General features: G+C 34.0%; 1 long non-coding RNA gene and 2 pseudogenes across 1 annotated transcript; all 3 read left to right on the plus strand.

Moving 5' to 3' along the window:
- Positions 1 to 6787: 6787 nt before the first annotated feature.
- On the plus strand, positions 6788 to 8183 carry LOC132277837 (aldehyde oxidase GLOX-like; annotated as a pseudogene).
- A 9968-nt stretch (positions 8184 to 18151) lies between these two features.
- On the plus strand, positions 18152 to 21651 carry LOC132279288 (uncharacterized). The gene is made up of 2 exons (XR_009471284.1): positions 18152 to 19116; positions 21327 to 21651. It is a non-coding gene; the product is annotated as an uncharacterized LOC132279288 (long non-coding RNA).
- A 12330-nt stretch (positions 21652 to 33981) lies between these two features.
- Positions 33982 to 43708, plus strand: LOC132277838 (aldehyde oxidase GLOX-like; annotated as a pseudogene).
- The last annotated feature ends 28381 nt before the right edge of the window (positions 43709 to 72089 follow it).

Consider the following 72089-nt stretch of genomic DNA (forward strand, 5'->3'; position numbering starts at 1 on the left):
TTATATCTAACTATTTATTTATGCATTATAGATATGTGAAGATAATGAAGTTTTAAGATCTTAGGATTCATGTTTATTTATGATTATTGGTTTTCACGAATTATTAAAGTTTACATAAGATATCAGAGCTTAAGGTTTTGGGACTCATTATTTTTCTTTAACGATGTATAAATAATATTTAATATATAATGATGATTGCATAATTAAATAATGTGTTGTTTTGAATCTGAACTATGGATATGTTTTGATTAGTATTTTCTGTGGGTTTGTTTGGATCAAGTTTTGTGCGCTGATTTTGGTTTCCATATATAGATTTTTGAATTTTATGTAATTGCATGAAAGTCAATTACTTAATGATGCATGTATGCACATGTATAATAAGATGAAGAAGTTTCCTTTTCGTACATGATTTTGAATAGGAATATGTGTATTATTATGTACTAATTTTAATATCATTATAGATGAATTTTATGGACACCAAACTAACTTGGGCATCTTGATTTCCGAGCCTGATTTAATTGCTGAAAGTTTTAATGGCAACTTGTTGCTATTTGAAAAAAGCTCATTGTTTTACCAATTATTGTCCAATGATATGAACGATTTCATTTTTAATTATCTGAAAAATAATAAATAATTAAATACATAAAGTATATATATTTATTTATTTTATTAGAAATTAGAATTTCTAGAATAATGTGAGTCTAAAAATTTGACTTTATTGGACATGCAAATAAATCATTGTTTAATACCCAAACATATATATATGATGGAGAATCAATTTTAAATTGTTTCAATTATGATCTTCAAGTCTGAAAATAAAAATAATATATTTTATTATGTATATAAAGTAAAAAGATATTTTTATTGAAATTTTGGACTATTAAATTTCTGGGATCGAACTTACCTAAATTTAGATCGATCAGTATGAGTATATGTGTATAATGTTACATTGGTAAATTAATGATGAATTAATCACTGTCTAATTTAATATTCATATTATGTGAAGATTGGAAGTTACCAAAGTGGCCCAATCATAATGATTGATGAATATTAATTTTTGAAGTGGACATAATTATTAATAAATTTGTTACTAGCTAATTTAATATTCATATTATGTAAAGGTTGATAGCTACCAAAGTGGCCCAACCATAATGGTTAATGGATATTAATTTTAGTAGTAGACATAATTGCAATATTTCATGAATTATGATGTTTCTGATTTCTTGTGATATTCATGAATATTAAGTTTATTTAATTATGAGAAATAATTCCTCAAAGGGAATTGATTTTCAAGTGATTAAATGAACATTTGCGAGTTGTATGTATTTTTTAATTGGGTAGATATAGGATATCCAAAGGTAACTTATTTGTTTAATTAAATAATGCATCACCAATGAAGGTATACATATAAATACATGTAAGCATCATTATTAGTATTTTATAATTGCCACCCAAAGGGGTACTATTGTTATCCATTACATTGTATTTATATTTTTAACTTATATATATGTGTTATTAACTCAAAACATTATTATTGTGAGTATTTTATCTTATTATGTTTGTTTTATTACATCCCTTAATACACATGCTACATCTGTTCTGGTTCTCAATAGGACTAATTTCTAATAATGGACCGAGTAAGTTAAGTTCAAAATTTAGGTGTGCTAAAACAAGATTTAGTATTTTAAATTGAGAAACCTACTATTATTACTGATAAAAATAGTGAAGAAGAAAAGATTTTCCATAAAGTTTGGGAGAGATCGAACAGATTAAGTATTATGGTTATGCGAATAATTGTTCCTCATAGTGATAGTGTTAAGGAATATTTAATTATAAGAATGTTTTCGTATTGTAAATAAATATTTAAAATGAAAATTATTAATTTATATAACTACTATGCATTTTTTTGTTGGTACTCGTACCATGTATGAACGTATTTTTAAATGATTAATATTGCTGCAAAAATGAGAACCTTATGGATGATTGTGAATGAGAATTTTCTTATTCAATTTATTCTTAATTTCTTGTCTATTCAGTATGGGTCATTTTGAATTAACACTATTAAGACAAGTGGAAAGTGATTTAATTGACCATTATATTAATTTAGGAGGAGAGAAGACTTAAGTAGTGAGGTAATTATTATATTTATCTGATGACTCAAGAAGTTAGAAAGAAATTTGGGAATAAGCCTAAAGAGGCATTAAGTAAGCAACACCCAAAAATTAAAAGATTTAGGTCAATCTACTAAAAGAAAGGAATGTAATAATGTAAAAGTGTCATTTATGTATTGAATACTTTTAGAAAGATTACATAAAATATAAAGAATGATTCACAAAAGAATGATACGCTTTTGGTTTTGTATATTTTGAATTACTTATTGAAATTCTTTCTAATACATGATAGGTTGACTTAAGTACTAATGTTTATATTTCTAATAGATGCAAAAATTTCTTATGGCATAAACCACAAATTCAAATAAGAATTTCTTATTTGTGATAATTGGGTAAAATTTTTGTTAAATCCATTGTGACATTATGTTTAATGTTAGACAGTGGATTTTATTTAAATTATTTTAAACTTTTTATGTTTATTCAATTTTCCATAATTTGATTTTATTTCAAAACCTTATATTAATGGTTTTTCATTTTAATTTGATAATGATGTTTATTCAAAAAGTTCTAATTTGTGAGTTATGGTATTATTGTTGATGATTTTTGTAGATTCAAACTTGATAGTTTATTTATTAAAAACTTTTTGATCTTGCATCATAATGTTAGAATTAAGCGTAACTCAATTAATAGAAAATTGATCTTTCTTATGACATAAAAGACTAGATCAATATCTAGTGAAAGGTTAAGAAAATTAGTAAAGGATGTGATTCTTCTGAATCTAAACTTTACTGATTTTGGTGTGTGTGTGTGGATTGTATTAAGGGTAAACAAACCAAACACACAAAGAAATGAGCCATAATAAGTATAGGGCTTCTTGAAATTATTCATACAAACATTTGTAGACCTTCTGATTTTCCATCTTTTGGTGGAGAAAAGTATTTTATTACCTTTATAGTTAATTTTTCACGCTATGAATATATCTATTTGTTGCATGAAAAATCTCAAGCAGTGGGTACTCTTGAAGTATATATAAATGAGGTTAAAAAACAACTAGATAGAAAAATGAAAATCATAAGGTCATATAGAGGTAGTGAATATTATGGAAAGTATGATTAAACGGATTAATACTCTAACCGTTTGCTAAACTCCTTGAAATATATGACATTTGTGCTTAATACACTTTGCTATATATGCCACAGTAAAAGCGTGTAACTGTAAGGCGTAATCGTACTCTTATGGAATTGGTTAGGAGTATGTTAAGTAATTCTTCGTTACCCATAATGTTGTGGATGTTAAGTAATTTAAAGGGTACAAGTTTTACTATCTTAAACATATTACGATAATTATTGAAACCGGTAATGCCAGATTCATTGAGAATGGTGAAGTAAGTGGGAGTGATAAAAATAAGAATGTGATCATTCAAGAAATTATGGTATAAATTTATTTATCCATAACTTCTAAGGAAATAATTATTCCTTCAGTTGTTGAACCGTATAACAACGAAAAACAATTGAATGATCAACAACTCCATAATGAGATTGTTACCAATGAATAGATTGTAAATGAATCATAAGGAATAACATTAAGACGATCTCAAAGAGAAAGGAGATTTGCTATTCTGGATGACTATGTGATATATCTGCAAGAATCTGATTTTGATATATAGTGAGATATATACAGATTCTTTACATATTCACAAGCCATTAACAGTAATGATTTTACTAAATAGATTAGTGCTATGAATGAAGAGATTATAAAGAAATCTTCTCTCCAGTATCTAAGAAGGAATCTTTTAAAATATCATGACATTAGTAGCTTATTATGATTTAGAGTCACATCAAATGGATGTGAATACAACTTTTATGAATGAGAGTTTATAAGAGGAAGTACATATGGAATAACTTAAAAGCTTCATATTAAAGGGTAAAGAATTCATGGTTTGTAAACTTAAGATGTCAATATATGGATTGAAACAAGCTTCCTAATAATGGTATATTAAGTTTAATGATACCATTATTTCTTTTGGTTTTAAGAAAAACACTGTTGATCAGTGTATATACTAGAAGGTTAATGGGAGTGAGTTTATATTTCTGATTCTATGTATTGATGATATTTTGTTTGCTAGTAATGATCTTAGTTTATTATATGAAACTAAAAGTTATCTCTAAGAACTTAAAATGAAATATATGGATGAGATATCCTATGTGATAGAAATAAAAATATTTTATGATAGATCACGTAGATTTTTAGGATTGTGTCAGAAAACATATATTGAAGGAGTTCTAGAAAGATTTGATATAGAACATTGTTCAGTTAATATAGTTCCATATAGAAAAGGGGATAAATTCAGCCTAATGCAATCCTAAAGAATGAGTTAGCTAGAAGGTAAAGAAATGAAAAATATTCCTTATGCATATATTGTGGAGTTTGATGTATATACAAATTGGTATGGGATAAAAGATTATATACTCACATTTAAGAAGACATTTTTTAATTAGTTATTTGTTCCTTTTGACTGAAGGAACAATATTACGAAAAAATGCAAAGTAACTTTTTTATTACTTTGTCTATTGAGAAATTTTATTTTATTTTAGTTTATTTTATTTTATTTTATTATTATTATTATTTTGTAATTGGTAACATATTTTGAGGTTACAATTTATGATTGCAAAATTTATTTCAGGACTTGGAGTTATGGGTACCATTTTCAGATTGCTGAAAAATTTATACTGCAATTGTTGATCTTCTTGTATGAAAAATGATAGTTATTCTAAAGTTGAAATACTTTATCATTAAAGAAGATATTTAGAAATAACGAATGTCTATTGAAAATATAAGCACACAACTTATGAGTGCAATTTATTAACGAATGGACTACCACCCAAGACATTTATGGAACATATTGTAAGAATGGATCATGAATGTTGTCAATGTTGATTATTTTTTAATTGTAAATTACTTAACAGTGCTTATATATATTTGACATTTTGTGCTCATTAAATGTGTTTATGATATTTTCTATTAATTAATGTACATGTACGTATTACTTTAATAAGTGGTAATAGGAATAGTCTTGGAAAGATATTATTGTTAAATCATTATTGATACTTCTCATTTATAGACTATGTTGAATAGGTTACTAGTGTTGTGGTACATGAAATAGACTATGTCATTTAGTGATATATAACCGCCATGACTCGCATTGGTAATTTATTTACCATGGTATTTATGATGACTAACTTAAGGACTCAATCTGATTTATAGTGCACACTAATGACTATTTTACTAAATCACTATCGAAGTTATCATACGGGCCAAGTGGGAGAATGTAAGATTATTTATTAATTGTGTGGCCCATATGTTTTGGACATGTGATATATTTCATTAATTAGTAGTTAAGTAAATAGGTATTAGATTAATATTATATTATTTGGTCAACTTATAAATTACCTTTATGGTAATTATTTATTGCAGAAGTGTTTTCCTATTTATTCCTTACTTTGATGGAAAGTGGAATTAAAGTTACTAAAAAGGAAAACTGGTCCTCCCTCTGCCTTTATAAAAGTGTATATTCCCTTCAGTTATATACACTAATAAAACAACACGTATAATATTTATGTGTGCAAAAGGTCAAGAGAGAGAAATCGGTTTCCACACTTTGGCTATTGCAGTGTTCATTCCGCCTAAAGAATCTTGACGTTTGCCTTAATCTCTACGAGTTTTACAATTACGGATCGAAATATTTATATCTAACTATTTATTTAATCATTATAGATATGTGAAGATAATGAAGTTTTAAGATCTTATAATTCACGTTTATTTGTGATTAATAAATTTCACAAATTATTAAAGTTTACATTTACAATTATTTATACAAAAAAAAAAAAAAATCTAATATTTTTTTAATTAATTATATATATATATATTTATTTATTTATTTATTTGCTAGAAAACAACATCTAAACTATCAAAAAAAATTAGGAATAAATCCCAAATCATGAAATTAAAGTATCAACAAAAAGTTAGAACAAGAGGAACAAAATCGACTTTGAACAAAAGCCAAAAAAGAAAAAGTAGAAATTGCAAGAAAAGATTAAAAAAAAAAAAAATAGCGTAGGTGAGTTTTGCACATCAAGTCATTTTCAATTGAAATAGGCTTCTGCGAACAAAATCGGGTGGGCTACGCACGGTTTCTCAAAAGATTTTACTAGATTTTCATTTGAACATTTTATTAGATTAAGGTTTCAAATTAATGGAGTTAAACTCCAAAATTATAAATGAAAGTTTAATGAATTTTTAATGAAATTTTAAACCTGATGTAAATGATTTGGTTTGTTAATACTACTATGGTATTAGATTAAGTTTAAAGTTTACTAAATGCTTAGTGAAATATGTCTTTTTTTAAATAAAAAAAAAAAACAAGAATCCAGTAAGAAAGTAATGTGAGAACTTTGAGAAAAGTATTTTTTTTTTACTAATGAGTGTTATCATTATATTGGATGGAGATGAATATATATTGGTAAAAAAAAAAAAAAAAAAGGCACCTCTGGATAGCAATAAATTACTTTTGACAGTTTTTGTCAAAAAATATATGTCACGACTCTTCTTTCCTTTCTCCTCCGGCAGCTACTATTTAAGTATTTATAGCAGTCAGACAATGCTGCCTGAATCTGACCCATGCCGCCGGCGGAATGTGGAACCTTCTAAATCCCACATTAGCATATCAGCCATGCACATGCAACTCCTCCACAACGACAGAGTTGTCATCTTCGACCGAATCGACTTCGGCCGATCCAATATCTCACTGCTGAACGGAAAATGCCACAACGACCCCAAGGACCAAGCTTTAACCATCGACTGCACGGCCCACTCAGTCAAATACGATGTCGCAACCAACACTATACGTCCCCTCATGGTGCTCACTGAATCACTGATACGTGGTGTTCCTCAGGCGCTGTCATGCCTGACGGCCGTCTGATCCAAACTGGCGGGTGGAACGATGGAGATCATGTGGTCAGGATTTATCGGCCATGTAGTGACTGTGATTGGGAGAAAGTCAATTTTGGGTTAAATCATCAAACAAGGTGGCACGCAACCAACCACATATTGCCGGACGGCTGACTAATCATTGTCTGCGGGATCAGGCAATTCAACTGCGAGTTTTACCCGAAAACGGCTTCGTCTACTCAAGCTTATGATTTACCCTATTTGGCTCAGACAAATGATCCAGGGATAGAGAACAACCTATACTCGTTTGTTTAAACAACCGATACCCGTTTGTTTATCTTAATGTTGATGGAAATTTGTTTGTTTTTGCAAGTAATCGAGCTATATTATTCGATTCTTTGAAAGGTGTCGTAGTGAGGACGTACCCGGAAATCCCAGGCTGCGATCCTCGGACCGAGCACTGGACCCTGAAATGCCTCTTGCTCGGGTTATGGGTGACATGCTTTTACTACCAAATGGTAACGTATTAATCATTAATGGTGCAGCTGCGGGTGTTGCTGGATTGGATTATGGTCGGGACTCGATTCTTAAACCCATAATTTTCCGGCCCAATTTCCCAATAGGGTCTCGGTTTGATGTACAAAATCCGAACACCATAGGTGACGGTAGGGTTTTTATTGGTGGTAGCAATCCTTATGAATTCTATAACTTGAGCGGAGTCTTTTTTCCAACCGAATTAAGTTTGGAAGCATTCTCGCCATCATATTTTGATCCAGGGTCAAAAATTTTACACCAGAAAATTGTTTCGCCCATTTCTCAAGCTAAGGTCGGACATGGGCAGAAGGTAACAGTTCGGTTCACGGTAATAGGTGTGCGAAGTGGAAATTTGGTCTCGGTTACAATAGTAGCGCAATCGTTTAACACATACTCAGTTTCAATGAATCAAAGATTGTTGGTGTGTTGTGGAGACAACGTGACAAAAGGAGGGAATTTTACTTGTGATAGTGATGACATGTGATAGTGATGACACCGGTTTCGGACAATCTTGCGCCTTCTGGATGTTAACTTCTATTTGTAGTTCATCAACAAATTCCAAGTGACGGTATATGGATTCATATATACTAATTTATATTTTCTAGGAAAGTCCACGATAAAATAATCATTAAATGTTTTTAAAATAATACTATACGTTTGTCTTGTGTTTTGCACTCAAAATCATATTACGAACCTGTATAAATTGATCTGCAGTTTAATAATTTATAATCATAGATAATAATTTATATGAATGTGAAGTAATATTTTTTAAACCATTTTGCATATGTTATATTGCAATTATCACAAACAAGTCTATTTTTCCTTGAAAGTTAAGTGTAAGGTCAATTTCATTTTCTAATTTAGCACTGAATGCAGAATATGGTAAGTGATTTTTAAAAATAAATTTGTTTGATAAAATTTTAGGATACGCTTAACATGATAAGTACCATTTAAAAGAGGCCAAAATTTTAAACGTGGGAAAGGTTACTGTAATGACCTGGTCATTTTCTTTCCTTTTCTTTTCTCAGATTTTTAAGTATATTTTTTTTCTGTTGATCTTTTCCTTTCTGAGTTCAATTTCTCGTCACTTAGTATCATCTTGAGTGCTCGAGGATGGTTTCCGAGACTCTTTTCTGTAGATTGACGACTTCCTTTAAGCACCGAGTCATTTTCACATTTTTACTTTTGTGACACTATTCACTTTTCGTCTTTTTCTCGGTTGTCACTTTGTTAGCATAACCTCACTTTTCGTATCCGGATTTGATTCCGGTTTTGCATGCATCCATGATATTTAAATTACATGTTATGTGTATTTTCACTTTTGTAGAAAAGCATGTTAAGTGTTTACTTTTCTTGTAAAGGGTATAGATGCATAACCTTTTTGTAATATTATAAACTTTTGGGGTTTTGTGTAATTACTGTAAGGTAATTATTTTTCGTCTTAGGGACCATTTTGTAATTTAATTTAAAAGATATTTTCAAAAAGGACCTTTTTGAAATTTTCGAAAAGTGTGACAAGTGTCACACCCTCATTGGTCAACTTGTTGACATTTGGGTGGGGACACTTTGATACCTTGGATGATGACATGTGGAGGGTGGAGATTCACCCACTTGTTGGCCTAGGATTGATGCACTTGTTGGCTTGATGGTTGACATGTGTAGGTTTGAGATTGAGCCTAAGATGGAGCCTTGGATTTGTGACAAGTGTAGGCACTAAATTTTGTCTTGCAATTATATTTGGGCCACTTTGGAATTATGTTGTTAAGGAGGGTTTTTGTGCACTTGACCAAGACTTGTGTGTGTTGACCTTGGTGTAAGACCATATAGTGAGTGGAGGATTTCTATTTCTCCCACTCACATTGTTTCACACTTAATTTCTATCTCTTCCCTCTCTTATAAAGAAAACCCTAACCTCCATGGATGGAGCTTGAAACCTTTGGCCTTGACCTTGATTTTTAATGGCCTTCCACTCACCTTAGACCATGAAGTTTGGAACACTTTTTGTTCCCCTCATCCTCCTCTACATAACCTTTGAAGGGTTTGCCATTTTGTGTTGATTTGCCTTGGATTCTAGAGGGACTATTATCTAGTGAGATAGGGGGTGTTATAATTTATTTTCTAAGTTATTTTTCTTGCTTTTGTATGAAATATAAGTTGTATGCATGACTTTTGTTAATTTGAGAAGTTAGAGATTTATTATAGCTTGCATATAACTCATTTTAGACTTGGTAAATGGCATGGCCATAAGTTGATATTTGATATATATTAACTTGGAATGATTTAGATGAGTTTTTAAATCTAGAGATTAAATGGATTTAATTTGATTTAAATTCTAGTAAATTGTGTTTGGCTTGTATTCCATTTTAGATTTAATATATGGTATGACCATGACTTAGTGCTTGATATATATTAATTTGAGATCATTTGAACCACTTTTGAAATTTAGAGATTTAATTAATTTAAATTAATTAAATTCTGTTTGATGATATCTTGCTCATCTTGCACTTTTGATTTAATATATGTAAAGACCATGATATGTTGCTTAACATATATTAATTTGAGATTATTTGGAATAGATTTGAAATTTAGAGACTTTCTATGATTAGGTTGAAAATCTCTTAAAATGTGGCATTTTAATTACCATGTGAGCATGCTACTAACTTGATGTAGAATTAGTACTTATGACTCCTTAACATGGTAATTGGACTTAGCATGATATGGAATATCATCAACTCGAATGGCTTGTTTACATATATCTTGTGTAGGTATATAACTTGTTAGAATATTACAATTGTTTATCTTGGAAGCTAATTACTAAATTGAAGCTTATTTAGTACTTGTGGTTTAGGATGGTAATGTGGCTCAATTGTTGTAAAAATATTCTTGCTTAGTGTATAAATTGCATATTGAGGACACGACTTGTCATATGCTACTTAGACTTGAATTCTAGGATATGAATTGTGTGGATTCAACCTTACTTGTGCATGGAATGTGGTAACTTGCATTTGATTTTGTATAAGTTTTGAACTTGTTGATTTTGGAAAGCTTGTGAGGACATAAATTATGTGATGGCTAGGGTTTGGCTCTAGTACGGAGACAAGAGTCTTCTAAGTCATAAGTGCGCACTAGGTAGTACCTTGTGGGTCTTAATTACCCGAAAATACTTGCTTGGTCTAGCGACCGCATGTCCTAGTCTTTCCACTATTTAATTTCAAGTTGTTAATCATGAATTACTTGTAACTTGAGAATTAATGCTTACTTGAATATTTGAATCATATTCAGTATATTTGAACTTGTATACTTGTTCCACGAGTTTAAATTGTATTTAGTATACTTGTGCTATGTATACTTATCATATGTGCAATCCTATTAGCTTAGTATACTTGTGTCAGTATACTTGATTTACGAGATTTTCATATAAAATGCATACTTGTATAAATATACTTAGACATTGCATGACTTTGTCTTAATATGGTTTAGTATATTTGGAAATGTATGTTTGTACGTTGTATAACATGTTTTAACATTGCTTAGTATACTTGAGCATGTATACTTGTATGCCGTAGTTTATTTCAATTGCATGAGTAGTTTTGGATGCTCCCTGAGTCTCACCTTGACATAGACGTTAGGTGGCATGACCCTTTTGAACTGTATCGTGTTAGTCTAAAAATCTAAAAGAAATCGAATCGATGCATGCTCATTCTCTACGAGTAAACTTGTTTACTCACCCCGAAGTTACTGGGGAGCTGTTTCAGGTATGAAGACTTGGTGCGTGATGTTCATCATTGCTTGGATGATAGTTAACTTGAAGGCTTTAATTTTTGTAAAGGTTGGCTTGAAATGCCGCTTGTAGCCTCAGTTGTCAAAATTTGTATATTTGGTTCCATTTATGTAGTGTGTACATTGGTACATTCTTTACAATGTATTTGACATGCATAAGATGAGGCCGGAGGCCAATGATATATATTTTGTAACCTATGTAATCTATAACTTCATGAAATATTGTGAAATTATTGAAAAATGTCAGGTTATTGTTTCACCAGGTTTGCATCGGGTGTGGGAATTCCATTTTGATTCTTCCGTATGATCTCATTAGTCATGTATGAAGTGTGGCCAAGGGTTAAACGGTCATTTGAAGTCATTTGTTGATTTTGGTTTTCAAAGTTTCCATTTTAGGTTCATTTTCACCTTTTTGGCCGTTGGGGGGGTCGGATTTTGACTCGGCCATTTCTGGGAGCCATGGACCATTCCCGCACGCTCAAAATCACTTATTACGTATGTGTACCTATTCGTTTTAGCTTAGAAGTGCATTTGGGGTCAAATGTATGCTTGGTGCAAAGTTACATCTTCGCCGTTTTGAGCCTAAACTGATCTAAGGGCATTTTTGGGATTTTCTTTGGAAAATAAATTCCATTCTCAACTCCGTCACATAGAAAATGTGATTTTAGGGGGAGTTTCCTTTTCGTGATTTTCAAAAAATGTCATCGTGACCTCATAAACCGCGCTCTAAGTTCAATTTGCTGCTAAAAACACTGTTCTTACATTTTTTAAGGTTCTAGCCCATGCCACTGCCCCATTTGGTGGGTGCCCGCGACTTACTGCCGCATTTGGCTGGCCCCCGCAGGTTTTTGGCGGGCCCCTGCGGGAACAGTTCCTGCTCTAGACATCTTTCTTCAACGGGTCATATCTTGCTCGTTTTAACTCCGAATTGGTCCGTTCTTGAGTCTAAATTAACCGTGTCGAAACGAGCTTTCCAACGGTACTAATTAGAGCTTCAGATTTCTCTTGTAGCTCAATATATTCAAGTTTTAGTAAGGTAGTGTAAGAATTTAGTTCGAACCGGGATAGGGTTTTCCCTCTTTTGACTTCGGGACTTGATATCTTTGCCATCCGAACTTCGAATTATGCGATTCTTGAGTCCATCTTTATTAATTTTTCAATGTCTATCCAATGGTGTACACAAGGGTATTCAATTCAGTTTGGAATTACCATTTTACCCTTTTAGCCTTAAGTGCTCGTTTTTCTTCGTCTTGTCGTTTCTCCTTCGTCCGGACTCCGAATCATGCGATTCTTGAGTCCATCTTGATTATTTTTTTTGTTGTTTTTCCACCGGTATGCTTGGTGGTACTCGAATTTATATTCTCCGAAATAACTATTTTGCCCCTGGGGGCTTAATTGTTATCCTTCCGATCTCTTACTTCCGCACTTATTCTTTTGGATTCCGTGACCTCATGGAAGGTCATCTTAGGGTCTTAGAGATGTGTTGTGCCTTGGGAGACTGTTGTCTTGTTTCTAACTTCCGCATCTTGGATCTAGTTTGGGTCATCACATGACACACTTGGTTGAAAAATCCAGGGTCGTCACAGTTAGTTATTCTTATCGCAGAAGACGGTAAGCGGTTGGATTTAAAAAATAACTTTTTAATGACTATTCTACCTTCATATATTCTCGTTCTCTCTTTTAGGGTTTCTCTTTGCGATTTCTCTAGGCCTCTCTTTAATTTTTTTAGACTCCTCTCTGTGATTTCTCTTTGCGTCTGAAAATAAAGTGATAGAAGAATTTTACCTGCAATATTTTAAACACGACATATATATAGCCTTTTTGGTTATATTTAAATTGATTCATATATATGTGGTTGCTTTTTGTTATTAATGAAAATGAATTACATGGAACAAATTTCAAAAAAATAAAAAACATAAATCTACATAATATATTTTAAACACTAATATAGCCTTTTGGTTAACATTCATATTGATTCACTATAAAATAACAATTATTTAAATAATAGAATTCTAATCAATTTTATGTATTTTGTTTAATATTTTTAACACCATTTTTATACCCTACATAAATATTATATAATTATTTATATAATAGTAGAATTGTCTTTCATGTACTTTCTTAACACTTTTTTCAATACCCTACCATGTAATCCAAAACCCATATATTTTAAATTTTACTTTCTTTAATCTTTTGTAACATTTTTTTAATATCCAAAACTGTAATACCCCTAATTTTAAAAGGATAGTCTCGGTATTATTTTAAATGTTTTAATTACATTTTTATTTATTTACTTGATTATTTGGCTATTTGATTACATGTTTGACTAAATTTGTTAATTAAATGTTTTATTTGAATTAAATAATTAATTGAAATTATGTGCTTAAACATTTTATTTGAATTGGTTGATTGAATTGATGTGGGGATTTATTTGTAATTAATTGTAGGTAAAATGATTACATGTTTATTTTTGTTTTATTTTATTTTATTTTATGAATATGGTTAGTAGTAATGTGCCAACCAATTAAGTCTCATAAACTTCTTAGATAAGGAGTTTGATGGGTACAGATAAGTACCAATGGATAGTTGTATATGTGTGTGTGTGTGTGTATATATATATATATATATAAAAGGAAAGTAATTTATTAGTTAATAATATTGTAACGTCAGTATTAGTAAATAATCTGATGTATATATTTTATATATTTATATAATAAGAATATACATAGATTATATACATAACATATTTTAGTTACCTTTTAATATTTTAATTTTATTATTTTCTTTGTTAAGTTGACTTGGATTGGGAAAATGGTTAGATTATTTTATTTAACTTATAAATATATAACTATAGGTTAGTAAAAGTGGGTTAGAAAATAATCACGTAGTATATTTTTGAGGAAAAGACAGAGAGTTTAGAGAGAAAAAGAAGGAAGAAAAAGGAAGAGAAAAGAGAAAGAAGGAGGCTAGGGTTTTTATCAAAATCCTAAAGCCAAGTTTTAATTCTTCTATTCTCCTTTGATTCATACCCTATGCATATTAGATTAGTTTAGGTTCTTTAAATAAATTAATTAGATCTAATTATATGGATTAATCTGGAAATTACAGTTCATGCGTTTTAATAATGGGTTTGTAATGAATTTTCATATTTTGATAAATTGAATTTTCTTGTGTTTTAATAATGGGTGTTAATTATTCTATTATGCCGAACTGGGCACTGTTGATGGTCTGGGTTTTTATTGTTTTTTTAAAACATAAATTGTTTTTAGCATGAATCAGTTTGTGTATATGTAGATGAAATCAAAATTTGCTTTTTTCATAAAGTGTGCACGCCGAATGAGGTGAATTGTTTTTAGCATTTGTATATGTAGATGAAATTAAAATTTGTTGTCTTCATAAAGTGTGCAGGCCGAACGAGGTGAATTATTTTTAACATGAATCAGTTTTGTGTATATGTAGACGAAATCATAATTTGTTTTCTTCGTAAAGCATGTACGATGAAAGAGGAAGAAAATAATGGATTTAAGGGGGTTGGATTGAATATTTAAGTAATTCTTTAAATTATTATATATATATATATTGATTAGATGGTTTTTGCATTAAGTATATTTAATGTTAATCTGATTAATGCTGGGATATTAAACTAATATTGTAATTTTTTTTATTGATAAATCATTGTTAAATATTTATTTAATGTAAATAGTTTAATTAAGAATTGGATTGCTTGATTTAATGTAAATAGATTCATTAAATATTTATTTAATGTATATATGATAAATATCATGTTTGCACTATTATGGGATAGGGGCACTTTAGGAATAAATCAATGGAATAGTTAAGTCCAACCTATTTATATTTATAAGGGTTTAGATTAACTATATAGTTAAGTCCTACTTATTAATGTCAGGTCAAACGGAACAGTTGGATGACATATTATTAAAATAATATTTGGATACTTTATTTTGATGGTTGGATAGGGTGGATTATATATATAATTATATATCATGATATGGGCTTGAACCTCATAATTAGTGGTTTCGTATATTGTCAGGGATGTGTAGTTAGATATAGTGATTGTTGTGTACCCTGGTAGGTCCAGGTACTCATGCCCACTATATGTGCGTTTTGCATGTTGCCTACTATTCAGGTTTAGGTAACTCTATAGTCTAGTGAGGTTTCTTAGTGTGTGCATATATATATGGACTATATTAGTTATTGTTGAGTTAATTAGGATGTATACGTGTATCGGGTCTCTGTTTGAGATGTAATAGATTAGAACTTATTTGTGGGCCTGACCCACTATTATTTTGCAGGTATTCATCAGTTCTAGACTTAAACATTGTTTGTGCTGAGCAAAGACAGTCTATTCACTCTTTCGACTCTACGTAGGATTTCTTCTTTATGTTTTAGAATTTGGATTCTGTTTTATTTCAATTTCAGTTGGGTTTTGGATAAGGCGTTCAAATGATAGATTCCTGAGTTGTAATCTATAAGGTTACTGGTATCAAATGATTTTGATATGTTTGGAGAATTATTTTATTCGATTTATTAATGGAGAATTTTATTATTTAGTTTCTTTCAGCTTCTTTATTTATTTTGTATCCTATGCTTGTTAAATTATTAAATTATTTTTGATATCCTTCGATTCTGTGTTCGGACTTGATCACTCGTGCCTCTAGAATCGAGGGGTATCACAAAAACTTATATATTTTAAATTTTCAGTAATTATTTATATAACAGAATTATGTTCCTAAATAAAATTTCTTTTTATAATTTTTGTAATACTTTTTTCAATACCCTACATAAATGTTATGTAATTCAAAATATATATATTTTAAATTTTACTTTCTTTAATTTCTGTAACACCATACCTACATAAGTATTATGTAATCTAAAACCCATAGACTTAATATTTTCATCAATTATTTATATAACATAATTTTATTCTTAAATAAGAATTATTTTCAAGTACTTTCTTTAATTTTTGTAACACCCTTTTCAATACCATATCTAAGTATTATTCAATCTGAAACTCATATATTTTAAATTTTACTTTCTTTAATCTTTGTAACACTCTTTTCGATACCATACATAAATATTATGTAATACAAAATTCATATATTTTAAATTTTCATATTTATTTATTTCATTGAGTGAATGTGGTAATTTTATTAATATTTTTGTATTGTAAATATAAAATTGTTAGGAGTATCAGAGGGCAAAAGTGTAATATGTACAACTTTCAGATTTCATTTTTTTGTATATAACAAATAATTTTAATGAATTCAACGTTTAAAATTAAAATATTATTAAACAGGCTTTCAAATTAATACATTCAACATTTAAAGTTTCAGTACTTAAAATTTTCAATGCTTAACTTTCAGTTTTATCAAGCACTTGAGTGTATAAATGAAAATGCCGTAGCCCATTACAAATGAGCCAAGGGGTCACAAGCTTGTCACCATTACATATCAACAGTTGTGGGCCATGGCTTTGGATTTGAGCATGCCATTTGGTTGGGCTTCGTTTTTTGTTTCTCCCAATTGGAGCTGGGCTTCGAATGGGGTTTGCTACTTGGGCCTTTCTCAGGTCTCGTACAATTATACTTTTTATTTACATTAACTTCACCTTTTGACAAAAAAAAAAAAAAAATAAATAAATAATTTGTACCTGTAAAAGCTCTACAACTACAAGCTTTTTTATTTCGCAAATATTGTTGTTGAACATGGGCATTATTAAGCCGTACAATTAATATTAGGGTAATTTGCATTTACGCCCATTTAAGTTTGTAATAAGAATAGATAGATACAATTTAGGGAGAGTGTGATTTAATTGTCCCATCAAGTTTACAAACTTTAATAATAATACCACAACCATAATAAAAGTACTTAATTGTCTTTTAAACTTTTGAATTGACCAATTTAAATTATTAAAGTACAATATTAATCTTTATATATCATTTTATTTGACCAAAATGACCTTTAGCAAAAAAAAAAAAAAAAAAAATCAAACTCCACCACTGTGGCCGTCAATGCCATATGCATACAAACAGGGGCGGACCCAAATAATTTAATTGGTGGGGCCAAACTAGAAACGTAAAATTAAAATTTTTAAATAACATAAAATCATTGCAAGAAAATATTTTGTGCAAGTTTAATGTATATTGTTAAAATCTGTCTATAAATAATATGCAATAAAATTAAAGAAAAAAGTTGTCCATTGAATCATTGTTGTTGTCAAGCGAAAAATTTTTTTTTTTTTTTTTTTTTCTTTCTAATTCATAACAAATAATATTTATGCGCAAATATGGTATGTTGTTATAAGGATTACCATAATAATTAATAATATTATTTTTACTAAATTTGATCTTTTATGGCAAGAGGTTTGTTGGAATTTGAAGGGGTTAAAAGTAATTTCATTATTAAACTATATTTAATATTAGGGAACCATATAGATTTTTTTTATTACAACTATCAGTATCTATGATTTAGTACGTACCATAAATAGAGTGGTACAAAAAATTTGAGGGGCCAACTTTAATTTTTATGTAAAATATTATCATAAATAATTTTAATTTAGGAATTTTTACATATAAATGGACTTAGTGGCTCATATTTACATATCCATTAAGTCAAAGTACCATAGTTTTAAAAAAATGTGTTTGACTAAATTGCTGAGGTGGCACATAAATTTTTACTATTTAAAATTTGTGTTACCTAAATGTCCTTCTCCTTATTTTCTGCGCCGCCTAAAATGCCCTTGTCCAAGTTGCAATTCATTTTACCTTTGGAGCCCTAACCTCACTGAATTCTCTCACTCGTTCAAGATGCCTCTCTCTCTGCCCTAACCCTCACTGAAATCTCATTCGTGAAGCTCAAGAGCTCTCTCTCTCTCTCCCCTCTGTCTAACCAGCGAAGCAAGACCAAGCCACACATCTCGGCACACAGCATCAGCGAACATGGAGGTCTTCTCCACTTTGTTTCTTTCTGATGGCCGATTCTATTTGGTGTGAAATAAAGCCAAACCTAGGTTGTATCTCTCTCTCCTTCACAATTTAATTCATGGACGAATCTAGGGTTTGGGGTAATTTTTCATGTATTTTTCTGTCTATACTATGTGATTTTGGTATGGGTTTTTATTTTTTTTCTTTTGGTTTTTCATCTATTTTGCACATTCAATCCAAGATTTCATATTCAATCCATTTATTTCCATCTATTTCTGCCTATGCCTCAAGAATCCTTTTCCGCTCCAAGGGCTCTGCAGGTGGTCGAACTAGAAATAAGTAGGAGTAAGCTTGGTTGTGGCTTCCATTAATTTGTAAGAATAATCTTGGCTACAGCTTCTATTTCTGCTTGAATCTTGTATTCTTTTCCAATGGTTCAACTATTTCTTCGATTTCAACCCTAATTGTGACTTTTATTTGACTGTCTACTTTATTTTAGTTTTGATGTTGTGAGTTAGATCGATTACGAGAATATAATTTGATGGTGCGATTGTGGTTATATATATATATATATATATATATATATATATATATAGATGTATATTTTTACACATGTATGAATTTTTTGTATTGACAAGATATGGGTTTTCATGCTGAAAATTGGAGGGTTGGTGGTGGGAAAGATTAGGGTTTTCAAGGCTAGCATATGATTAGGGGTTGTGCACCAGATCGATCCAATTTCACAAGGTGGAGGTCTCAAGGAATCGAGTGTCGCGGTCAGGACTAAAAGGGCAATCCCCTGTAAGTGTTGATGTTGACTGATAATGGAAATTATATGTTACTTGTTAATTTTGTGGTACCAATTTGGACAATAACAAAATTAAGGAAAAACCAGACAAAAAGAACAGAAGGAACTACAGATTCTTGAGCTTAGTGATGAAATTAGAACCCCATATAATTTTACATACACTTCATTACATAAACCAAACTAGAATTAATTCTTACTTCAGTTTCATGCTTGATTAGTGCAGTTTCTTATATTTAATTGTCCCCTTTTCCTCTTATGAAACATTTATCATCTCTTATATGTGTGGAAAATATAGAGTAAGTAACTAATTATCGGGTGAAGAATTTAAAGATACTCTTAAAAGTAGTGATTTCGGATTACAAAAATATTGTTAGTAGTTCTTAATTATTCTCAATTTTATGGTTTATTAATTATTCCAATTTCTTATACTCTAAGTTGCATGAATTGTTATCCTTTTTTTAGTTCATAAAAGTCCAATATTATAATTAAAAGAGCAATATGATGAATCTCAATATGATTAGTAATTTAGTAGTAAGAAGAAAGTGAATATATCTGATACTAAATACAATATTATTTTCACACTTACCAACAAAGAGATGAAAGAAGAAATGGAGATGACACAATAACTGCCTAAAAAAGAGTCAGCAATAACAAAAAAATTCATAGTTAAGGTGAGTGTTTGTTCTATATTTCTAACGCATATATATATATATATATATATATATTGATGTTCTGGAAATCAATTTCTTATATACCTTTATTTCAATTCTATTCTTGAATTTTCTATGTTTGACATCCCTCCCAATTGAAGTAATATATTACTGATGCCAAAAATTTATGTACTTAACTAGGAACACTTGTTACACTTTTGCACCCAATTGAAGGATTAAAATGGCATCAACCAACATAACAGAAAGGTACATCAAGGAGAATGATGAAAACAAAACTTTGAAACACCATATAGGGTTAGTTCCAAAGTTTTCTGCAACTAATTAATATAAGTGAAAAGAATTCAATAAAATAACTAAACACCATATAGGGTGAAATTCAACTCCACTTAATTATTATATGAATTGACATTACAAATCGAATTTAATTTTATGTTACATTTTGTACCAATGACCTAACATTAGACTAAGAGAGAAAGGGAAAAAAATAAGGAAAATACCTATTATTCTTTTTCAAGTACAAATATTTTTTTTTTTCCTTTTTTTGGTATTTAAATTGACATTAAATGAGATTTATCTAAGGGATTTTTATATAAAAATGGGCTTAGTGACCCATATTTACACATCCATTGAGTCAAAGTTATATAATTTCAAAAAAATGTGTTTGACCCAAAAGCTGAGTTAACACATGAAGATTCACTGTTTTATATTTGTGTTGCCTAAAAGATCCAAGCACGTTATATATGATATTTGTGGTTAAGCACGTTGATTTCAAGTAAGCTTCCATCAGCTTACTTGTGGTTAATAAATTCTTTTTTAATTTTGATGATTCTAACATCACCTTCATCAGCCAACAAGCTACCATTCACCTCAAGGAACCTCACTATCTCCATCTTAATCCATCAAGGCTTATAAGATGTAATTTCCTCGACTTCTAATATAATTTTTGCTGTAGAACAATTTCTTAGTATAACTTAGTTGTTAGTACTATAGCTCAATGTTTATTTGCACTTTTCCATGTTATATATTTGGCACGGTCAGTGAAAATTTTCCAAAGGCCATTTGTTAGTAGGAATCAGTGATTTTTATTATTATTATTTTTTGAAGTTGTCTTTTGTCTCTTAATATCAAATATATATATCTGGTACAAAATTTGTGAATTCTTTCATAGTTGTATTAATATCTCAATGTTAATTGAGCAAATTTTTTTTTTTTTCGTATTACATGATAGTGCTGTCTTTTTGTATCTGATGTAATAATAGATTGTATTTTTCAAGAGCTCCAATGGAAACATTCAACCTCTTAAGTAAACTCAAAATTCTTATGTAATTGTTCAGAATGTTTTAAACAGCAATACTGCTATGTTGGATAATGAGGTCACCTGCAAGGTGTTGGGCAAATTATAAATTCTTTTTTTAATTTTGATGATTCTTTTTAAAATTCTTATTATTCAAAGTTTCTAATTGTCTGTTTTTATATTGCTTTTGTTCCTTATTATTATTATACAATACCTTAATTTTTATTGCATGTGATAGTCACAGAGACAAAGTGGCTCTTTTGTTCCAACTACACACAGAGACAGAGAGAATGCATGTCCATTAAATACACAAACAAGAGGACTCTTACTAGGACCACACAAAGGAAAAAGGGCCACAAATTGGTTTACCACAGACAACGAACTACATACCTGTATTTGCCCAATTGAGAGCTAGAGGAAGTGGGATAGGAGGATCTCAGAATCCAAAAAGTACTTGAAATGATGTGGGATATGGGACATTTGTAATGTTGAACAGTGTCATTTTTTTTCCTGGTATTTTGCGATCTGTTGGTGTTAGCTATTTTTGAACTTTTAAAGAAGAATAGCTTTGTAAGTTTTGATTGTGGATTAGGTTGGTATGTTTTTGCAACCATTATATGACTTATTATACTGGCATCTATCTTAGATGGAATGAAATGAAGTTGCTCTTTTGCATTGGGTTTTTATAAATTAGTATTATATGGCTTATTATACTAGGGCCTCACTGAATTTTCTTTAACTATTACATAAATGTATTATAAAAAAAAATTCATTCCAAAATTGAAGCTGTTGAATGAATGGAAAATTGGCCTGTTGTTTCCTTGGTTCCATAGTGTCGAATAGAAGGATAATTTAATCTCAATAGTTATCAAAGAGATACCACACTCTTTCAATAAACACTTCATAAAGATAGTTTTGTAACTCTGCAATGGTTAATAAAGTTAAAAATGTCATTTCAGCCATTGTAAAGGGCAAAATTGACCTTCTACCCATTTATCCATCCTGACATCAGCATTAAACGTCTGTTACTTAACGGCAGGGGGTAAGTTGATACGTATGGTCAAAGGTTACAGGGTGTGTGTGGAATATTGAAACCTAGAGGGGGTGTAGGTGGAATTAACCCAATTATATATATGTGTAATGTGATTAAGTTGCACATTACATCCATAAATAGCTCCATTAGGGCCATAAATAACACAAAATATTCTCCAAATTAGTTAAGCGAGTGTTTAGAAAACATGGTACCCGAAGGCCAAAAAGTGATACATTCAATTCAAAAACGTGGTACCTTTGGAAAAAAAATTATACCTTAGCAAAAGGGACTTATTTTTGCAATTGAAAATGGTATTAAACCCCACACCGCTAATTAAGTTGCACATTACATCCATAAACAGCTCCATTAGCGCCATGAATAACACAAAATATTCTCCAAGTTAGAAAGCATGGTACCTGGAGGCCAAAAAGTGGTACCTCCACTTCAAAAACGAGGTACCTATGGAAAAAAAGTGGTACCTTAGCAAAAGAGACTTATTTTTGCAATTGAAAATGGTATTAAACCCCACACTGCTAATTAAGTTGCACATTACATCCATAAACAGCTCCATTAGCGCCATGAATAATACAAAATATTCTCCAAACTAGTTAAGCGAGTGTTTATAAAAAATAGTACTTGGAGGCCAAAAAGTGATAACTTTGGAAAAAAAAAAAAGTGGTACCTTGGCAAAAGGGACTTATTTTTGCAACTGAAAATGATATTAAACCCCACATCGCTAATTAAGTTACACATTAAATCCATAAACCGCTCCGTTAGTGCCATGAATAACACAAAATATTCTCCAAGCTAGCTAAGTGAGTGTTTAGAAAACATGGTACCTGGAGGCCAAAAAGTAGTACCTTCAGTTCAAAAACGTGATATCTTTAGAAAAAAAGTGGTACCTTCGCAAAAAGGGACTTATTTTTGCAATTGAAAATGGTATTAAACCCCATACTGCTAATTAAGTTGCACATTACATCCATAAACAGCTCCATTAGTGCCATAAATAACACAATATTATCTAAGCTAGTTAAGCGAGTGTTTACGAAACATGGTACCTGGAGGCTAAAAAGTAGTACTTTCAGTTCAAAAATGTGGTACCTTAGGAAAAAAAAGTGGTACCTTCGTAAAAAGGACTTATTTTTGCAATTGAAAATTGTATTAAACCCCATACCGCTAATTAAGTTGCATATTAGATCTATAAACACCTCCATCAGCGCCATAAATAACACAATATTCTCCAAGCTAGCTAAGCGAGTGTTTACGAAACATGGTATCTGGAGGCCAAAAAGTGGTATCTTCAGTTCAAAAACGTGGTACATATGGAAAAAAAATAGTACCTTCGCAAAAAGGGACTTATTTTTTGCAATTGAAAATGATATTAAACCCCACACCAGTAATTAGATTGCATATTACATTCACAAATAAATCCATTAGTGCCATAAAGAGTACAAACTATATTCTAATCTAGCTAACTTAAGGGAATGAATAGTACAAAATATAGTCCAAGATCACTTGGAACATTGTTTATCTGCTAATTTTTTTTTTTTTAATTCTACAATATATCGTAAACACAATTATTCTCTACTTTATAGGTAAAGAAGCTGCTTTTAAGCCAATTCCATAATGGAATAGGACCTGGAACCCAAATTATCCTTTAGGAGGTGCCCTCGGTTCTTACAAAATAGGAACTTACCTCCACAAATTAATGTAAGAGCTATCAAAATTAGGGTTAGGGCTTTAACCTTGTAAGGAGAAAGATCAAACAATGGTGAAACCTCGTAAAAAGTTCTCTTTACCTAATAAGTGCCCTCAGTTCTTCAAAGTTTTTCTCCCGGAACTAAATCCATTCATCAATTAAAAAATTCATCAATGTTCATCAATGCCTATCACTACAACAAAAAATTCATTCTACAATTAAAAAATTCATCATTTATCAATTTTATACTCCAATTCACCATTCATCAATGTTCCAAAATAGGAACTAAATCCATTTGTCAAGAAAATCTTAATTTCCTAACACTGTTGTTAAAAAATTTATAAACCTTCTTATTAAGAGCCTAACATGTATTTACGAAATAGAACAACCAAAATCCATTACTTTTCATTAAATCAAAACCATCAAGTCAAGTACCACGTCTACAAAATACTTTAAGTCACCACGAATATCAAAAAAGTTATCATCCATCCAATCTAATAAAGTACGTCAACAAGAAATAAAAAACTAAATCACTAAATTTAAATGAAGCAATCATCTTTTGCAAAATAAGAACACAATTATTAAGTTTGAACATATATTAGCCCCCACTCGTCCTGTAATGACCCGATCATTTGCCTCCCTTTCCTTTTTCCTAAAATTTTACGGATAAATTTTTTTTCGTTTAATTTTCTTTTATGAGTTCTGTTTCTTGTCATATAGTGTCGTCTCGAGTGATTGGAATTGGTTTCTGAGACTCTTTCATACGAATTGACAACTTTATTTGAGAACCGAGTCATTTTCGCATTTTCACTTTTCGGACACTATTCACTTTTTGTCATTTTCCCTATTTCGTTTTTTTCCTTATTCTGTCTTTTCCCCGTTTGTCAGTTTTTGGCACAACCTGACTTTTGATGCTCGGAGTTGGTTTTTGACTTCATGTGTCTTCATCTTCAGTGGTTTCCTCGAAATACGTATCTTTACTTTTGCAACAAAGTACTCTGGTTGCTCCCGGTGTCCATAGGGAATTGGATGCATAGTTCTTTAGAATTATTTTCTTTTCTTGGGGTGTTTTTCGTAAATATCTTTTGAAGATATTTTATTTCAGGGGTATCTAAGAAAATATTTTTGGAAGATATTTTAATTATGGGTCATTAGTGCAGTTTTCACTTTTTAGAGGGGCCATTGTGCAATTAACGAATGTTATTGCAAAAATACCTCCTCTGGAGTTTGGATTCTCGTATGGGATTCATTTTCACAGTTCGTTGAGTTGTGTACTCTTAGAATTTCGTTCTGCGCATTTTTCTCCAATTTTAAAGTTTCTAACCCCGGTTGCCGCCGAACTTATTCGGGGCGTATCTCTTTGCATGGGACTTGGTTTTGGACGCTGTTTCTTTCATTATTTATATTTTCTCATTTTGAATCTTTTTTGTTCACAAAGTTTTGTCATTTGAGCGCGTTTACTCAAAATTCACTTTTCCAGACCCGGCGGGACCCTTTTGGGGCACTTTTTGAGATTTTCTATAAATAGGGGACTTAAAGAAGAAAAATCAGATTTTCTTCTTTTTCTTCCTTTCTTGGCCGGCAGGCATGGATGTCCACGGGTTTGCCACATTTTCTTCTTCTCCTCCACTTGATTCCTAAGTGAAAAGTCTTTGGCCTTAACGTTTATTATTTCCCTCAACGTGTTCTACCTTTCACCCTTATTAGAACCCATTTCTAATCAAATTTTGAGTTTGGATTTGAAGTCAAGTTGTGATTTTCATGGGGCTTCTTAGAGATTCTTGTTCATCGTATTGTCCCCGACAAAACCATTCGGTATCGTCGGATTCGGAGCACTTTTATTTCGGTGGGCCTTTGAGGTTTTCATCTCAAATTGAGTTAGGGGGTGCTATAATTTATATTCTTATTATATAGTATGATATTGATACTTATACAACTTGTTTAGATGCTTAAATATAAAATCTAGAGATTTTATTATTTAATTTTCTTGAATGAGATTTGATTTTCCCGGTTGTTCATAGTTTGTTTTAAACATGTGGCATGATAGGATATTACCCCTTGACATGATCATTGACATATATTAAATTGAGAGCTTTTAGACAAGTAATGAAGTTTTTATTTAATATTTATCTTAGGTGAAAGATTAATTTATGTGGTCTTAACTAGTTTGAAATCAATGTGTGTTACCATATTATATTAGGCCCTAGTATGCTCTTCAACATAGGTGAATTTGAGAGTAATCGGGGGTGTTTTAAAATTTAGAGAATATTTAATTAATTGATTAATTAAATTATTCCATATGTACTATTCATCTCATTTGAATTCCGATTTGATATTTTTGATATGTATGCTATATAGTTTCATATATATTAAATCTAGAATATTTGATTTGGTTTTGAAACCTTTCATTTATTATTTTTCTAGTATTAAAGTTTAATACTGATGGACGTATCTTGCTTAGAATTCACTTGTATCATGTTTTTAAATCAAGTCTTTACATGTTGTATAACATACATCAAATTGAGATCATTTAGATGAATTTCAAAACTTAGAGATTTTAATTAAATGAATTAATTAAAATCTATTCAATGGCTCATTGGTATTGATTAAGTTTCTAACTTAGTAATCATGTTTTTCTTGACAAGTTCCCTCACGTGTATCATTTTGAGAATAACCGGATAAGTTTTGAAACTTATATTTAATTATTTCCTTTGTATGGAATTAAATTCACATGGTCGTGTCTTGTATGGAATGAACTTGTAATTTGACATTGAACTTGCCTTTGACATGATCCTTGATTTGTCTTGTCATCTTGACAATTTAATCCCTTAAGTAGATTAAATATCCTTATATGCTTCCATCGTGTTAATCATGCTTTGATATTGAACTCGTGTTAACTTATGAATCGGACTTGTATTTCATGTACTTTCATCTTTTTATCAAGCATTGTGACTCCTTGTATCTAGGTTTCATTAATGTACTTAATGAACATGCAAATTTGTCTTGGAATGGTTTCACATGTGTTGTTTAGCAATTAATTGAACAATATATCTTATATTTGTGGTATATGTACTTCAATGGATTTCTTATACTATATATCTTGGTTTTAATCTATATAGATACATATTATGATTTCTTGACATTTTACATGCCATTATAGTTGATGAATTTAGGGCATGACTTGTGTGTTCCAAAATCTTGGTTGTGCATGAAACGTGGTTAATGCATTTCTTGTATTTTAATACAATCTTGGTAGCACAACTTGTTGATTTTGGGACTTGGGATATCAATCAAGAATTGACATGGCTAGGACTTGGTTCTAGTACGGGGGAATGTCCTCCTACACTATAGTGCGCACTAGGGGAAAAGTACCCATGGGTTAGTAGCCCTAAAGTGATCTCAAGAGTACGGTTTTAATCCGGGCGATATCCGAGTTTCCACATTGGTTGATTTCACTCTTTAAATTTTTAAGTGCTATTCCTTGAAGATTTAAACTTGTCGTGTATGTGAAATGCTCCAATCTTGTTTACTTGCATAACTATTATACCTTGTTTTTGATTCATGTATAACTCCTTTCGTGTTTCATGGAATGTTCCATCCTTATTTAATTGCATAGATATTATGCCTTATTCTTGATTCAAGTATAACTCATTTCGTGTTTCATGGAATGTTCCATCCTTATTTAATTGTATAAATATTATGTCTTATTCTTGATTTATGTATAACTCATTTCGTGTTTCATGAAATGTCCCATCCTTATTTAATTGCATAGATATTATGCCTTGTTCTTGATTTCGTGTATTACTCCTATCGTGTTAATTGAAATGTTTCAATCTTGTTTACTTGCATAGATATTATGCATTATTCTTGATTTCATATATTACTCTTGTCTTGCTAATTGGAATGTTCCAGTCTTGTTTACTAGCATAGATATTATGCCATGATCTTGACTTTATGCATTTATCTTATCTTGTTAATTGGAATATCCCAATCATGTTAATTGCATCGATAATGTAATCCCTGTTAGCTCGTATTCAAGCATCCTTCTTGCCGTGTTTCTTGGATTATCCCAATCTTGATTTGTTTCATACATATATATGTATCATAATTCATGTTATTAGCACTCTAGGGTAGCTTAGGATGCTCCATGAGTCTCATTTTGACATTGACGTTAGGTGGTATGACTATCTTGAACTGTTCCATATAGTCTAAAAATCTCTAAAGAAATCAAGTTGATGCATGCTCATTCTCTACGAGTAAACTTGTTTACTCACCCCGAAGTTACTAAGGGATTTGTTCAGGTATGAAGACTTGGTTCGTGATGCTTGTCGTTCATTGGGATGGCTTGTAGTTTCGAGTTTCCATTTCATGCAAGTGTTAGCATGAAATATCATTTGGTAGCCTTATGTATCAAACTTGTATTCTTTGATTTCATTATGTAATATGTACATAAGTACACTCTTTTCATTGTATTCAACATGTATAATATGAGGCTAAGGGCTAAGCATGTTTATATTTGCACTTGCACTCATTTGGTGCCACATTTTGTTTTGAAATGTATTTTTATCAACCATGAAGGTTTGGCATGTCAAATCTTATAAATGAAATGTAATGAGGCCGTAGGCCATTGTAACATGTTTAAAATGTCATATTACACTTGCGTGTATGTTCACATCATCACACATTAGCTTATAATACAAATTGATCATGCCATGGGGGTTTCCAATGAGACTTAGGAATTCTTTCATCATTTGGTGCATAGCAGGCCTGATTCTTAATTTTTTGACCTGTTTCAGTCGACCGGTGGCTTGTTTTGGTTGACCGATTCTCCTTTGGTTTCATTTGTTCATCAAAATCTTCCAACTCCAGTAGCCATTTTCACTATCGAGGCCCATTTCGGTCCACCGGTTCTTTGTTTCGGTCGACCGAAACTCATCTTTTTATCTTGAGCCTCAAACCGGTCGACCGGTTTGTCACTTTGGTTGACCGAACTCGGAGTTCTTTCTTCTATTTTTTCTTGGCTCATTTCGGCAGACCGATGCTCCATTTCGGTCGACCAAAATGGAGCTGCTTTGTGAGTTTGTTTGGTTTGTTGCCTAGACAGGTTAACCTTGTTTCATTTGCTCCCACTTAACCTTGTTCGTCTTATTTAAGCCATTTAAGGGCGTACGTGATCTAGTTTGAACTAGATCTTATCTTTTTGGGTGTCATTGGCGCCATATGGTATCATTTAACCTTTTTATCTTAGTTTCTGCTTCCGGTTATTTCTTTGGGTTCCGTGACTTCATGGAAGGTCACATTTGCGTCTGAGAGATGATCTATATCTTGTGAGACTTGGTTTATCTTTTGCTTCCGCATCTACTTTCTTTGAGTTTCTTGACCTCATGGAAGGTCATCAAAGTGTCTTAAAGGCGTGTAGTGTCTTAGGAGACCGTTGTCTTGTTTCTTGCTTCCGCATCTGGATCCATTATTGGGTCAATCTTCGGTTTATCACTGATCCACCGGGTTGAATCAAAACTCCGATTGTTACACATCCATACAAAGTTTTGATTGCAATATTGGCCCGCACTCATCCATACAAAGTCTTGATGGCAAGAATCGATCGTCCAATCACATTGTCAAAAAAAAAAAAAAAAAGTTACTACATTTAATTGTATCACATTAACAAAAAAATTAACCAACCTTAAAGAAGTAGGCGAAACAGAAAAGGTGAAGGAGAGGAACTGAAAAATTGGACAAATTTTCAAACTCTTAAATAAAATGAAAAAATATAATTAAATGCATAAGATGAGGCATTCCAGAATTTCTAGACTGGGGCATTCCAAAATTTCAATAACACATCAGTATAATTATAACTGTACGTAAAGAAAAATATAATTCTAGATTGGGGCATTCCAGAATCTCAATAACACATTAATCTCTTTAAGTTATAATGTATAGGATGTATGTTTGAATTCATGATAATCATTCTATTCTCATCATACAATTAATATATATATATATATATATATATATATATATATATATATATATATATAAGTAACATCCTACAATTAATTAGGACCCAGATCTATATCAAAATTCTAAATGGTCTTCATGTATAAGAGGTCTAGAGACCAAATTGTCTCCCTATTATCATTGAAAAATTCTAAAGATTTAATTATGACCCAGATCCATATCAAACATGATCTTTGGATACCATAATTTTTTTAACAATTGCATTATTGAAAAAGTTATTCAAAAGTCCCAAACAGCCTTGCTGATTAAAATGGTGCGAAAAAAAAAAATCTACCATACCAACTATTTAGATGTTGTATATAATAATTAAGAAATATTTGTAAGCCAACAATAATACCAAAATATAGAATGACATTTTTTACAAAGCAAATAATAAACTTGTTTATAGTTTCACCATAGCTGAAATGAGGTTTGTAAGAAACATTAAGGGTAAGACTAGGAAGATTGCTTAAGTATGAATGAGACCATATTATCCATGGGTGGTAAAGAATGTTAAAAATACCTGAGTCTAGGGTTAAAACATTATACACATTTTAGTTTAGAAAACAAATGCTTGCAACAAAAATTTTTCATTTCAATTTTCAGGAATTTTCAACATTAAAAGGCCTATCCAATCTATCCTTTTAAAATTTTAATGCCACCAAATCTCTTGCACTCACTAAGCTATCAAGCATGTCCACTACAAAACCATATTCTTACTAAGTTTGCCCTACAACAATGAGTGATAAAAAATCATCCATTTAAATGATTCAGTAGGATATGCTATGCCATTTAAAAGAGTTTAGTGGGACCAATAATTTACTGATTTAGGATCACAATAAATAGATGACATTGAAAATATGATACCAAATAACCATAATGGTGTTAGAATGTAAAATGGGACAACAGCCTCCTGTTTGAAGAAAATCTGGGTTAATATTTTTTAGAACATTCGTTTGACATCCGAATTGAGAAAACTTGAAATTATAAATCAGGAATTTTTTGGAATTTTTGGAGGTCAACAAGTCGGTCAAGTAAACTGTTCAAAAATCATGTTACAACTAGTGGAAAATTTTGGACAGCAGCTACTACCGGATTTTTATAAATATAACGATTTGGCCAAAAATTACAAATTTAATTTTGGAAGTACTAGACATATAGAGGAACCTGGGGTAAAATTTTCGTACCAATTGGAGCACTAACGCTCCTCATAAAATTTACGTTCCAGACAAAGACTTTGTTGAATTTAACAAGAAAGCTGGAAATGCACCGTACCGCTCCAATTTCTGCCCACAATAGAATACATTTAAGGTCACCCAATCCTTTACAGAAAATAACTTCATTCCATATATTAAACAATATGTCCTCAGATACAACTTGATTATTAAAAAAAACCTTTATACAAACATTTAATCAAACACTAAATATGCAACATGAGATATTATCTAGTTAAGTACATAAATTTTTGGCATCAGTAATATATTACTTCAATTGGGAGGGATGTCAAACATAGAAAATTAAAGAGTAGAAATTGAAATAAAGGTATATAAGAAATTGATTTCCAGAACATCAATATATATATATATATATGCATATGCGTTAGAAATATAGAACAAACACTCACCTTAACTATGAATTTTTTGTTATTGCTGACTCTTTTTTAGGCTGTTATTGTGTCATCTCCATTTCTTCTTTCATCTCTTTGCTGGTAAGTGGTGAAAATAATATTGTATTTAGTATCAGATATATTCACTTTCTTCTTACTACTAAATTACTAATCATCAATTCATCATATTGCTCTTATAATTATAATATTGGACAACAATTCATGCACCTTAGAGTATAAGAAACTGGAATAATTAATAAACCATCAAATTGAGAATAATTAAGAACTACTAACAATATATATTTTTGTAATCCGAAATCACTACTTTTAAGAGTATCTTTAAATTCTTCACCCGATAATTAGTTGCTTACTCTATATTTTCCACACATATGAGAGATGATAAATGTTTCATAAGAGGAAAAGGGGACAATTAAATATAAGAAACTGCACTAATCAAACATGAAACTAAACTAAGAATTAATTCTAGTTTGGTTCATGTAATGAAGTGTATGTAAAATTAAATGGGGTTCTAGTTTCATCACTAAGCTCAAGAATCTGTGTAAAATTAAATGGGGTTCTAGTTTCATCACTAAGCTCAAGAATCTGTAGTTCCTTTTGTTCTTTTTGTCTAGTTTTTCCTTAATTTTGTTATTGTCTAAATTAATACCACAAAATTAACAAGTAGCAAACAATTTCCATTATCAGTCAACATCAACACTTACAGGGGATTGTCCTTTTAGTCCTAACGTCGACACTCGATTCCTTAAGACCTCCACCTTGTGAAATTGGATTGATCTGGTGCACAACCCCTAATCATATGCTAGCCCTGAAAACCCTAATATTTCCTACCACCAACCCTCCAATTTTCAACATGAAAACCTATATCTTGTCAATAGAAAAAATACATACTTGTGTAAAAATATACATCTACAGATATATATTACCTAAAACCCTAGATTCGTCCTTGAATTAAATTGTGAAGGAGAGAGAGATACAACCTAGGTCTGGCTTAATTCCACACTAAATAGAATCGGTTAGCAGAGAGAAAAAAAGTGGAGAAGACCTCCATGTTCGCTGATGCTGTGTGCCGAGATGTGTGGCATGTTCTTGCTTTGCTTGTTAGACAGAGAGGGGGAGAGAGAGGGCGCACGAATGATGGTGAAATGGCTGTTACAGAGAGGGGGGGAGAGAGAGAGGGCTCTTGAGCTTCATGAATGAGATTTCAGTGAGGGTTAGGGCAGAGAGAGATGTCTCTTACACGAATGAGAGAATTCAATGAGGTTAGGGCTCCAAAGGTAAAATGAATTGCAACATGGACAAGGGCATTTTAGGCAACTCAAAAAAAAGGGAGAAGGGTATTTTAGGTAACACAAATTTTAAACAGTAAAAATTCATGTGCCACCTTAACAATTTAGTCAAACACATTTTTTTGAAACTATGGTACTTTGACTAAATGGATATGTAAATATAGGCCACTAAGCCCATTTTTTTGTAAAAATCCCTTTAATTTAATACTATAATAAGGTTTTGCAAAAAAATTGGGAGGGCCATGGTGGAGTGTTTTTTGCCTTAGAGTCATTTTGGTGAAGTCAAAAGACTTGTAAAAGGTAATATTGTACTTTCATGATTTAAATGAGTCAATTTAAAAGTCAAAAAGTAATTACCTACTCTTATGTGGTTGGGGTGCTATTGTTCAAATTTGCAAATTTAAGGGAACAATTGGATCACACTCTCTTTATTGCAAACCTGAAGGGATGTGAGTGCAAATTACCCTTAATATTAAATATTGTAATACCAGTTTTTAGATCCAAATTATCAACATGTGTTGTTCCTTCTAATATTTACTTTAATTAGTGTGCAAGGACCAAGTTCTAGTAGCATTAATTTTAGGAATCAATAATAGGCCGGATCCATAGTAGCGTTGCAATAGACAATAACGAAGCAACTTCACGAAGTGGAAGTGTTCAATATAGAAAAACCAAATAAATTCTAGAATCTATTAGGTTTGGAAGAGAGGAACTGAAAATGTATTATTGGGAATAGTTGTCAGAAAGTATTGAGTATTTACAATTATTTATATATATAAAAAAAATCTTAAAAATTTATCTACTAGAAAAATAACCTTTAAATATATATATATATATTTAAAGGAATAAATCCCAAATAGAAAGGCGAAAAACCATGAGGAGACAAGAGTAAGTCTGAGACAGTCTCGGCAAGGAAAATGGTGTTCTCTTGTTATTTGATTTTAGTATTTGTTCTTCTTTTGAATCTTTTTACCCATTTTAGGATTACACTTCTACTAGTATTATTAATTGTAAAGAGATCCAAGCATCTCAGAAATTACTTGAAAGTTGAAACAATGTTTAAAACAATTGCTTTTTATTTATTTATTTTTGCTTTGGTTTATAATGGCAATAATAACTATGCATGACATAAAATATACCTACCAAAAGCAATAACACCGTAAATCATTTCCCAATAAATCCTTTTAAGTCCCCAGCGTCACATTCTCAAATCTCACCTATCAAAGCCCACATACCCCCAAAACAAAATTCATGACGCTTCTCACCTTCCTCCTCCGGCAGCTACTATTTATAGCAGTCGGACAATGTTGCCTGACTCTGACCCACGCTTCTGCCGGCGGGGGGTGGAACCTTCTAAGTCACAGCATTGGCATATCAGCCATGCACATGCAACTCCTCCACAGCGACCGTGTTGTCATCTTCGACCAAACCAACTTCGGGCACTCCAACATCTCACTGCCAAACGACAAATGCCGCAACAACCCCAAGGAATTGGTTTTTAAAAGCCGACTGCACGGCCCACTCTGTCGAATACGACGTCACAAGCAACACTGTACGGTCCCCTCTGTTGGAAATTTATATATATATATAATAAAAATTATTTTATGGTCCTATGCACTACGTTCTCTAAAGTAGAATTGTAATGTAATTATTGATACTTGATGAATTGGGTTTGTACATTTTAATTTGGTGGTCTAATTGGGAGTATGATTTTATACCGTTGAATTGTGGTTTTCCAACTTATTGGTGTGATTTATTTATAACCATTGATATTTAAGTTTCTATCATAGCAAGGGAGACTTAGATATGATTGTTTGTAGAGAAGCCGTCCCCTCCAGAATTCCGAAGTTTCTTATGGCTTAATTCGAAATGAAATATACCTTGTGTTCCAAAATAATCCTTGAGTGACAAATGGGAAATTCATGGAAAGTTAACTATACTTTATTTTCGTTAGCGGAAAAGCAAGACGAATTCTATTTCATATTGATTAGTCCAATACAGTAAGTAATGGAAATTATTAATTATATTATAAATAAAATTAGCCAATTTTTCGAGTCAAGTTGATTCAGATTATTCCAACGTTTGATTATTTATTTGTTTGTCGCACAAAAAAACTTTTTGAAAATCGTATTGATAATGACCTTTTAACCAATTTTTCCATTGATTCATTCCAGAATTCCGAAGTTTCTTATGGCTTAATTCGAAATGAAATATACCTTTTGTTGTTATATATAAGGGTTTTAAAACCCTTATTCAGACCTATCGTATCCACAACTTTAGAAGGGTGTAAATCACTCTATTTTTTTCAGATCTCTCAAAGGACAATAAGGAATTCTCAAAGAAATTCACAAAGGATTACATAAATATTTTAAGGTATATGTGCGTTAATCATCAATCAGGTATGAGTCTAAATTATTTTTTAATTAATTAAAATATTCTTGATTTCTATATGAATTAATTTGATTAAAACCCAACTATTGGTATCACAGCTAGGTTATACTATGGTTTTAATTTTATAAAAATCAAAATTGAAGTAATTAAATTTATGTGCTTGTAATTTATATTATCCTATTATTGTTTTCGGTTCAATACTTTTTTTCTTGTCGTGGAAATTCATTGTATCTATGACGCTAACGTTATTCAAAATTGCATATGGGCGACTTCGTTAAACGTGCTGATCAATTCAGTCAGAATTTTTGTTACCTGTTGAAAAAACTATTCTTGATATGAACAAGCTATTTGAGTTTGTTAATTTCGATTTTGATGAAGAAAAAATCGGGTCAAGGATAGCTTCGTAGGTAGAGTCATCTGTATTATTCAACCAAAACAAACAAAAGGTGGTCTGATGTAACTTGAATTTAATGACATGCAAAATGAGAATAATTATAGAATTTTTTTGTATGTACTGAACTAAAGTACTAGGCATACGTGTTTCTTTGAAACATGACTTGTCCAACATATATAATATTGTATATGTGTTTGAATAAATCTGTTTGAAAAATATATAAATTTGATGTTTAATTGAGTATTTAATTTTTATATATAATATTCAATTTATGTACTAATGCATGAATTAATAAACTAGTGGATGTCAAGTCAAAACTTGATGAGTATTTAACCCAAATGGATGAATTTGTGTTCTTGAACTCCTTGAATGATTAAATAAGATTAAGGAGAGATTGATCTGCCAAGTGCATATATACTGTTGTAATATGTATGTTAATAGACTATTTAAGGAGACTTCAAATTGTGAAGTTTGATTAGATAAAGTATGAAGTATGATTGGATATTATATTCACCGTTTAATTTTTTTGGCTTTAGTACATTATTTGAAGTCATGAATGACCACATATGTGCAGTAAGAACACGAAGGATAATAAAATTTGTGGTTTCATGAATTTAAAGTTAGTTTAGTTATTGGAATGTGTTTACATATACATACATCAAATGTACATATGTATATTGAGATTGAAATATATATATATTTTCAAATTACTGTACACTGAGGTATTAAAACTTGCTTTACATGCACAATTATACATATGCTTCTTGAAGTATTATTTGAGATCTTTATTATGAGGCATATATCTTGAATTACATGTGCAAGTGTTTTTTAGTTTAATGTGAAGTTGCGTGGCGGTTTAGCCACACATCTAATGTTTTTGAGTAATTCATAGTAGTTGTTCAAATTTAAATTGAATGACTTATGAGGCTTGAGTGCCATAAGCAAGTTTTATTAATCTGATTGATTTAAAGATTTAAGTTTTAATTATTTAATTTTAGGTTGAAAAACCTATGGAACTTGTGTGCAATAAACAAGCAGCATGAACCTAATTGATTTAAAGATTCAAGTACTTTTAAATTATTTACCGGAAATATAATATGTATGAATCATGATTTTAAGGTTTCTTTTAATTAAAATATATAAAACTGAGATTTTTAAATCTTGATTGATGTGCATGTTATTATTATATTGTTCATTGTAATTTCTTGATATGTATGGAGAAGCTTTATTTTATTTATGTTAAAGCTATTTTATATTACAGTGAAATCAAGTGTTTCATAATATTTGGGTTTAGTCTATGTGCATTATAAATAAATTATTTAACTTAAATAAATAGAACTTCTACAGTATAGGTTCTTACTTGGGGTTTAGGAAGACCGGTAAAGTGACCGTTTCAAATGTGGTAGCCAAAGTGGGTGATGCCTGCCAAAAGGTGACACGCTCACGGAAGTTATTATTATTTTTGAAATTCTAAGGCATTGGTCTTATTGATTAGTCTTACAGTGCACTTACTTACATAAGGACATTTGTTCTGCCAAAAGGTAATCAATGTCTTCGTGTGGGATAAGTAAATAGAATATTTGAGAGTGTTTGGATTATAACTAAATAACCCTCTTGCCAAAAAGTAGTGGAAGTGTTTAGCAATAATTTAAGCATAATCAAATAAGTTTATGTGAGATTTAATTGCAGGTTTGGGAGGTAAAGTAAAATCTAAAATTCTGTCAAAAGGTAATTTTTAGATGACATTTTATCTGGTCCCGTAGGGTGGACAGTTTTGCACATAATAAAATACCTTGAAAAATTCGGCTTAAAATCCTAAGCACGAATTAAAGTAATAATCCCTAAAGCTGTGACATATTATTTTATATGTTGTTTATGTGATGTTATTCAATATAACATTTACTCAGGTTACAGACGCTTCAGCAATTTAAAGATAGTTCATAGGGATTAAACCATTGAATGGTTAAAATTATATTGCCTAGAAGACATGTTTTGATATTATATTAGGTTTCTTGAACTACGAGTCTGTGTTTTTTTTTAAGGAAGAAACATATATGCCCAGTGCAGAGTCTTCTTAGGTAGAAAAGTTTTTAAGTGGACTAAATGTACTACCATGCCATTAAATTAATTTATGCTTCCATTGGTGATACCATTCAGGGTGGTATTCTGGTTTTTGATACTGCAAATGAGCTTCTTGCTTTTATCAAGAAAGAGTTAATGGGCATTTAGAAGTAATTACAATACTATTATCTGACATAGATTATGTCAGTGAGATATGATGGCAATGGTTCGGTAAGGGAATACATCGATAAGATGTGTAAGCTGGTTAATGATCTGAGCTTTTCAAGGTGAATTATAATTCACAAAAAGTTAAATGTGGCATTAACCAGCTGTTAGCACTTTGTGTGATTGAAGGGGAATGACTCAAGGGTGTTAAAACTGAGTCAGCTCTTCTTGCCATGACAACAAGAATCGTTTCAAGAATAAACTAGGTGGTAAGAAAGTGAATAAGGCTAAACAGAATAAAGAAAGGCAGAACAATACATGAAAAGACATTGATCATGGAATGATAAATGTTGATCCTGTAGGAATAAAAGGACATCAAAAGAAAAAGGTTATTGTGGTGAAAAAGAAAACCAAAGCAGGAAAGAAAATTGTCATGTTAATAGTTGAGCCTAACTTGGTAAAAATATAGGTATAGACATGGTGAATGGATTCGGGTGTAATCCTACTTGTTTCTTGTTTTTCTATAGACTCAATACCTTCCAAATAAAATCATGTTTTGGTTAGAGAGGATTCATCTATGCGATGCATAGGATATTGGGGAATGTCTCTCCAAAGAGACCTGAATGCTTGGTCAAGGATGAAATTATTGAGCCACAAATTTTATACGTTGGTTGTATCAAAGGACAGATGCAAAGAAACGCAATTTTGAGGCTAGTCGATCATTTGGTCTTTTAGACTATATTTATACTGAATTTTGTGGTCCATTTCTTATTGTAACTCATTTGCGGTAAAAGTATTTCTTTGTCTTCATTGATGAGTTCTCAAAGTATAATTGTGTACTTAATCTACCAGAAGTCCAAAGCACTTGATATGTGTAAAATATACCAGACTAAAGTTGAAAGTAGTTGGTATAAAGATTATGGTTTTAAGATTGGATTAAGGTGGTGAGTTTTAATGGGAGAATGGTGAGGAGGGTGTAAATCGTAGTACTTTTAGTACATACTTAAAAAGAGCAGTGCATTGTGTCACAGTATACCACTCCTAGTTTTCCTGAACAGAATAAAGTTGCAGAAAATAGAAAGTGTAGGGATGTCTTATAGAGACAGAGTTATATAATGCAGATATTAAGGAGCTTAATACTCACACTACCAATGATTATTTTATTGGGTATCTTGAAAGATTAAATGATTCGAGATTTTACTATCCTATAGACCTATGGAGATTTTTTGAAATATGTCATGCATATTCAATGAGAGTGGTGAATACGGTAGGAGTTTAAGATATTGTAGTTTCTTTTGTAGAAAAACATTTTCAGGCTTCATTCCACTTTCTTTAGTGATTTCAATTAAAGTTCATATTCCCACTCTTTTAGTTTTTTAACTTAATTAGTTATTTCTTCTTTGCAGGTTTTTCTTTCAGTTTCCAATCTAGTTCCTAAGGCTGTTTAGCTTAGGAGATCTTCTAGAGCTTGGACGTATACTGTAGTTGGTGATTTTTGAGGTGTCTGATGGATATAAGACAAAATTGATGGCCAAATGCTTAAGCAAAAGTTAAGTGTTGATTTCTTTGAGATTTTTTCTCCAGTTTCATTAAAGGACTCTTTAAAAGTCATTATTTAATTATCACTCATTTATGACTTAAGTAAGTTTTACAGCAGTGGTATCCAAATTTTGATACAATGGTTACTAATTGTAAGTTCAAAGAGAATGTTATGGATAAATGCATATACCTCAAGTTCAGTAGGAGTCATTTTAGTTTTCCTTGTCCTATATAGTTGATGATTTTTTGCAAGGTAGCAATGACATTCATGTGATACATGATATTAAGAATTTTATGTAAAGTTTTTGACATGAAGGACATGGCTATAAAATATGTCCTTGGCATTAGAATCCATAGAGAACATGCTACTGAAATATTTGGACTTTCTCTAAAGACTTATATTAATTAAGTATATGGAAACAATTTAAAGGTGACTATGTATAATAACCCCATTGACATAAAGTACATTTTCAAGCGTAAGAAGGTTAAGGTTTAAGTGTCATTAAGATTTTTCTATATGGTTACAAAAAGATTTGCAAATCCTCTTACTAAAGTCTTCAACTGAAGATAATAAAGTATTTAAAGAGCACGTGATTCGGATAGGTATTCGAGAGTCATTATTTTATGATGTCTAGTATTTTTTTATTTTTATATAAGCTACATTGCAGTTAGTTTCTTTACGCCTTGTGGTGACAATTATTTTTCCTCCAGTTTACACCTTATGGTGACAGTTATTTGCATCCAAAATAAAGTTATGATGCATCATTATTATTATCTTGATATATATGGTTTATGCACGTGCTATTATGTTTGTCTGTGAGTGGTATTTCACTTACGAGGTTGTTTCGGCTAGATATGAGATTTACATCATATCGGTAAATCCAAGTATAAGATTTGTCTGGGAGTGGTATTTCACTCATGAGGTTGTTTGGATTAGATGTGAGATTGACACCACATTGGTAAATCCAAACATACATATTAAAGTTTGCCTATGGGAGTATTTCACACTCCATGAGGATAGCTTGGGCTAAATATGGGATTGGCTCTATATCGGTAAACCCTCACATTGAATAGAATGTTGGCAGTTTGCTGGAATATGTTCAGGTGACATACCGCGATAGTATGAAGCAGGACGGATAATGAGGTGTGTGTTTAGACCATATGCAGTTTGCACATATCTTGATATATAGTAAAAACCACTATATTTGCTTGAATCCTAGATGGAATCGGTTTTGAGACCATGGAATTGTTTAGACTAATATATTACTTGTCTACGCATTCATGATCCACTATTGAGGAAATTTATGAAGGAGAGTGATGTAAAGTTTCAATTTATCAATTTCGATAATTGTGTTTTTTAAATAAAAATGAGTGGCCACTCGACTTTTATAAAGTGTTGTTGCAATTCATAGTATCATTTTATAAAACTTAAAGTGCATGGACCAAGTGAGAGATTGTTGGAAATTTATATATATATATAATAAAAATTATTTTATGGTCCTATGCATTACGTTTTCTAAAGTATGATTGCAATGTAATTATTGATACTTGATGGATTGGGTTTGTAGTTTCCAATTTGGTGGTCTAATTGGGAGTATGGTTTTATACCGTTGGATTGTGGTTTTCCAATTTATTTGATGTGATTTATTTCTAACCATTGATATCTAAGTTTCTATGATAGGAATGGAGACTTAGATATGATTGTTTGTAGAGAAACCGTCCCCCCCTGTTGTTGTTATATCGTATCGACAACTTTCAGAAGGGGGTAAAACACTCTATTTTTTTCAGATCTCTCAAAAGACGATAAGGAATTCTCAAAGGAACTCACAGAAGATTACATAAATATTTTAAAGATATATGTGCTTTAATCATTAATCAGGTACGAGTCTAAATTATTCTTTAATTAATTAAAATATTCTTGATTTCTATATGGATTAATTTGATTAAAACCCAACACCCTCATGATCCTCACTGACACGTGGTGCTTCTCCGGTGCTGTCATGCCTGACGGCCGTCTGATCCAAATGGGCGGGTGGAACAATGGAGATCATGTGGTCAGAATTTATCGGCCATGTAGTGACTGTGATTGGGAGGAAGTCCACTCTGGGTTAGCTCAAGGAAGGTGGTACGCCACCAATCACATATTGCCTGACGGCCGGCAAATCATCATCGGTGGTATACAATAGTTCAACAACGAGTTTTACCCCAATACTTCTTCGTCTACAAAAGCTTTTAATTTATCCTTTCTAGCTCAGACCAATGACCCGAAGATAGACAACAACCTATACCCGTTTGTTTTTCTTAATGTTTGATGGAAATTTGTTTATTTTTGCAAATAATCGAGCTATATTATTTGATTACTAGAAGGGTGTCGTCGTGAGGACGTACCCAGAGATCCCCGAAGGCGATCCTTGGAATTATCCGAGCACTGGATCTTCAGTTCTCCTTCCATTGAAGGACTTACAGAGACCTCAAATTGAAGCTGAAGTTTTGGTTTGTGGTGGTGCACCGAAAGGATCGTTCATCAGGGTAAATCAAAGTCGCAAGTTTGTTGGGGCTTTGGATATGTGTGGGCGGATTAAAATAACCGACCCGAATCCCCAGTGGGTTGTGGAGAAAATGCCTCTGCCTCGGGTTATAGGTGACATGCTTTTACTACCAAACGGTAACGTATTAATCATTAACGGTGCAGCATCCGGTGTTGCCGGATGGGATTATGCTCGGGATTCGGTTCTCAAACCCTTAATTATCGGCCCAGTAGTCCAATAGGGTCTCGGTTTGAGATACAAAACCCAAGCACCATACCCCGCATGTACCACTCAACGGCATGGTTATCAAAATTGCGATTCTAAGTCGTAAAATCGCACGATTCTACGACTTAGAACTCAAAATCGAGTCAAATCGCAGCAAAATTGCTCAATTGGTAGAATCGGGGGTAGAATAGGTAGAATCGGAGGTAGAATCGTATGATTCTACACGATTCTATAAAATTAGTTGTTTGGGCCTTTAATTTTGGGCTTTTTTTATTTTTTGGTTGGTTTGGCTACAAAATAAAAGAGGCCTGACCCAAGTATATTACACAAAGTTAAATATTTATTCTATAAAATATAAATTATTTTTCATTAGTGGCAGAAAAAGATATATATATATATATATATATATATATATATATATATCAATTATTTTTACCATGCATGTGGATGTTCCATAATATTTTTTGTGTTTAATTATAAAAAATTAAAATGATCAAATATATCTCAAGGATGCATACTCGTGACTAACAGGTTTAGGCAAATTTTAGTTTCATGATCAATATTTTCATTTGACTAACTTTTTTTTTTTTTTTTTGAAGTCTTATCATATATATTAAAAATTAAAAATAATTTAAAAACTTAAAAGACTTGCCGGATATGCCAGCCAAGGTATAATTTTATAGTCTAAACTGATAATATAATGAGATCGAGTTAACACGTGGTTCATGAATTTTGTTGTGCTAACTCTTGATTAATTTCATACTTGTGACTAATAAGGTCACATATACCGTAACACTTGGATTGGTGGACAAAAAAGTCTTTTATTTCTTCACCTTTCAAAGAAAAAAAAAAAAAAAAATTGCATAAAGTAAAAAAAAAAATTTCCTTTCTAACATCGGAGATGGATGAGAAAAGATTTGAGATTTGTAAACTCATATTATTTTGAACTACATTCTCTTTTATTTATATTTGGATTTTAAAATATTGTTAGAATTTGAGATTTGTGAACTCATGGATATGTAATATTGTGTGTTTTGGTCTCATTTTTGTTATATTTTATGGATCTTATTGTTCAAGAAGTTAATTTCAATTGTTTTTTCACAATTTAGTAGAATCTTATGATTCACGATCCAATTCTACGATTCCGATTCTATGAAGTCCAAAACGATTCTGCATAGAATCCCGATTTTAACAACCTTGCTCAACGGCAATTCTACTGCGTGATGGCAGGGTTCCTGTTAGTGGCAGCAATCCTCATCAATTCTATAACTTCACCAAAGTCTTTTTTCCAACAGAATTGAGTTTAAAGGCTATCTCGCCATCATATTTGGATTCAGGGTCGGCAAGTTTGCGTCCGAAAATTATTTTGCCCGTTTCTCAAGCTGAAGTCGGATATGGGCAGAAGGTAACCATTCGGTTCACAGTAATGGATGTGGTAAATGAGAATTTGGTATCCTTTACAATGATAGCACCATCATTCAATACGCATTCATTTTCAATGAACCAAAGATTGTTGGTGCTTGGTGGAAACAATGTGCGAAAAGTAGAGAATTCTACTTATGAAGTGACAGTGATGACACCTAGTTCAGGCAATCTTGCACCTCCTGGGTATTATCTTATATTTGTGATTCATCAAGAAATTCCTAGTGACGGTACGTGGATTCATATACAGTAATTTGTATATATTTATATATGTATAGACCAAATACACAATTCATTCCCATTTCAAATTGATCTCAACCGTGTTGTATCTATGGGTTTTTTTTTTTGGTAAATTCATAAGATGCTAAAGTTTGAATAATTTGCAAGGACTGTGCCATCTTGGTAAGCGGACGCATGAAAACTTGATGCTTCTGATGATGTGATTAGAGAACTTGTACTGACATAGGATTTAGGAGTTGGGACCAACCACATGCATTCATAGCTTTGTATTAGTTATTAACGAAACAAAGGAGAACCAAAAATTAGGGGAAAACAGTTTTCAGTTCTAAGAAACATATGCATTGTTTCAAACTTGTGTTGTATTATTTTAATGGTAGATCTTCATTTGCGTGTGTTTTTATCTCATAGAGGTCGGATTCTCTGCCACAGTGCAGTGTGTGCACCATGTTGTTTCTCTTGTGCCTATTCATCTCATAAAAGTTCAATTTATTCAAGTACGTAATCCACTCACTTTTTGTTGCGAGTACTAAATTGCTAATTATGTGGACTGTAGATTTTTACTTGGTCTTCCACTTACAATATGTAAAATTCTTTATGTACGTAGCACTTACCAAACAAAAGTCATATTATTTTAATCATTAGTTGGTTGTTATCAAAAAGTACTTATTGGCATTGATACGAGAAAGACGATGTACTTTGTCACCAGGAATCTATTATATCCATGCCCCTAGACTCACTGCTAGACAAAGGAAGAAATTGAGGAAAAATATGCTAGGAGAGCAGCTAAGGCAGCTCAGAAGGCATCTAAGGAAGTCTCACTAGGTTCTTTAAGGACCTAAAACCTCCAACAAAGCAATGACCATTAGGAACCAAAACACAAGTTTTTCTCTATAAAAGTATTCAATGAAGAATTAACAGGATAAAGGTTATTTGTGTTAGTTTGGGGAAGCTTTTGATGAAATCCGAAATATATATGGTAAGAAGAGAGAAAAACATGCAAATCCCGCAACTATCAGGGTTTTACTTTTGATGCACCTAGGATCGATCTTAAGTGAGATGCGATCTATCCTAAGCGCCGCCACTTTCCATCACCCACCAAAACCTACTCATTCAAGCATACCCTCGATCAAGGCATAACATATCTCCTTCCCTCAGCCTTTTGCACAAACTCGTGTGGTTCAAGCACTCAATCCCCAAACATTCCATTTGTCTATGGTTGGCAATCCAGGAAAAAAACTATTGACTCAAGATAAGCCATCCCTCCACTTCACAATGCAACCAACTGTTTATGCATTGTGCCTCAATGCAACAGAAAAATGTGGATTCTACACATGCTCTAATTCATGGAAGGACTTCCTAATTTGGGCGTCCTCGAATTGAAAACAAAAACTCAAGAGAAGCAGAGCGATGACTTGGAAACTTGCCTTGGCCAGTTATGTTTACCATGTGTGGACGGAAATGAATTACAAAAGCTTTCAAAATAAATCATTCCGTCTGGCCCAAACACTCAACCAAGTGATCAATAGTGTCAGATTGAAGTTGTTCTTAGTGAAGAAATGTGATTGCCACTTTCCTGAGATGATTGCCAAGAAATGGAATTTGTCGAGCTCTCTCTTTAAAGTTTGAACCAGACATCTCAAACCCCTTTTTTTCTCATTTACCACACCAAACCCACCACCTCACCCAACACCATACCAGACACCACCATCACATCCGCAGCCCCTGCAACCACCAAAGATGAAACTGGCTGTTTTGTTGATCATCCCGCCCTCTCTACTGGTTAGGTTAGTTATTTGGAATGGAAGGCTGGACCAATGTTTTTTTGGGCCTACTCTGTGCACAATTACTTCTCTTTTTGTGTTTGGCCATGTTTTAATTTTCTCTATATATTATCTGCAATATTACCCCTTTTTTAGGGGCTTGTTTTGGGCCATGGGGCATACTCCATGTTTTTTTATTTTTTATTTTTTAATTAACATTCACTTATATATATATATATATATATATATATATATATCAAATTTTTTTTTTTTTTTTTTTTTTTTTTCCTGACAACAACTATAACAAAAAACAAAAACTAGACAGAACTCCAAACGCTCAATGGACTGAAGCACCAAGTCCGCTTCCATCTCAGCACACGATAAACATGCCAATGCATGAGCTACCTGATTACCAACTCTTCGCACATGCGTAAGCGAGAATGTACGAAAATTCTGAAGCTCCTTTCGCATAACAGACACCAAAGAAGCAAATACACCCTCGCCAGATCGAACGCCCGGTAAGGCTTCCACCACTTCTTTAGCATCCGACTCAAAACAGATATCCTGAAATTTAAACACTTTAGCCCTTTAAACAGCACGGCAGAAAGCATAAGCCTCAGCCTCAAGCACAGACAAGGAAAAAGACGGCTTAAAAATCACAGCTTGCATAACCGAACCAGCTGAATTCCGAAATACCGCCGCTCTGTTGGAAATAGTGGCCTAGTTACACACACAACACTATACTATTTGGAAGAGAATAAAAATGGAGGAAAACACTTTTTATTTCACTTGATTGAAAATGGGTACAATACATGGGTTTATATAGGCTTCAAAATATAAATATAAATGAAAAATTAACATCCCACTAACATAACATTTAGTAGGCAAAACTCCCACTAAACCACTAACATTACCATTACTAGTTGTAACTCTCATGCCTCCCCACTAACTCTAATAAAAACTCACATAAATATAAAACACCAAATAAAAAAGCACCCATGACCTTCAAAGACATTTTAAAATGTAATAAAGTTTCATTTCTAACACCCCCCCTTAAACTTGATTTTTTTTAACTCCAAGCAAACTCCTTAACTTGTGAAAATCTGCAAACTTGAGGGGCTCGGTAAAAATATCCGCAACTTGATCTTATGACTTGATGAACTTGAGCTCCACCTCTTTCTTGGTTATGCATTCTCTAATGAATGAAATCTTGTATCAATATGCTTGCTTCGTTCAAGAAACACCGGATTCTTGGCCAAAGCAATTGCTGATTTGTTGTCCACAAAAATCTCCATTGACTCTTCTTGTAGCATGTGTAATTCCTTCAACAAATTCCTCAACCAAATTGCTTGACAAACATATGAAGTGGCTGCAACATATTCTGCTTCACAAGTTGAGAGGGTGACAATGGGTTGCTTCTTTAAACACCATGTAAAAACAACATTTCCCATGAAAAAACAACAGCCAGAAGTACTTTTTCTATCATCCAAATCTCCTGCCCAATCACTATCAGAATAACCCACAAGCTTGAAATCATTAGAAAATGAATAAAATAACCCAAAATCAAGGGTACCTTTGATGTAACGAAGAATCCTCTTAGCCACCTTGAAATGAGTTATGGTGGGTCTTTCCATAAACCGACTAACAAGCCCAACCGCAAATAATATGTCCGGCCTTGTGCATGTTAAGTATCTCAAGCTTCCAACAAGACTTATGAAAAATGTTGGATCCACCGTCTCTCCATCTTCATCTCTTGACAATTTAATTCCAACTTCCATGGGTGTGTTCACCAATTTACAATCTTCCATCTTGAATTTTTTGAGAATTTCCTTAGCATAGCCTTCTTGGTGAATGAAAATTCCATCCTTCATTTGCTTGACCTCAATGCCAAGATAATAAGCCATGATGCCAATATCCGTCATCTCGAACTCTCGAGCCATAACCTTCTTGAAATCTTCAAACATTTTTTGGATTGCTACCCGTGAAGATTAAATCATCCACATACAAGCAAACAAAAAATATATCTCCATTCTCACTTACTTTGGAGTAAAGAGCATGTTCATATGGGCACTTTAAAAAATTATTGTCTTGAAAATACTTGTCAATCCGTTTATTCCACCCCTTGGTGCTTGCTTCAAGCCATATAAAGCCTTTTTCAATTTCAAGACTTTGTTTTCTTGCCCTTTTACAACATAGCCCATGGGTTGTTGCACATACACTTTTTCTTCAAGAAACCCATTCAAGAAAGCCAATTTCACATCCATTTGGTGGATTCTCCAATTGTTTTGGGCTATCAAAGAAATTAACAATCTAATTGTTTCTAAACGAGCTACGGGTGCAGATACCTCATCATAATCAATTCTGGGCTTTTGGTTGTACCCCTTGACGACCAATCTTGCTTTATATTTTCAACTTCACCATTTGCATTCTTCTTTTCTTTATACACCCATTTGACACCAATTGCCTTTTTCTCTTTTGGAAGTGTAGCAAGCTCCCATGTGTCATTCTTCTCTATAGATTTAATTTCTTCATCCATAGCATTTCTCCATTTTTTGTCTTGTGCCGCCTCTTCAAATCCTATAGGTTCACAATCCACAAAGAGACAAAAAAGTGTTAGATCACCTAACCTTTCCGTTACCTCATCCGTTTCATCATATATGTCACGAAGACTCCTCATGCGAAGTGGTAGTGTGTCACTTGAACTTGATGATGATGGAGTTGATTGATCATGAATTGATGGTGGTGGAGGTGATGTTAGTGGAGAAATGAGCTGCTCCATGCCTTCATTTTCTTACTCCTCATCCGAAATTGGAAAAATACTATAATCTTCATTTGGAGTGTTCCAATCCCATATAGCTTCCTCTTCGAATTCAACATCTCTACTAATGACAATTTTCCCATTACTTGGATTGTACAACTTGTAACCTTTGGAACTTGCGTCATAGCCAATGAAAACCATTTTTTCACTTTTGTTGTCTAACTTGGTACTCCTTTCATCAAGCACGTGCACATGGGCAATTGTAATACCCCTAATTTAACAAGGATAATTCTGGAATTTATTTAATCAATTTATTTAATTATTTAAATTGTGTTTTATGTGTTTAGTTGTGAATTTGTTGGTTTCATTGTTTCATTGAATTTAATTAATTATTTGAATTTTGTGACTTGTTTAAGTGTTGTAAATTATTTATTCTATTTAATTCTTTAATTGTTTATTTATTGGGTTTTAATTATTTGATGAAATTGTTTTCTTTAAATAGAATTAATTATTAAATGATTTAATTAAGTAAATAAGTTTTTACGTTAGTAGGATTAATTAGGGTTTTGTTTTAGCGTCATTGTTGCAGCCGACGCAGTATAGGATTGTTATATTATCGGTTGTATAATTCTCTTTCAAATAGAATTAGGGTTTAGGTTTTTACTTAAGTCTATAAATATATTATTAGACGACTACTTAGGGTTTAGAGATCAAAAACCCTAGTCAAGACATAAAGAAAATAGAGAGAAGTTTAGAGGAGTCTGGGAGAAATTTGGGAAGCAACAAAGGGAAGAAACAGAGAGTTGGCCGGAGTTTGTTGAACGATGTCGGTGTAAGGCAAGTTTTATTACTAACTCTATCTAATTGGCTTGTGTTCTTTACATCTCTAATTCAGTTCCAGAAAAAAATAAAGCTAAATTAATTTGGTTGTAATTATTTGTTTCAAACAGTATGGGTTCTTGTAAGTATTTTTCGTTCGTGTTGAAACTGTTTGTGCTTGTTCTTATTCTAATTGAATTTGATTAACAAGTAATGAACTTAAATAACTTTAGAGCACTTTGGGACTTAGTTTTAATCCATAGGAAAGTTGGTTGGAGGTACAAGTTAGCCGGACACCGCCAGAGTTGGAGAAGAAGGCAAGACAACATGTTTTCTTTTATGTGCAGGTCAATCGTTTTTAAACTATTTCGTTTAATTCTTGTTCCCATTGAATTTGATTAATAATCAAGGAAGTTAAATAACTTTTGAACACACAAGGACTTAGTTTTAATCAGTAAGGAACTTGGTTTGGAGGATTAACATAGCCGGACACCGCCGGAGTTGGAAAAGATAACGCACAGGGGAAGAGCCTGCTCTAGTTTGAGTAGAGCAGGCTCCACCAAAGAGTAGAGCAGGCTCTACCTTAGGTAGAGCCGGCTCTTGGGGCTCTAGAGGCGGCTATACCTTGTGTGCAGCCGGCTCTACAAGGTGGTGGAGGCAGCTCCTCCAATTTTTGTGATTTTTCGCCTTTTCAGTAATAGTTTTGGCTATGGGTTTCAGAATTGGGTGTTTTCAGATGCAATTAGGAGCTACACGGGATTTTTCAGTAGCATCTAAGTCTTATTAAGAAATTCTGAGGGTGTGTTAATATATAATAAATCACAAGGAAATCGATAGATTAAACCGATATGGTTTTAAGGGAACTTGTGAATTGTTTTTGGAGGTAGAGGATTTCAAGTGCAGAGCCTTATGGGTTGCTATTTATCTGGGAATGGACATATTGTTTAATCATATTTCTGTAATTCAAATTAAGCATATTAGATTACAGAATGATCATATATTTATAATGGACAAACTGACGTTTACATATATTAAAATGTATTTTCAGTTCTTGGATAATTAAGAAGTGTGTAAGTTAAGCATGCTTGATTATATATTTTGACACTGCTTAATATGGTTTAGTTGGTATTTACATTCAATATTTTGTATTATCAACTTACCGAATGATATGGAATGGTTTAAGTGAGCATATTAATTCTAATATTGACATTAGTATGTAGATAGGGGATTAAAGGATGGATTACACTTGTGCCCTACGTTTCTAAACTATTAAGAGAATTATGTACTGTTCGTGTATGACAAGCATGCTATTTATACCTTCTTGCTGTAATTGTTATGGATGTGTTGGTATTGATATTTATAATGTCATCTGTTTTATCAACAATTGGATGGATGGTATTAGACTATTTATGGATTTGTTGATATTGTAATGCTTACTGTCTTTTATATTATCAACACTGGATGGATGGATCGTATGCACCGGTATGGGACGGTGTCATACTAGGGGGATTAGCTCAAAAATGTTAAGTCCTACATACTCTGGATTAAGGGATGGATTAACTACAAAAGTTAAGTCCTACCTGTATTTTGTGTCAGATCACTAAACAGTTGAGTGACATTTTGGTTTGGAATGGAATTTAAATATATTTTTATGGTGCCACGATATGAGCCTGAGTCTCAAAGTCGTTGGCTAGGGAGCGTATATGCATTGGGATGCATAGCTGGCTATGATGGTTGGATGTGTACCCTGCTAGGTCTAGGTAGTCATGCCCACCTCAGGTGCGTTTTGCATGGTGCCTACTAGTCAGGTTTAGACGGGCCTGTAGTCCAGTGAGAGTCCTGTAGTGTGATTATATATATATGTATCTATGGATTATTTAGTTATTGTTGGATTGGTTAGGATGTACATGCGTATCGGGTCTCTGCTTGGGTAGTAGTAGTATAGAACTTGCTAGTGGGCCTGACCCACTTATTATTTTTCAGGTATTGGATGTTTGAGGTCTTAGAGCTTGTTCGAGCTGAGCAGAGACGATCTTTCATTCTATCGACGATGTAGGACTTCTTTCCAGATATTCGATTTGGGCTTGTATCTTCAGTTATTTATTTTCGTTCGGTTTGGATTTTCTATTAGGGGTCCACTGGAGATGGATTCCCGAGTTGTAAACTTATGAACTTTGGATTATCAGAGTTTAAATATTTATATTTGAGGTTTTTAATTTAGTATTCCTTCAGCTTATTATTATTTCTTAAATTCATTTTGTATTCTGTGTTCGATTAAATATTAATTGTTTGATATCCTTCGGATCTGTGCTCGGACTTGATCACCCGTGGCTCTAGAATCGAGGGGTATCATAGTTGGTATCAGAGCCAGGTTCAAGTGTCTCTAGGATTCTATCGTATAAGACTTCCGCGTAGCGTTTTCTCTTGTTTAGAGCTTTAAGGTTAGGATTCATTGAATTCCTTTACGGTTCGTTTAGAAAGTACTGATGTCAAGTGTATTCTGTAATTGCAGAATGTTTGGCACTAGGAAGAGGATGAGGGCCACGATGAAAGCAAAGAAGGGCCCAAGGTCGAGGAAGGTTATTCCGGTGATTCCCCTACGAAGGCCGACCAAAAAGACGGGATTGGAGACCAGGGAGTTTATTCTAATAGGCGTTGTATCGGAGGATAAGTCAAGGAAAGTTTCTTGTGTGCGGGATTGGCCACCATAATGTGGACCTAACACCACTTCGGTAGTGCTCGAAGCTGAGCCAAGGGGAGAGGAAGACCCCGAAGAAGATCAGGATGGAGGAGATACCGGAGCATTCGAGATGGAGGGCACCGGAGTTCAAGGATGACTGCTCTTTTAAGAGTAATTTTAATTACTAGTAGTGGAGGAGGTATTAGTAAGAATGTAGTACGGACTTAATCACGTACATTAGGATTATGTTAAAGAACACCTTACGGTTATTTGTTTGACAATTTTGGTTTGAAAAGTTCTTAATAAAGTAAACTTGTGGTTTTGGCTATCTCAATTTTGTTTATTGGAAGTTGTGTTGTGATGTATACATGAATGGTTTTATTAAACTGTATTGGAATGTGTACGTTGCGATAAGGAAAGAAAGTCAGTCACAGTAGGGTGATTGGTTTTTGGACAAGCAAACAAAGTTTTGCTTATAGGTTCATTGTTTTGAAATAGGAGATTACCAAGGAGTTATAAAAGAACTTGTGTAAACTCAATATGTTGGGTTTGGTATAGAAGGAAGATTCTCAAAATAGAGCGACGTTCTAACTCTGAGTAGATTTCGGAGCATTTTGTTTATTTTACGTGTTTTGAACCGTTGGGATGTAGGTTGGTGATACATGTATGCAATAGACCTCAGGGTATTTCTACACCTTTTTGGCAATACCACCACCTTACATAGGAGGATGGTCCTGTGACACTAGATATTGGTAGACTCAGATTTCTAACAAGTCTTTTGGTCCTAGACATGTACACGTATGACGTGATACTTGAGATGGATTGGTTATCACTACCATGCTCAAGTTATTTGTGTTGGAAAGGTCTATTGTGTTCACCATACCTAGTTAGGATATTTTACATCGTTACTATGCCACGCTCTAGTGGGGACAATAGCACCTAATTTTTTTTTTTTTTTTTTTTTTTTTTCAGGTAGAGTAGGAGACGGAGGAGGGGATTACTGTATTTTTGGATAACATACCAATTGTACAGGATTTTCCGAATGTATTTTAGGAGATTCCAGGGTTGCCACCTAGTCGCGAGATCGATTTTGTGATAAATTTAGCTCCAGGCACTGCGCTTTTTGCTAGGGTACCCTATAGGATGGCACTGGTGGAGACGAGAGAGCTAAGGGATCAAATTCAGCAGTTACTCAGCCAGGGTTTTATTCGTAGGAGTATATCACCTTGGGGAGCACTGGTTCTGTTTGTGAAGAAGAAGGATGGTTCGCTTCGCCTGTGTATAGACTACAGGGAGTTGAACAAGGTTACGATTCGTAACAAGTATCCTTTGCCCAGGATTGATGACTTGTTTGATTAGTTAAGGGGAGCCACATATTTCTCCAAGATTGATCTGCGTTCTGGGTATCATCAGCTGAGGGTTAGGGAGCAGGATATTTCTAAGACAGCATTTCTCACGAGATATGGTTCTTATGAGTTTCGTGTTATGCCGTTTCGGACGACTAATGCACCTGCAGTGTTCATGGACTTAATGAATAGAGTCTTCCGGGCTTATTTGGATCAGTTGGTTATTGTCTTTATTGATGACATCTTGATCTATTCTCGGTCGGAGGATGATCATGCTAGACATCTTCGCATAGTCTTGCAGACGCTTCGTGAGCACCAGTTATATGCAAAGTTCGAGAAGTGTGAATTTTGGCAGCGGGAGGTGAAATTTCTGGGTCACGTGGTGTCAGAAAAGGGGATAGCGGTGGATCCGACCAAGGTTTCAGCGGTGGTTGAGTGGGGACAGCCTACATCACCTACTGAGATTCGGAGTTTTCTCGGTCTAGCAGGATATTACAGGAGATTCATCCAGGGGTTTTCCAAGATAGCAGGACCACTCACTCATCTGACCAAGAAGGTTGTACAGTTCGTGTGGGATGAACACTGTCAGCGAGCTTTTGATGAGCTGAAAAGGAAACTGACTTCTGCACCGGTTCTGGCTACTCCGCAGAGCGGGATAGAGTATCTTGTCTACACGGATGCTTCATTGCAGGGTCTTGGATTTGTTTTGATGCAAGAGGAGCGACCAATTTCTTATGGATCTTAGAAACTTAAGCCTCATGAGCTTAATTATCCAACACATGATTTGGAATTGGCAGCAGTGGTCTTTGCCTTACGTATTTGGAGGCATTATCTGTTGGGTGAGTCCTTCAGATTGTTTAGTGACCACAAGAGTCTGTAGTATTTGTTCACTCAGCGGGAGCTGAATATGAGACAGCGTAGGTGGTTGGAGTTTGTGAAAGACTATCACTTCTCTATCCAGTATCATCAAGGGCAAGCGAATGGGGGTGGCAGAGGCACTCAATCACTGACCTGTGGGTAGTCTTTCTGCTTTTTTCACCACTGAGTGGAATACTTTGAAGAATGTGGATAAGTTGTTAGATGCTTTCATGGCCTTTATGGTAGTTACACCTTCTATCATTTATATTGTTTTGACGGCACAACTTACGGATCAGTAGTGCATTGACAAAGTTACATAGATAACTTCTGGTGGGGTCCCATTTTACTATGTTGGGGCTGATAGAGGTTTGAGGTACAAGGGATGGTTGGTAGTACCTTTGGCAAATGGGTTAAGGAATGATGTGATGATTGAGACTCACCACTCGGAGTTTTCTGTACATCCGGGAGGTGACAAGATGTATCAAGATATGAAGCGACAGTTTTGGTGGGCAGGTATGAAGAGAGAGACATTGCTCTTTTTGTTTCTTAATGTAGTACTTGTCAGATGATCAGGATTGATCATCAGAGGCCACCGGGAGCTCTACAGCCATTACCAATATCGAAGTGGAAATGGGAGAGCATTTCTATGGATTTCGTGGAGGGATTACCAAATTCCTTCAAAGATCACAATTTCATCTGGGTCATTATTGACAGATTGACCAAGTCAGCTCACTTCTTACCTATTCGCACTGATTTCACCTCGGAGCAGTTGGCGAGATTTTACACTACTGAGATTGTAAAGTTGCATAGCATTCCATTGTCTATTATATCAGACAGGGAATCGAGCTTTGTGTCGTGATTCTGGAAGAGTTTTCAGCAGGCTTTGGGTACAGAGTTACATCTTAGTACTGCTTATCATCCTCAGACTGACGGACAGACTGAGAGGGTAAATCAGGTTATGGAGGATATGCTTCGATCGTGTGTTCTTGAGTTTAAGGGACACTGGGAGGATTATTTGCTTATAACAATAGTTTCCAGAAAACTATTGGGATGGCACCAATTGAGGCGTTATACGACCGACCGTGTCAATCACCTGTTTGTTGGATGGAGGTTGGTGAGAGCAGATTCTTGGGTCCTGAGTTCATCAAGGATACTTCTGAGAAGATAGCTCTTATTCGAGATCGCATGCGTACTGTCGAAAGTAGGCAGAAGAGCTATGCTGATCGTCTCACTCGAGCATTGGAGTTTCAGGTTGGGGATCAGGTTCTACTCAAAGTGTCACCTATGAAGGGTGTTATGCGCTTTGGGAAGAAAGGGAAGTTGTCACCACGATTTGTCGGTCCATTCATGATTACGGACCGCATTGGAGCTGTTGCTTATCGGTTGGCACTTCTGGATACTTTGGATCGCGTCCACAATGTGTTTCATGTTTCCATGTTGCAGAAATTTCTGCGAGATGAGGATCGGTATCAGCATATCGATGTTAGGGAGATTGAGTTACAGCCGGATGCAAATTATTTGGAGCCACCGTGTCGTATTGTCGACTGTTGGGATCAAATCCTTCGTAATAAGGTTATTCCTTTGGTGCATGTTCAGTGGAGTCATCACAATGAGGCTGAGTCCACTTGGGAATGGAAGGATGGCATTCGCTCGCAGTTTCCTGAAATATTGGAAGACGGTAAGAGCGAATTCCGAGGACGGAATTCCTGTTGTTAGGGGGGAAGAATGTAATACCCCTAATTTAACAAGGATAATTCTGGAATTTATTTAATGAATTTATTTAATTATTTAAATTGTGTTTTATGTGTTTAGTTGTGAATTTGTTGGTTTCATTGTTTCATTGGATTTAATTAATTATTTGAATTTTGTGACTTGTTTAAGTGTTGTAAATTATTTATTCTATTTAATTCTTTAATTGTTTATTTATTGGGTTTTAATTATTTGATGAAATTGTTTTCTTTAAATAGAATTAATTATTAAATGATTTAATTAAGTAAATGAGTTTTTACGTTAGTAGGATTAATTAGGGTTTTGTTTTAGTGTCATTGTTGTAGCCGACGCAGTATAGGATTGTTATATTGTCGGTTGTATAATTCTCTTTCAAATAGAATTAGGGTTTAGGTTTTTACTTAAGCCTATAAATATATTATTAGACGACTACATAGGGTTTAGAGATCAAAAACCCTAGTCATGACATAAAGAAAATAGAGAGAAGTTTAGAGGAGTCTGAGAGAAATTTGGGAAGCAACAAAGGGAAGAAACAGAGAGTTGGCCGTAGTTTGTTGAACGACGTCGGTGCAACGCAAGTTTTATTACTAACTCTATCTCTTTGGCCTGTGTTCTTTGCATCTCTAATTCAGTTCCAGGAAGAAATAAAGCTAAATTAATTTGGTTGTAATTATTTGTTTCAAACAGTATGGGTTCTTGTAAGTATTTTCCATTCGTGTTGAAACTGTTTGTGCTTGTTCTTGTTCTAATTGAATTTGATTAACAAGTAATGAACTTAAATAACTTTAGAGCACTTTAGGACTTAGTTTTAATCCATAGGAAAGTTGGTTGGAGGTACAAGTTAGCCGGACACCTCCAGAGTTGGAGAAGAAGGCAAGACAGCATGTTTTCTTTTATGTGCAGGTCAATCGTTTTTAAACTATTTTGTTTAATTCTTATTCCCATTGAATTTGATTAATAATCAAGGAAGTTAAATAAATTTTGAACACACAAGGACTTAGTTTTAATCAGTAAGGAACTTGGTTTGGAGGATTAACATAGCCGGACACCGCCGGAGTTGGAAAAGATAACGCACAGGGGAAGAGCCTGCTCTAGTTTGAGTAGAGCAGGCTCCACCAAAGAGTAGAGCAGGCTCTACTTTAGGTAGAGCCAGCTCTTGGGGCTCTAGAGGCGGCTCCACCTTGTGTGGAGCCGGCTCTACAAGGTGGTGGAGGCAGCTCCTCCAATTTTTGTGATTTTTCGCCTTTTCAGTAATAGTTTTGGCTACGGGTTTCAGAATTGGGTATTTTCAGATGCAATTAGGAGCTACACGGGGATTTTTCAGTAGCATCTAAGTCTTATTAAGAAATTCTGAGGGTGTGTTGATATATAATAAATCACAAGGAAATCGGTAGATTAAACCGATATGGTTTTAAGGGAACTTGTGAATTGTTTTTGGAGGTAGAGGATTTCAAGTGCAGAGCCTTATGGGTTGCTATTTATCTGGGAATGGACATATTGTTTAATCATATTTCTGTAATTCAAATTAAGCATATTAGAGTACAGAATGATTATATATTTATAATGGACAAACTGACGTCTACATATATTAAAATGTATTTTCAGTTCTTGGATAATTAAGAAGTGTGTAAGTTAAGCATGCTTGATTATATATTTTGACACTGCTTAATATGGTTTAGTTGGTATTTACATTCAATATTTTGTATTATCAACTTACCGGATGATATGGAATGGTTTAAGTGAGCATATTAATTCTAATATTGACCTTAGTATGTAGATAGGGGATTAAAGGATGGATTACACTTGTGCCCTACGTTTCTAAACTATTAAGAGAATTATGTACTGTTCGTGTATGACAAGCATGCTATTTATACCTTCTTGCTATAATTGTTATGGATGTGTTGGTATTGATATTTATAATGTCATCTGTTTTATCAACAATTGGATGGATGGTATTAGACTATTTATGGATTTGTTGATAATGTAATGCTTACTGTCTTTTATATTATCAATACTGGATGGATGGATCGTATGCACCGGTATGGGACGGTGTCATACTAGGGGGATTAGCTCAAAAATGTTAAGTCCTACCTACTCTGGATTAAGGGATGGATTAACTACAAAAGTTAAGTCCTACCTGTATTTTGTGTTAGATCATTAAACAGTTGAGTGACACTTTGGTTTGGAATGGAATTTAAATATATTTTTATGGTGCCACGATATGAGCCTGAGTCTCAAAGTCGTTGGCTAGGGAGTGTATATGCATTGGGATTCATAGCTGGCTATGATGGTTGGATGTGTACCCTGCTAGGTCTAGGTAGTCATGCCCACCTCAGGTGCGTTTTGCATGGTGCCTACTAGTCAGGTTGAGACGGGCCTGTAGTCCAGTGAGAGTCCTGTAGTGTGATTATATATATATGTATCTATGGACTATTTAGTTATTGTTGGATTGGTTAGGATGTACATGCGTATAGGGTCTCTGCTTGGGTAGTAGTAGTATAGAACTTGTTAGTGGGCCTGACCCACTTATTATTTTTCAGGTATTGAATGTTTGAGGTCTTAGAGCTTGTTCGAGCTGAGCAGAGACGATCTTTCATTCTACCGACGATGTAGGACTTCTTTCCAGATATTCGATTTGGGCTTGTATCTTCAGTTATTTATTTTCGTTTGGTTTGGATTTTCTATTAGGGGTCCACTGGATATGGATTCCCGAGTTGTAAACTTATGAACTTTGGATTATCAGAGTTTAAATATTTATATTTGTGGTTTTTAATTTAGTATTCCTTCAGCTTATTATTATTTCTTAAATTCATTTTGTATTCTGTGTTCGATTAAATATTAATTGTTTGATATCCTTCGGATCTGTGCTCGGACTTGATCACCCGTGGCTCTAGAATCGAGGGGTATCACAGTTGGTATCAGAGCCAGGTTCAAGTGTCTCTAGGATTCTATCGTATAAGACTTCCGCGTAGCGTTTTCTCTTGTTTAGAGCTTTAGGGTTAGGATTCATTGAATTCCTTTACGGTTCGTTTAGAAAGTACTGATGTCAAGTGTATTCTGTAATTGCAGAATGTTTGGCACTAGGAAGAGGATGAGGGCCACGATGAAAGCAAAGAAGGGCCCAAGGTCGAGGAAGGTTATTCCGGTGATTCCCCTACGAAGGCCGACCAAAAAGACGGGATTGGAGACCAGGGAGTTTATTCTAATAGGCGTTGTATCGGAGGATAAATCTAGGAAAGTTTCTTGCGTGCGGGATTGGCCACCATAATGTGGACCTAACACCACTTCGGTAGTGCTCGAAGCTGAGCCAAGGGGAGAGGAAGACCCCGAAGAAGATCAGGATGGAGGAGATACCGGAGCATCCGAGATGGAGGGCACCGGAGTTCAAGGATGACTGCTCTTTTAAGAGTAATTTTAATTACTAGTAGTGGAGGAGGTATTAGTAAGAATGTAGTACGGACTTAATCACGTACATTAGGATTATGTTAAAGAACACCTTACGGTTATTTGTTTGACAATTTTGGTTTGAAAAGTTCTTAATAAAGTAAACTTGTGGTTTTGGCTATCTTAATTTTGTTTATTGGAAGTTGTGTTGTGATGTATACATGAATGGTTTTATTAAACTGTATTGGAATGTGTACGTTGCGATAAGGAAAGGAAGTCAGTCACAGTAGGGTGATTGGTTTTTGGACAAGCAAACAAAGTTTTGCTTATAGGTTCATTGTTTTGAAATAGGAGATTACCAAGGAGTTATAAAAGAACTTGTGTAAACTCAATATGTTGGGTTTGGTATAGAAGGAAGATTCTTAAAATAGAGCGACGTTCTAACTCTGAGTAGATTTCGGAGCATTTTGTTTATTTTACGTGTTTTGAACCGTTGGGATTTAGGTTGGTAATACATGTATGCAATAGACCTCAGGGTATTTCTACACCTTTTTGGCAATACCACCACCTTACATAGGAGGATGGTCCTGTGACACTAGATATTGGTAGACTCAGATTTCTAACAAGTCTTTTGGTCCTAGACATGTACACGTATGACGTGATACTTGAGATGGATTGGTTATCACTACCATGCTCAAGTTATTTGTGTTGGAAAGGTCTATTGTGTTCACCATACCTAGTTAGGATATTTTACATCGTTGTTAAGCCACGCTCTAGCGGGGACAATAGCACCTATTTTTTTTTTTTTTTTTTTTTTTTTTTTTTTTTTTTCAGGTAGAGTAGGAGACGGGGGAGGGGATTACTGTATTTTTGGATAGCATACCAATTGTACAGGATTTTTCGAATGTATTTTAGGAGATTCCAGGGTTGCCACCTAGTTGCGAGATCGATTTTGTGATAGATTTAGCTCCAGGCACTGCACCTTTTGCTAGGGCATCCTATAGGATGGCACCGGTGGAGATGAGAGAGCTAAGGGATCAGATTCAGCAGTTACTCAGCCTGGGTTTTATTCATAGGAATACATCACCTTGGGGAGCACTGGTTCTGTTTGTGAAGAAGAATGATGGTTCGCTTCGCCTGTGTATAGACTACAGGGAGTTGAACAAGGTTACGATTCGTAACATGTATCCTTTGCCCAGGATTGATGACTTGTTTGATCAGTTAAGGGGAGCCACATATTTCTCCAAGATTGATCTGCGTTCTGGGTATCATCAGCTGAGGGTTGGGAGCAGGATATTCCTAAGACAGCATTTCTCACAAGATATGGTTCTTATGAGTTTCGTGTTATGCAGTTTGGGACGACTAATGCACCTGCAGTGTTCATGGACTTAATGAATAGAGTCTTCCGGGCTTATTTGGATCAGTTGGTTATTGTCTTTATTGATGACATCTTGATCTATTCTCGGTCGGAGGATGATCATGCTAGACATCTTCGTATAGTCTTGCAGACGCTTCGTGAGCACCAGTTATATGCAAAGTTCGAGAAGTGTGAATTTTGGCAGCGGGAGGTGAAATTTCTGGGTCACGTGGTGTCAGAAAAGGGGATAGCGGTGGATCCGACCAAGGTTTCAGCGGTGGTTGAGTGGGGACAGCCTACATCACCTACTGAGATTCGGAGTTTTCTCGGTCTGGCAGGATATTACAGGAGATTCATCCTGGGGTTTTCCAAGATAGCAGGACCACTCACTCATCTGACCAAAAAGGTTGTACAGTTCGTGTGGGATGAACACTATCAGCGAGCTTTTGATGAGCTGAAAAGGAAACTGACTTCTGCACCGGTTCTGGCTACTCCGTAGAGCGGGATAGAGTATCTTGTCTATACGGATGCTTCATTGCAGGGTCTTGGATTTGTTTTGATGCAAGAGGAGCGACCAATTTCTTATGGATCTTAGAAACTTAAGCCTCATGAGCTTAATTATCCAACACATAATTTGGAATTGGCAGCAGTGGTCTTTGCCTTACGTATTTGGAGGCATTATCTGTTGGGTGAGTCCTTCAGATTGTTTAGTGACCACAAGAGTCTGCAGTATTTGTTCACTTAGCGGGAGCTGAATATGAGGCAGCGCAGGTGGTTGGAGTTTGTGAAAGACTATCACTTCTCTATCCAGTATCATCAAGGGCAAGCGAATGGGGGTGGCAGAGGCACTCAGTCACTGACCTGTGGGTAGTCTTTGTCATTAGAACCTTGGCAATCAAATTACCCAATGGGTGTCTATTGAAAGATTACAATCCTTTATGGAAATATTGTAGCCTTTTTCTAAGAGTTGTCTCAAACTCAAAATATTGTTCTTCATATTAGGCACATAATAAACATTAGAGATAAATTGATGATGCCCATTCCTCAAACGAATCAATATTTTACCTTTCCCTCTTACTGGAATTTGTGATAAGTCTCCAAATGTCACCTTGCCATTTATTGATTCATCAATATCAACGAACTTCTTTTTGCTACCACACATATGGTTGCTAGCACCGGTGTTAAGATACCACACATCTTCTTGATCACTCCTTTCACCTTTGTATACTAACAACAAAGTAGGCTCCACTTCTTCATCAACAAAATGAGCATTTTCTTCTGCATCGTTAGCAATATTTCTACATTCCGAAGCATAATGACCATACTTTTGACAATTGTAATATTGAATTTAAGACTTATTATACCTCATTCCATATGACCTTGAGTAATATCCTCTACCACTACCTCTTATTTGTTGTGAGTAATGGATTTTTTCTTTATTGTTGGTTGTGTGTTGACTGCTTCTTTCTCCTCTTCCACGACATCTTCCTCTTCCTCGGCCACGTGAATTTCCACATCCTCGGCCCCTTTGATTTCCTCCATGTTTTTCGTCTCTTTCGTTCAACGAAAACTTTGTTTGTAGCACTTGCTCCAAAGCTTCTTGTTTCTTTACCACCTTTTCTTTATGAGGTTGCAATGAACCCTGAGTTAATCAACAGTCATGGAATCCAAATCCTTTAACTCTTCAATGGCTAAAACAATGTAGTTGAATTTGGAATCCAACGACCGAAGGATCTTTTCAACGACCCATGTATCAGTCATGGTGGTTTCGCCATATCTCCTTAGTTAATTTACAATAGCTAGGACCCTCAAAAAATAATCTGAAATTGATTCAGATTCCTTCATAGGCAATGCTTCAAATTCACCCTTAACGTTTGGAGGCGAACCTTCTTCACTTTATCAACTCATTGGAAGGAATTTTGAAGAATCTTCCATAGTTGCTTTGCATTTTCTGCACTAGTAACTCTTTGTAGCATTCCATCATCCAAACATTGATGGATGGTCATCATCACAGCCTTTTGGTCTTTCTTTCTCATGGCTTGTAAAATATCTTTTTCGGCTTGAGACAAAGTTGCCTTATCTTCTTGCTTATCATAACCTTTGGAAACAACTTCCCACACATCTTGTACTCCCAAAATTGCCTTCATACGTATACACCAATTTTCATAGTTATCTTTGGTGAATCGAGGCATTTGAAGTGGAATCGAATTGTTTGCCATTTTTTCTCTTTCTCACAAACTAGCTCTGATACCATTTTGTTGAAAATAGTGGCCTAGTTACACACATAACACTATACTATTTGGAAGAGAATAAAAATGGAGGAAACATTTTTTATATCACTTGATTGAAAATGGGTATAATACATTGGTTTATATAGGCTTCAAAATATAAATGTAAATGAAAAATTAACACCCCACTAACATAACATTTAGTAGGCAAAACTCCCACTAACCCACTAACATGACCATTACTAGTTGTAACTCTCATGCCCCCACTAACTCCAATAAAAACTCACATAAATATAAAACACCAAATAAAAAAGCACCCATGACCTTCAAAGACATTTTAAAATATAATAAAGTTTAATTTCTAACACCTTCCACCCTCTAACTGAGAATACTTAGAAAAACTTGCATCCATATTACATTTAATTATGCTATGCAACGGACGATTCCAATGGTTATAGGACACAATAAAATATAAAGGAGAAATCAGCGGCTTACATATCAGCTGCACATTCAGAAATTCCCAAAAATGGGCCGTAACTAAATTAGCCACCACGAAAGGATCCCACACATCCTTCTCAAAAACCATTTTATTTTGAGCCTTCCAAGTCATCCACACACAAAAGGAAGCCAGCCCGATCAGAACACCTTTATTTTCCAGTGAAGACCAAACATCACTCGAAATTTTATCCCACCATTCAACAAAAGATAAAGGAGAATATTGAGAAAAATCCAACGAAGAGGTGTTAACTTCCAAGTCTGAACTGAGTGAGGGTAACGGAAAAAAATATGATTAATATCCTCTATCTCCAACCTATACCTTGGACACACCGGATCCTGCAAACAATTTGATAAGCGCCGAATATTGCATATTCAAGCGCCCTTATTTGCATTAGTTAAGTCCATTATTTGATTATTTTATATAGATTATCTTCATTTGCATGTCTTTATATATTTTCAGGTTTGTTTCCTAAAAAGGAACAAAAATGATGTTTGGATGAGTTCTTGAATATCAAAGTGTGCAATGCTGAAGTTTATAGCCTGGCAGTAGTGGAGTTTGACTTTGCTCATCAGTTTTGACCTAACAAACTTGAGAACTGGACTTCTATTAAAACATGGAATACTTAGAGCTTTGAATTAGCTTTCCAAATCATCAAACGGTTCTTCATTTGGAGTTTGGAGCAGAGAGTTACGGCCTTTTAACCAAAGGTGCACAGAATAGCCTGGCAGCAGTGAAGTTCAACTTTGCTCTTCAATTTAGATCCCCCAAACTTAAGAACTGGACTTCTATTAAAACATGTAATACTTAGAGCTTTGAATTAGCTTTTCAAATCATCAAACAGTTTGTCATTTGGAATTTGGAGCAGAAAGTTATGGTCGTTTTACCAAATTGAGCAGAGCTGACAAGCACCCGCGGGCCGCCAAGAACCCGTGGGCACCCGCCAAAATGGCCAGAATACTCGTCAAGCCACGGGCGCCCGCCTTGTGCTTGCGGGCGCCCGCCGATCTTCGGACAAACAGGCATGGGCTTCACTTTTCTTCACCAAATGTTATCCCTTAATTTAGGGGATTGCTCTAAATGGTCTTGGAGTTAGAGGACCACATATTTGGGGGTAGATGGATGGCTAAGGATATATAGTAGAGGGTGGTTACATTGTAAAGGGATATCTCTTATTTTACAAGGTTTTAGAGAGAGAAATATTGTGAGCAAGTGGGTTTGTGTGCTAAGGAGCCCCTAGGTGCGAAAATGGAGGGTGAGGCCACTTCTTCTCCTTCATTCCTTACATCCATGGGTAACTAACTCCCTACCTAGAGAGGTGATGAAGCACTCTCTTGTAAGCATGCTTTAATTTCATTTAATTTGGGAAATGGTTCATGTATACGGTGGTTCCATGATCTAGAACACTTTACATTTTGTAATGGATCTTAATTTATATAAATGATTATGTTGAAGCTATTATCTTGTCTTAGATTATATGTTCACATGATTGTATGGTTTGCATTTTCTTAGTGAGAATGGAAATAAGATTGTGGAATGGTTTTTATTGGCATGTTGTATGAGAAGCTTGTAGTCCATTGCTTAGGCTTTCCTTTGATGGATTTTATCTTGATTCTTAACTCCATGTGCTATCACCATAGTGATTGAAAGGTTTGATAGTCCCTAGCTTAGTGAGCATGTCATGGCTACACCCTAATCTAGGTAGTTCTAGCATGTGGCACTTTGAGGGATTATACTTAAGTCTTGATCCTATGAATTTCTTGAGGATAATGTAGCAACTAGTATTGCTACATATCATTGCCATGTAGTGAAATTGTTTCCCAAGTTAATAGCAATTTAGCATGTTTATAGGATTGGTAATGGATTCACTTCCCTAGCCCTCTCTACTCATTTTCTCTTCCTTAATTTCCTTGCATTAATTGTTATTTTATGCACATTTTAATTCCTAATTCTAGTGACAATCCAATCAAACTCTATACAACTTTTATCAAACTAAAAGTGAATTTAAAGATCTTGGTTGCCATAAACTAGCAGTCATAGTGGTTCGACTTACCCGAACAATAGCCGTATTTTACAATGATTTGTGCTATTGCAAAGGTTGATGTATAATTGACAATCGATCACAATTGCGGCAGACCAACGCAGATCCTCTTAGGATAGCACCATAACAACATTTCCAAATAAAATGTTTAATTTTAGCAGGTAAAGAAAAGCTCCACAACTTACTCCAAAACTGACCCAACACCCGTGAACCATCCATCCTGCTCCCACTTCGTTGATTCGGGTGATAAAGAGACATAGCTAACTGGTAGGCTGATTTAACACTGAACCTTCCTGAAGCATCAGCTTCCCAAATTTGAGTATCCTCCAACAGCCCATGATTTATCCTCTTTGGGATGCTAACTCAACTAATTTTTTTAGGGTTAATTTTAGTGACACCTCCCAAGATTTGGTCAAATATCACCTTAAAACACCTTTCGAAAATTACTATCACTTAGGTCCAATTTTACTTTTATGTCACTAACACCATTAAAAATGTGTAAAATGACAATTTTACCCTTAATTTTTTAATACTTTTTATTCCAAAATATCAAAAAATTAAAAAGACTTAATACCCTCAATTTTCACTCTTTCTTTCTCTCTCTTCACCTGACGTTTGAATCATGATTGCAACCATGAAACCCTAACACACTACTAACATTGATGCCCTGGTAGCAGAGCATCACATCCTCTCTTTCTTTTAAATTAAATGGAGTTGGGCTTGGATAGTAGTAATGGACCAGTGGTTTGGGTCATATGAATTACTTGGATAGGGGATTAAATGGGTACGGTTATTACCCATGGATGGTTATACATATATAAATGGATATATGTGTATATAAGGTTAGTTTAATTATTAGTATTATTAATAATTAAATTAGTATTAATATTCTGTATATATGTATTATATGGTTTAGGGATTAATATATATATATATGTGTGATTACTACGTGTGGGATGGCAGACTTATATATATATATATAATTCTTTTATATTATATTTTCTTCTTTTTTTTCGTTTCTGTCTCCTCATTTAATTATAATTAGGTTTTCATATAAGCCTATATATATAGTGTTATGTGTCTGCCAAGGGTTTTAGAACCCTTTTCACGTAACAGTGTCGGCAGAGAGATATTACAGAGAGGTTTGAGAGAGAACTGAAGGAACGAGCTAGGGTTTTTACCGAGAGCAAAAGCTAAATCAAGGGAAGGTTATTGAAGACTGTTTGTTGGTTGAACCAGGAGCAGTAGAGGAGTGGAGAATAGTCGAGGATTTGCCGGAAAATCTTGGACGACGACGTTGAGATTTTAATCCGAAATCTCAAAGGCAAGTTCTTTCTCTTGCTCTTTTCCTTAGACTTGTGTTCTGTGCATGCCTAGATAATCTTCAGGATTAATCAGACATTAAAATTGGCATTGTGAGCATGTGTATCCATAAATTAAACTTTATATTGTGTTTGAAATTGAAATTGGGTTATCATATCAATTGTTTCATCATATGTGTTTTAATTGTTGTTAGTGCTGCATACTGGGTTTATATAATAATCTAGAATTATTTGGGACATTGTTTAGACCCTTAGGACAATTAACAATGGAGACTAAAGGGGTTGAAGGTTGTCGGAGACAGAGAAGGAAGGTTACAGCAGGTCGAGAACCGGCTCTTTTTGAAAAAGAGTAGGCTCCTTTCGAAAAGAGCAGGCTCTTTTGCTTTGATACGTACTGGAGTTTTTTTTTTTTGGCACTGTTTCGATGTTATGGGATTCCAGAACTGTTTTGGGTTAATGATGGGATGCTAAATAATATTTTATGATATATTAAAATCCCATAATGCATAATTTATATCTATATGCTAATGAATTGAACAGTATGAAAGTTTAAACAAGTTTGATGCTATTAATGGATATAGAAGATTTAATTGCTCAATCTTATTTTTAACAATTTAAAGGAATGTGATATGATTTTTAAATCTTGTATTGGATGCATAATATGGACATATACACATCAGATTTTTTATTTATTTATTTATTTTTTATTATGCTTATTCTGGATTATGATTGATGAACTATTTATTTCAATTATTGGATTTGTGGATTATATGCACCGGTATGGGATGGTGGCATATTAGGAATGGATTAGTTCAAAACACTAAGTCCTACCTATTCTATTAAAAGGAAATGGATTAACTATAAAAGTTAAGTCCTATTTATATCTGTGTCAGGTCAATAAATAATTGAATGACATACATTAGTTTTTGGATGGATTTATATATATATATGATTATGGTACCGTGATATGAGCTTAAGTTTCAGGATCATGGTTAGGGTGCGTATATCGCCTAAGATGGATAACTGGACATAGTCGACACTTGGTCCCTTGGTAGGTCTATGTATACATGCCCACTTTATGTGCGATTTGCATGCTACCTTCTATTCAGATTGAGACAGACCTATGGACTAGTGAGCATCCTATAGTGTGTATTTATACATATATGGACTATTTAGCTATTGTTGAGTTGTCTAGGATGTATTTGCGTATTGAGTCTCTGTTTGGATTGTAGCAGAGTAGAACTTGTTCGTGGGCCTGGCCCACTATTATTTTTCAGATATCGGACGGTTCAGTCTTAGAGGTTGTTCGTGCTGAGCAGAGACAGTCACTCATTCTTCCGACTACGTAGGACTATTACTTATGTTTATTTTTGGTTTTCCCTTTTTAGTTCAGTTATTTATTTTCGAGTTGGGTTATTATTTAGGGTCCACTAGATGGATTCCTGAGTTGTATTAATGATGGAGGTTTTGAAATATTGGATTATTTTATTAATACTTTGAGGATTTATTCTTTAGAATTCTTTCAACGTATTTAATTATTTTTTCTTTATTCTTTCTTTGTATTCATGCTTGTTTATATACTTAATTGTTTAGTATCCCTCGGATCTGTACTCGGACTTGATCACCCGTGACTCTAGAATCGAGGGATATCACACATGTGGTCTTATATAAATATAAATATGGCATCCTCTGCTCCCGCAAAACTCCATAAACATCGGCAGGAAGTTCTGAACAAGAAAATGACCAGAAAGATTCAGTCATACCAAAAGGTGAAGCGAACTTGCTCATTCGTGGCATCGATGCAGTTTCAGAGATGACCCATTTGGAGTGAAGCGATGTAGGACCAAACCGAAGAGAAAATGGGGTCGTTCTAGGTGATTGGAGAGAGATAGTGTAGGTGCAAAAATTCGTTCAACTTTGACAAGTCAACGAATTCTTTACAATTACTACACCCAAAATAATAATAGAGAAAAGACAACGAACTAGAGATATTATATAGAGATGAGGGGGTATATTGATGATATGACTGAACCTAGGATTACCTAGATTGCCTACGTATCCCGCATGGAGCGTGGGAATCAGGTCGAAACATAGTTCTGGCGATGAGAATTGGATCTCTATTTTTGGGGGCTTTGCCCTTTTTTCTGTGTCCCCTTTCTTGAGGGTCCTGAGCCCTTTTTATGTAGGAAAAACCTTAATAGATTCCTTTTAGGACTCGCATTGCTTGTCCCTTAAGAATCTGAATTACATCATACTTTCCTTATAACAAGCATTTACATTATTTGGTTTCGATAAATTATAATTCTTTTTCTAATAGAACTATTATTAAAATGGGTTTAGTAATATACTCGTACCTGGGCTCGAGGTTTTATCATCTCGGGCCTTCTTAATGAGTTCAGTCCATTATGATTAGTTGACCCAGCCCAAGCTTCTTGTAGAAGCCCAATATGAAAGTTGAATAATCTCAGTATTTGTGGTGGTCTCCTTATGTGCTGACGTGTCTTGTCTTAATTGGAAAGGGAGATTTTTGCTCCCACATTTTGCCCTCAATTCCCTTTTGTTTGACGTGATGGCCATAACTAGAGGGAATTAATCGTAGCTAATGAATTGTAATAGTAATTATAGTAAACCAAAATGTCTGAGGCTTGACGTTCCATGGCTATGCGCCTGAGGAATTTTTGATGTCTTTGGACTCTTGAGATCCAAGGTATTTGATTGATGCCTTTAGGCCTTTGGGGTCCGAAACATGTATTTTACTGATTCCTTTGAAGTTTTATGGTCCAAACTATGCTTTTCCTTGACAGTGATATATGCCTTGGAGTAGTTTTTTTAATATCTTCAGAATATTTAGGTCCGAAGTATGTAATTCCTCGGCCTCTGCATGTGCCTTAAAGGAATTTACTAATGTGGGACAATTGGGATCCGAAGTTTATAGCTATTCGGCCTTTGTACTCGCCTAAGAGGAATTGTATTGATGCCCCTGGACTCTAAAGGTCCGAGGCTTGTATTTACATTGATACATTTGGACTCGAAGCTTGTGGTTCCTAGACTGTGCGCCTTAAAGGAATTTATTCCTACCTTCGGACTCTTGGGGTCCGAAGCTTGTGATATCCTTGGCTTCATGCCTAAGAGGAACTCTTCGGACTCGTGGGTCCGAAGATTCAAAAGTGAGAGAAGATCTTCGGAATTGTGGGTCCGAAGATTTTCAAAAGTGAGAGAAGGTCTTTGAACTTGTGGTTCCGAAGATTCAAAAGTGGGAGAAGGTCATCGGACTGGGTCCAAAGATTCAAAAGTGAGAGAAGATCTTCGGACTCGTGGCTCCGAAGATTTCAAAAGTGAGATAAGGTCTTCGGACTCGTGGGTCCGAAGATTCAAAAGTGGGAGAAGGTCTTCGGACTCGTGGATCCGAAGATTCAAAAGTGAGAGAAGATCTTCGGACTTGTGGGTCCGAAGATTTCAAAAGTGAGATAAGGTCTTCGGACTCGTGGGTCCGAAGATTCAAAAGTGGGATAAGGTCTTCGGACTCGTGGGTCTGAAGATTCAAAAGTGAGAGAAGGTCTTCGGACTCGTGGGTCCGAAGATTCAAAAGTGAGAGAATATATTTTCTTTTTCTTAATAGATCTTTAGGACTACTTATTTTACCCTCATTACGGAAGGTATTGCCCCCATTAAGAAAAGAAAAATATGTCTCTTTTTTGTTTTGCCTTTGTTATATGTCACTTGAAAAGCTAGGACAATATACCTTGATGGAGGCGGTGTAGGTAATTTAACCTTCTACTTATTTGAGTTTGAGGCATGAAAGTTTATTTATCGGCATTGCTGAAAGTTTTATTCCTCGGCAGCTCTTTGTGCCTTAGAAGAATTTTAAAATCCTCGGTCTCTTGAGGTCTGAAGATGAATTTTATTCCTCTTTGCAGCTCGTTATGCGTTAAAGGAATTTTGAAATCCTCGGACTCTTGAGATCCGAAGACGAATTTTATTCCTTTTTGTAGCTCGTTATGCATTAAAGGAATTTTAAAGTCCTCGGACTCCTGAGATCCCAAGATGAATTGTATTCCTCGGCAGTTCTTTGTGCCTTAGAGGAAAATTGAAGTTCTCAGACACTTGAGGTCTGAAGAATAATTTTATTCCTCGGCAGCTCTTTGTGCCTTAGAGGAATTTTGAAATCCTCGGACTCTTGAGATCCGAAGATGAATTTTATTCCTCTTTGCAGCTCGTTATATGTTAGAGGAATTTTGAAGTCCTTAGACTCTTGAGGTCTGAAGACTAATTTTATTCCTCAGCAGCTCTTTGTACCTTAGAGGAATTTTGAAATCCTCGGACTCTTGAGATCCGAAGACGAATTTTATTCCTCTTTGCAGCTCGTTATGCATTTGACGAATTTTGAAGTCCTCGGACTCTTGAGGTTCGAAGATTAATTTTATTCTCGATAGCAATTTGTGCCTTGGAGGAAAATTGAAGTTCTCAGACATTTGAGGTCTGAAGACTAATTTTATTCCTCGGTAGCTCTTTGTGCCTTAGAGGAATTTTAAAATCCTCGGACTCTTGAGATCCGAAGGCGAATTTTATTCCTCTATGCAACTGGTTATGCGTTAGAGGAATTTTGAAGTCGTCGGACTCTTAAGGTCCTAAGATGGAATTTATTCCTCTTTGCAGCTCGTTATGCGTTAGAGAAATTTTGAAATCCTCAGACTCTTGAGATCCGAAGATGAATTTTATTCTTCTTTGCAGCTCGTTATGCATTAGAGGAATTTTGAAGTCCCCGGACTCTTGAGGTCCGAAAATGAATTTTATTCCTCAGCAGTTCTTTGTGCCTTGGAGGAAAATTGAAGTTCTCAGACACTTGAGGTCTGAAAATTAATTTTATTCCTCGGCAGCTCTTTGTGCCTTAGAGGAATTTTTAAATCCTCGGACTCTTGAGATCCGAAGACGAATTTTATTTCTCTTTGCAGCTCCTTATGCGTTAGAGGAATTTTGAAATCTTCGGACTCTTGAGGTTCGAAGATGAATTTTATTCTCGGCAGCAATTTGTGCCTTGGAGAAAAATTGAAGGTCTCAGACACTTGAGGTCTGAAGGCTAATTTCATTTCTCGGCAGCTCTTTGTGCCTTAGAGGAATTTTGAAATCCTCGGACTCTTGAGATCCGAAGACGAATTTTATTCCTCTTTGCAACTCGTTATGCGTTAGAGGAATTTTGAAGTCCTCGGACTCTTAAGGTCTGAAGATGAATTTTATTCCTCTTTGCAGCTCGTTATGCGATAGAGGAATTTTGAAATCCTCAGACTCTTGAGATCCGAAGATGAATTTTATAACTCTTTGCAGCTTGTTACGCGTTAGAGGAATTTTACAGTCCCCGGACTCTTGAGGTCCGAAAATGAATTTTATTCCTCTGCAATTCTTTGTGCCTTGGAGGAAAATTGAAGTTCTCAGACCCTTGAGGTCTGAAGACTAATTTTATTCCTCGGCAGCTCTTTGTGCCTTAGAGGAATTTTGAAATCCTCGGACTCTTGAGATCCGAAGAAGAATTTTATCCTTCTTTACAGCTCGTTATGAGTTAGAGAAATTTTGAAGTCCTTGGACTCTTGAGATCCGAAGATGAATTTTATTCCTTGGCAGT

The sequence above is a fragment of the Cornus florida genome, unplaced genomic scaffold (genome assembly GCF_030987335.1).
Source record: "Cornus florida cultivar Cherokee Brave unplaced genomic scaffold, ASM3098733v1 CherokeeBrave_3.0.0_Hap2_Chr10, whole genome shotgun sequence".
Taxonomy (NCBI): Eukaryota; Viridiplantae; Streptophyta; class Magnoliopsida; order Cornales; family Cornaceae; genus Cornus; species Cornus florida.